The sequence below is a fragment of the Nicotiana sylvestris genome, chromosome 9 (genome assembly GCF_000393655.2).
Source record: "Nicotiana sylvestris chromosome 9, ASM39365v2, whole genome shotgun sequence".
In the NCBI taxonomy this organism is placed as follows: Eukaryota; Viridiplantae; Streptophyta; class Magnoliopsida; order Solanales; family Solanaceae; genus Nicotiana; species Nicotiana sylvestris.
Window position 1 is genome coordinate 142,498,756 of NC_091065.1, and position 72,089 is coordinate 142,570,844.

Below are 72,089 nucleotides of genomic sequence, written 5' to 3' on the forward strand. Positions count from 1 at the left end.
GACTATTAAGTTAGCAAAATTTTAACTCCCCAATCCTAATCGGGCCCCAAAAAAAACTTACCCAGCCCAAATCTATAACACCCAACCCGTCCCCAAATCCTTTCAATCTTGGCCGTTGATCACAGAGATCAACGACCACCATTACCCCTTACCTTTTTTTAGTTCCAAAAGACCCCCCAAACCTGGCCATTCTCACCCAAACAGCCGCCCTGAAACCCCTTTCCTCTCTAATGCTCTCAAAACCTAACCCTAATCCAGCCTCGCCGGCACTCATCTATGGCCATTCATGGTGGTTTCTCACCACCCCTAGGCCTCTAATGGCCTCTCCTGTACTGGTATCACCATCTACGTATTTGGTCTTTGCTCGCCTGTTTCGGGCTGTTCCGGCTCGATTTTGAGTAAGATCTTCCTATATCACCTTAGATGTATGGATTTCTAAGCTTGTTTCTTCACCTCTGTGTTGTTCTTCTCAAAACCCTAATTTTTGTCATTTGAACTTCTCAGATCTGTGCAAGATCTGAGATAGATCGAACCTATTTCGTATGAGTTTTACAAGAACCTTCTAATTTTTACAAGAACCTTCTGATTTTCGAATGGTTTTCCATTTTTTCTAAACTAGGGTTTCCCGAAAATTTCTTTTTTCAAAAACATTTGACAATTTTGAGTGTTTAATCTTCTATTTCTTATGTGCTTTAACCGATTTCGTAAGGTTTGCTCTAACCCTAACTCGTTTATGCTAAAAAACCTATTCTTTTTAACATTTTGTTTGGTTTCTGAGTTACTTGTGTACCGACTTTGTCTTATGCTTTGGTTCCTGTGATTTTTCTTTAGCCTAATTAGAGGTCTTGTGATTTTTATCCTAATATGCCTCTACTAAGGTTTTTGGTTCGACTCCTTACTGATTCTATGTGTCTATATTCATTTTTGCCTATTCATGGTAAACCTATATTTTCATTCTTTAATTAGTGTTGATTTGAATTCTTGACTTATCAATCTGTTTCCAAACTATTCCTTTCTTGCCTTATTTTAAATTGTCTGCGATACTTGCTGACTCTTTGCATGATTCTTTCCTTAATTAAACCCTTGAATCTCTATTCTGAAGCTCTTTATTTTTGGTTTGATTTGAACTCTTTTCTTTAGCAAGATCTCTGCTTCTTACTTCTTTACTCCGTTTAATTGAACTACTTGCCTTAATTAGTTCCTATTATTACCGCTGGTTGATTTTCCTTAATTAAAGGAGAGAAACTATGTTGAATCCTTGTGTGATTGATTCCGAAATTCCTTAATTGCTGATTGATGATTACTTTACCTTATTTACTCTACTCTCGAGCTACTATATAAACTCTCTTATTTTAACTTCTTAGAAAAAAAACACTAGTTCATATATACTCTCACTCTCTCAAAGGCTCTCTATTCTCTTATGTTACTTGCAATTCTCACTAATCCAGCCAGCTGTAAGCCAAAGCTGGCTATTTGCACCCTCTCTGCTCTATACTCTGTATTCTCTCCTTAACTGGTATGTCCTGATTCAATTCCCATTCCAAAACTATGTGTTTTCTTTGTTGCTGCAGTTCGTTAGTTGTGATTTCCAGTTCTATTTACTATTCCACTATCGTGAGCTCAATATGCAATCAACATGCCTAGATTATACTGCCTAATTACTGTATCACTCAACATGTTTAAGTTTGTTCTGTTAAAAGCTATAACTAGTATACTGCTTAGCATGCCCAATCCTGCTTTAGATAATTGCATGAATCCTATTTGTTCACTAGTATGTCCAAACTGCATTGTTTGTTTACTGTTTCACCCAGCATGTCTAAATTCTGCTTGTTCTAAATGTGATTAGTATTTCTAAAACTTTGAATGCTTCATGAAGTGCTTGTCTAGTTTGTTTATCTAAGTCTTACTTACTCTACTTCACTAATGAGATCCTGTTAAGACACTTAGCCCTTTCAAAGGTACTTTAGTTGTGTGTATTGGTCATGTCTAAGACCTATGTGTTCTCAATATATCTTTGTAACTAATTGGTCAATTCCATAACTTCTTAAGGAATCTGTGTATTTGTTTGCTATCACTAAGGTTCATTCTAGGTGTCCCCTACCCCTTTCTCCTTGTGTGAAGTCTGTTTTCCAAAGTGTTTTCTGAAGCTGTTCTGGGATTGGTATTCTAATTTCAAGATGTTCTTTCTCATGCTTTTCCAACTACTGTTTTACTCAAACTAGTATTTTCAGATAACTCTTTTCATTCCTAAGACCTTTCTTTATACTATTTAACAAACTCTTTCAAATCATTATGCACTCTCACATTACTCTTAGATTACTAAGTCCTGCCCCTCTGGTATGTGTACTGCTTTGAGACCTTTGAGTTCTCTCTGAACTCTGGCATATCAGGGTTGGCACTTCCACACTGCACATAAATCAGTTCCTACTTGAGAAAGGTCTGGGTGTGAGCACTGCCTGGGATTCTTGAGGTCCTTAGGGAACTCTGACATACCTAGACATGAAATTGGCTATGGAACTTTGGGCATTTGAGACTACTGAAGGCTTGGAAATCACTTTGGGTCTACTTCAGGCTCCATATAGCTTGATTTCTATTCTATTTATGTAATTTTTATTCAATCATTGGTCTATAATAATTAATTATAAACAAATATTGGGGTGACTAGTGAAAAAGGAGGTAGTTGTACACTGTGGGTAAAAGTTGGGTACATGCTTATATGGTTTATTGTGATTTACAAGTGTTGTGTTAGACAATCTGCATATAGGATTTCTTGGTTGAAATGAATTCTACCTGCTCCATTTCATATAATTAGATATCATGCCTATATGGTGCAAAGTAACTGAGGTTCAGTTTCCATTACAGCATCTCCTTAGAGATCATGCCTATAAGATTTGAAATCAGCTTTAATAGAAATCATGCCTATAGGAATTTCTCTTTGGTCAAATAAATTCTGCTTGCGTCACTTTATGTTTAATTAGAAATCATGCCTATAGGGTCTAAAACCAGTTTAGTTAAACCTAAAATCAGCTTAACTCACGCTTGTAGGTTCTGAATCAGTTTAATTAACTAACCTATTTATTTCTTCAACGCTGTGTTAATTAACATCACTAGAAATCATGCATATAGGATCCAAATGGCCTGTTTAAAATTGTTTGCTATTTTACTGCATTCCTTATCAATGATTAGATGCCACGCTCATGAGACATCACTCCTATAGGGCGATTAAAAATCCTGCGACTGTAAAACTATGCTTTGTTATCTGTGACTGCTCATATTCAATAGGTTTAAAAAATCAGTAAGCAAATGGATTAACTTCTTTTACACTTTGGTCCTAACTCAATATTGCATATTCTCTGTTCACCTAGATATCCTATTCTAAGGTTCCTCTTAAATATCTGAAAATCATTGTTTGAGACGTGCACTTACTTGTTCTGTTTGTGGAGGTAAAATGTGAGCCTTTAATTGTTCCCTCTTTAATACAATCCTAATTGTTTTGGTTGACGCCAAGATTTTTCTCCTTTAAGTACCTTAGGATGGTCTGGAACTACCTAAATTAGAGGTCCTAAATACCTCCAGGGCCACCAAGGGGAGGGAATTGGGTAGTAAGGATATGATGGCTACGCATTAATGTCACGTGTAGCCTCTCACTGAGGAGTGATTACCGGGCATTGTGTGGGTATGATCCTGTAGGCTAACTAACCTAGGACCCCTTTTTCCCAACTCTCGTTGTTTAAATGAATTTACTTTTCTTTACATATGTGCAAATTGTTCAATCCTTTTCCGTTGTTTTCATTACTTGAATCATACACGTACTTAGAATGTCAAAACATGCCTTTATTTGCGAGTATGTGTTAAAAATGTTTATTTGTTAAAATGACTAATTCACATAGTTTAAGTTCGGCCGGGACCCACCATTGTGGATCGCGAGTGGTGCCTAACACCTTACCCTCGAGGTTATTTCGAGCCCTTACCCTAATCTCTGGTAATGCAAACTAGTTCATGAGTTAATTGCTCTAGGTGCCCTAACACACCATAATCCGTTAGGTGACGACTCTACAAGTATTCAAATTCCCAAAAGGAAACGAGTTCTTTCCCCCATGAATGTCGAAACCCGGACTTTCTCGTCAAAAAGGTAAAAAAGGGGGCGTGACACACGTCGCAGCAATGATGTTGATCATGCCTTTACTGGCACTTATATAGCGCTTGGGCTCAGATAAGCCCCTCAGGAGTCTTTACACCCCCAGTGAGCACAATAATTGATGATATTGAGGGATGGATCTTCCCTGGACATGGATCTTGTCCGAAGTATTGGTATGGAGATGGATCTTCTCCATGAGGCTGGATTGGCCTATTTTTCCTCGGTACTGGGTGACTTATAGTCTATGATGTGTGTACATTCCCAGATGCATCTTCCCTGGGTCGAGTAGGCCGTATATAGTACCGAGTGGTCGAGCATTGTGAGTGAAGGTATCATACGTGACATTAATCATGCTATCTGTACATTGGTACCTAGAGTTCTCTGAGCTTATACTCTATATTGTTCATACTATGTTTGGTTAAATATGAGAAAAATATATGAACTGTAAGCACGTCTACTTTTATGTACAATTATCTGTTGCAACCCGTATAGGGTTTTGGTTCATCACTACCATTAGTCCATAGTTTGGACTTGTTACTTACTAAGTTGGTGTACTCACGTTACCCCCTGCACCCCTGTGTGTAGATCCAGCTATCTCGAGGCACGGTAGCGGTTGCTGATCTTTCCAGTTGAAGACTTCTGTGGAGATTGCGAGGTAGATGCTTGGCGACCACAGTTCCGCCTTCTCCTTTCTTATTTTCCTTATAGTACGTTTATTCATACATTCTCAGACTATGTAGTCTTTTATATTTTAGACAATTGTAGTATGTTGCTTATGATTTAGTGACACCCGAGGTCGGGATTATGTATTTCTTTCTGCTGGTTTTGAGTTCTATTTTCATCTTATTGGATTTATCTTTAAAAATATGATTTTTCTTAAGTCTTAAATTGGAAAACGGAGTGATGGGTAATAATTGGTTGGCCTAGTGTCACGATAGGCGCCATCACGACGTGTTTAGATTTTGGGTCGTGACACAACAACTCAACGGAATATGAGATAATGACTCAACACAAGTAAATTCATCTTGATAACCAATTCTCCAAATAACAACAGAGGCACATATTAGCACATTAAAGCAATACAACAATTCACGTAAAATTTATGTGTAACGATCCGGTCGGTCGTTTAATGAGTTACCACTCTATTTTCCCTATTTCTGCTTCTTATTGCTTTATTTATTGGTATTTTGTGTTACCGGGTTGGTTGGCTCGGGTTCGGAGAGGTTTTGGTAAGGTTTGAGACACTTAGTCTCTTTTGAGGAAGCTTAAGTCGGAAAAGTCAACTGAATATTGACTTAGGTGTTAGAGAGCTCGGATGTGAATTTTGATGGTCCGAATAGCTTCGGGAGGTGATTTGAGACTTAGGAGCGTGATCAGAATGTGTTTTGGAGGTCCGTAGTAAATTTAGGCTTGAATTGGCGAAATTGGAATTTTGGTGTTTTTTGGTTGATAGGTGAGATTTTGATATAAGGGCCGAAATAGAATTCTGGAAGTTGAAGTAGGTCCGTTGTGTCATTTGGGATGTGTGTGCAAAATTTCAAGTTATTCGGACGTGGTTTGGTAGACTTTTTGATCAAAAGCGGAATTCGGAAGATTTTGGAATCTTAGGATTGATTTCGATGTGATTTGGTTGATTCGATGTTGTTTGAGGTATTTTGAAGATTGGTACAAGTTTGAGTAGTGGTATATGATGTGTTTGTGCTTTTGGTTGAGGTCCTGGGGGCCTCGGGGTGATTTCGGATGGTGGCGGAAAGTTTGGAAGTTGGTTTTGGCAGTTGAAGATGTTCCATTGCTGTCATAACCGCACCTACGGCTATGGGACCACATGTGCCGGCTCACACAAGCGTAGGGGGAGCCGCAGATGCGGCCAAGTAGAAGGTTAGCTATAACGGCAGAAGAAATCGAGGAGGCGTACCTGCGGTGGCACAGGTGCGATATTTCAACCGTAGATGCGGAAATTGTCGAGTAAGTGGAAACCGCAAGTGCGAAACCGCAGAAGCGGGAGCGCAGGAGCGGGATCGGGACCGCAGGTGCGAAAAGCCTGGGCCAAAAGGTATAAAAGACTTCCTTCGCGATTTTGAGTTTTTCTTCACCATTTCAAGTCGGTTTTGGCGCTTTTTGGGAGATTTTGAAGAGGGATTCAAGGGATAACGTCTGGAGGTAAGATTTTTGAACCTAATAATCGATCCTAAGGCATTATTTCACTGATTTGGCCTAAGATTAATGGAAATTAAAGGTTAAAAATTGGGGATTAGGGCTTGCTATTGGAGACCTTAACTTGAGGATTTGAGGGGCCATTTGTGGTTGGATGTGGGACTTCTGATATGTATGAACTCGTGGGGAGATAAGGAATCTATTGATGTAAATTTTATCGAATTCTGAGACGTGCGCCCGGGGGTCGGGTTTTGGTTAATGTCGGGATTTATGTTGTAAATTGATTTTTTTCGCACGGGCTTCGTTCCCTTAGCATATTTTAACGTCGTGATTCTGATTTTGGATAGATTCGACGTGAGTGGAGGCCAATTCGAGGGGCAAAGGCATCGCAGGCTAGAATTTGGACTGGATTGAGGTGAGTAATGATTGTAAATGTTGTCCTGAGGGTATGAAACACCGGATTTCACATCGTTGTGCTATATTGAGGTGACACACACGCTAGATGACAAGAGTGGAGTCGTGCACCTTTGGGGATTGTGACTTAGTCCATCCCGAATGACTATTTTACCATGTATTTGATTGAAAATTGTTTGCTATCATCATGTTTTGGGCTGAATGCCATATTTGGGCCTCGTGCCAACTATTTGGACTCTTAGGGGATTTTTACTGCTATTTCCTCACTATTTTCAGTTTATATCTATACTCAGTCATGCTATATTATATTGTTTTCATAACTCAGCCATGTTTACTCTGTTTTTTTATACTTTAAATGATATTTTGGGCTAAGAATCATAGTTTTATGTGCCCGAGTGGCTTTTAGAGATTTCTGACTGAGTAAGGCCGAGGACCTGTGTTGTGAGGATACTTTTGGGTCGGGCTTCATGCTGCAACAGTGATACACTGATTTATGATTAAGAGGCCGAGGGCTTGAGATTGTACGCCACGAGGTGGCTTGTTGATATGAGGCCCAGAGCCTATTGATTATGCCACGAGATGGCTTGATATTGCGCTTGGGCCGTAAGGGGCCCCTCCCAGAGTCTGTACACCCCCAATGAGTGCGGGTACCCATTGTGATATGAGATATAGCCCGAGGGCCTGGTGTTGTTCCATGTTGTTGCCTGAGGGGCTGATTCTGTTGGTATTGTGCCTGAGAGGCAGTTTTTATGTGTTTATCTTTTCTAGCTACTTGTCATTTACTTGTTTAACTGTTAAAAAGGTATTTTAAAGAAGCTTAAACTGAACTAAGGTGTTTTTATGAGATTTCACTGTATTTTGCACTTTACTAGTTTTACTCTGCCTCTGTATAGCATGTTGCTGTGTTTTTACGTGATTTCTTATCGCTCAGTCTTCATTTATTGTTATTACTCACTGAGTTGGAGTACTCACTTTACTCCCTGCACCCTAGCACAGGCGCTTCAGGTCCTACTAGCAAGGGTTGATAGCTTCCAGTAGATTTTCACAGTCCACTAGGTAGCTGCTCGGCGTTCGCAGCCCAGTGTTTCTCCCTCTATCATTATTTCTATCTCTTGTACTAGATTTTGTAATAGACTGTGTAGCCCCTTTTCCGTATTCCTAGACTATGTTAGATACTCATGACTGGTGACACCCCGATGCCGGGTAGTGTTGGTTTTTTTGTAAATTATACTATTTTGCTGTTTCTTTTTTTTTGAGGATCTAATTATGTTAATGACTTAATTATGCTATTTCAATTATTTAAGAATGAATTGGGTGTTGTGTCGACTGGCCTTGTCTTCATGATAGGCACCATCACGACTGAGTCCGGGTTTAGGGTCGTGACATTATGACTCACATGAGAAGTCAAAATCATTCCAACACAAAAATAATAACAAGAGTCACCTAGAGGTACCACACCTCATAATCACAATACACAAGTCATAAATCACAAATCTTCCTTATATCGCCGCGTGAGCCTTGCATTTATTTTAAACATATTTTTCCGGAAATAGCTTCACACACTTTAGCCCCATTATCTCTTCGCGTGGCTTCAAGTAATTTCCTTACTAGAAACACGCACATAAATCCCACTTTATCTCGCCACATGCGCATCAATACACCACCCTTTTACCGCTGCATGCGTATCAATATCACTACATAATAATCAACACGCACCACACGTGCCCATATGCCACAACATTGCCAAAAGCAACAATATCAATGTCACCACAACACATAGCGGAGTCCTTTGAGGGGGGAACTTTGCAGCCGCATCGTTTCCTATTGTGACAATGGTTCCTTTCAAATCGTATTCTTCATCCAAGGTGATCATGTTAGCCCCTTGATTTCGGTGATTTGGCAGCGAATTGCGGTTCATATTGGGTGGAGCCGGAATGCACTAAATGGCTCCTCTTTTGATCAATGACTCAATTTTATTTTTCAGCTTGCAACAATCTTCAGTATCATGCCCAGGTACGTTTGATTGGTACACCCACCTTTTGGTTGCATCAAAATACTTTGAGGTATACTCAGGAATCTTTCTTTCTATTGGATGTATCAAACCTGTTCTCCTTAATCTTTCAAACAGTTGAGCTAGAGGTTCAACAATCGGGGTGTAGTTTTTGGGACCTCTCTCTTCCAAATTCGGGCAAGGTTGGGGTATATAAGTGGGGCAGTTTTAATGAGTAGTGGTTTGGACATGAGCGTATGGTCATGGTGGGTTTGAATTAATATGGGTTCTAGGCAGGTGAGGAATTGTTGTTTGGGGAATAAGAGGTATTTCCATGATATGGGTTGGGTTGGTAATAAGGGACGACTGCTGATACCTCTTCCTTTTTCTTCTTTATGCTACCTATTGACCCTGATTAGATTACTTTGCTAGCTGCTTGCAATGCAACCATGGATTGTACCTTGCTAGACTTTATACCTTCTTCTAAGAAATCTTCCATTTTGACCAGTTCGGAAATTTCTATCATATCATGCCCATCATTTTCTCAAAATAAACCCTTCCTGGGCCCTGATGAAAAACTTAGTCAATTCGTTGTCATCCTACGGAGGTTATGCCCTGGAGGCCTCTGATCTCCATTGCCATGCATATTCTTGGAATGACTCGGGCATCTTCTTCTGCAGGTTTACCAGTGCAAACCTATCAAGAGTGATCTCTGTGTTAAATCAGAAGCGATTCATGAAATCTTCCGCCATATCCTGCCATGTTCTCCAGTTCCGCGGATCTTGTTGAGTATACCAAGTAAGTGATTCCCCTATCAGGCTTCTTACGAACAACTTCATCCTCAGCTTCTCGTTTCTTCTTACTCCCACTAACTTGTCACAATTAGCTCTTAAATGCGCATGGGGATCACCCGTCCCGTCAAAGATGTCAAACTTTGGAGGCTTGTACCATGTCGGCATATCCACATCAAGATGGATAAAGAGATCCTCATAGTCTAGTGGTAAAAGTTTCTCCATCACGAGGAGGGGTGTGAACATTTTTGGTGGTAGGGGTTGGGTTTTGTGGCGTTTGAACGTAGTGTGGTACGTAGGGAGTGTGAATATGAGGATTTGGTGGGTTTGCAGAGGTTACTGGAGGTATGATCTGAGTGGTAGGGACCAAAGTCGGGATGTTGTTAGTCTGGCGAGTAGTAGAAGGAAAGTGGTCAGGGATTGAGTCTAGGGAAGGATAATGGGGTGGTTGTGGGAGTGTTGTCACGACCAGATGTGCCAGTTCCCAAATATGTTGACACTTCCTCCCTTAAAGATTATATATCCTAGGCCATCCTGGCCACATGTTCATCATTTCTTGTATTGTCCTTCTCTCCCGATCGCCACATGCTATCGGCTATTTCCAGAGCATGTTCGGTCATGTTATTTGTAGCAGACATCTTCCCTTTTGATCTTAGGTTGTACGGTGATTTCGCCAGTTTTAGGTCGATATAAACCAACTTTTCTTTTGGGAATAATAATAAAGTAAAAAAGGAAAAAAGAACAAAAGTCAGTTTTGTCATTTATACAAGTGACATGTAACACATTGCAGTTAGTTCACGTATTCAGGCAAGTGCATTTTCCAGAATTCGTGGGACCTCTCTTTGCCGGAGGTAGGCCCAAATCTCGAATATTTGACAAACAATCAGATTTGACACATTCAGATCTGAAGCAAATTTTGTTTTCCTTGATAGTGTTTGGATTAAGATAAGCGGAAGCAGAGGTTACATAATTGTTTCCAGCATTCACAGAATTGCATGGGCTCGAAAAACTTGCCCTTATGGAAATAAGAAAACTAGGGATGAATATACAAAGTGGGAAGGGGGGGGGGATCAACCAACTTCTAGTAACCATTTCCAGAATCATTCCCTATTTCCTCTTCTTTCAGTTCTTCCTCGAGATCTTCTTCAAATTCCTCTCCATCGTCATTGAACTTAGATTCTTCCTTTGGGTCTTCCTCCGGCTCTATCTCGGATTCTATCTGGATACACTCCACTACTCGATCATCATCTTCAGTGGGTGGAAACATGTGATCAATGGACCCCGGGACCACTTGGCGGTGCATGGAGGTAGTTACAAGATAGTGTGGCAGGATCTCATGGTAGATTTGCAAAGCCGCCATTGCATCCTCCATCCAGGCTATACCTTCCCTACTTGTTCGTGCTAGCTCGTCATCTTCATTGATCCAGACATAATATTCCAGAGTGCACCACGAGTTTTGACCCATTGGCATTGTGATCAGATCATTCCACTCTTCTTAGAGCTGTCTTATCCTTGGTATTTGGATCTGTCTATTGTACTTGTCCTTATATAGTGATGTCCTCATCCAGAGAGGTACATCCTGAATCAACCCAAACTGTCTGAGGAATCGCAGGGGTGAGTATGACTGGATGCCCCAAGTCCTATTAGCTCAATGAAGTATTTCTGAGGGGTCCTTAGGATTGCCCTTCTGCCTAGCCATGACAACTTCCAATTGATACACTCTCCGGTTAGGTTAGTCAGCATTTCTCTCCACTCTTCTTGTCCATGTGGGAAAACCCAATGTTGATCCTCTCGTTGTGGCTTTGGATCATGTTGCTGATGCCCACAAAGTAGTCAATTGTGGCCTCTCACTGAAATAAATGCTCCGTGGCATATATTTGGAGCAGCAGGTTACAAACCTTAAAGAAATCATACCCTCGAGCACATGCAGACAAATCCCTTAGAATATCAGCCAATACCATGGGTACCAGAGTGGCTTGGAGGTTGCCTCAGAATGTCTCGAGAACCACATGTAACAAGTTGATATTGATACGCCCTCTTCTTTGTGGGAAAACCAAAAATTCCAACAATGCCAAAGAGAAAGTTATAGGCCCAAGACTCTCCCACGTTTCCTGGTCACACTAAATTCTTCCAAGTACTATTCATAGCTTTCATGATGTCTGAACCTGTCAAAGAGTTGGTCTAGGCTTACCCATTCATCCTCGATGTTTCTCAAATCTCGATTGTTTGCCAAGCTCAGAACATGAAGAAACCTGTAACCGGTCATGGTAACTGGTAGTAACGGTTTCCTCCCTGTAAATGGCAGCTCCATGAAACTAGTAACTTCTTCTAATGTCTGCACTAACTCATAATCAGAACACTTAAACACCACCTTGGCCGGGTCCCAGAACTCTATCAACAAGCGAGTAAGCACATTGTTAGCTCAGATATTTAGCAAAGCGGTCAGTTCTCCTAGGTGTGTCCAAATCTCGTCTCCATGTTCTTAGCGAATATTCTTCCACCATTGCTTCATCTTGTGTGAGGCTCCCATCACTATATCGATCTTGGGGATGTTTTAGTTGATTTCCACTTTTGAAGTGGGTAAATGAAGGGTTTGATAAGTGTTTGCCTTGGATTTTTAAGTATCTCGTCATGGTTTGTTCGTCTTTCCATAGAAGTTATGTCATTGGGTTCATGACCCATTGATATTAAGGCAGCTTTCCTAATTGTGTGTCGATGCTAAGGACTGACTCACCTAAGGCACATGCAATACGACCTATGTCTGCTAGAGTATAGTGCTTCCTACTTTTGAGTTGGACTGAAAACTACGAGAATTTATGTCAGTTGACCTGACAAAGCCATTCTTTGAAACTAAAGAATTTTGAAAGAAGGTTCGGAGGGGTGTAAAAGAAAACCCTCGCATGCCATTATATGTAATAATGTACGACCAAGACTCGGTATGAAGAAGTATGATAACTCGGTATATAGACACACACACACACACTATTATCACACTTCTTCATATCGAGTCTTGGTCGTACCTTATTACATATAATGGCATGCGAGGGTTTTCTTTTACACCCCTCCGAACCGATAGGGGTGTAATAATAACAAGCATGATAATGAGTAGGTAAGCATGTAATTGCAAATTAAATATAGTTAAAGCAATGTACAAATTAGTTTCCAAGTCTAGTCTAAGTCTGCTAGGGTCAGAACCTAAGTGGGATTTCCCAGAGAGTCGCCATGTTGTTGCACCATATTTTGCACGAGTCAAAACAAGATTCAAATTATGGTTTCTCTGTTGTTAATAAAAGAGAGTCGCCATCAAATATTTAAAGGTATACTAGGTTACCTATTTAATTACTAAAGTCATATTCTTTATTAGTATGCTAACCAGTGAGATTTTGGGTAAGGGTTCTCGTTCTTTAAAGAAAAAGGTATTAGTCACCCCTTAAAATCTACCTGAGGTAGCTCCATAGGACTTAGACTAGGTTTAAAGGGTGAGTTGTTTTTATTCTGCTTCATTAGTATTAGAGAGGCATGGCTTACTGTTTACCTAAGTAAGAGTATGATGTTAATAAAAGGAATCCAAGATTTAAAAGGGGTATAAGTTTAGAAAGTCTTGAAAACTACTATGGATGTAATCAGAAGAGATTTAGAAATGAGTGGTTTGTATGAAGCATGTAGAAAGATGTCATTAGTATGGATGTTCATATAATTCTAATAAAATAAAGATGTCATAATAAAGAGAGTCTAATATATACCTTGGCTTTTGAAATCACTTACATCTTATACCTAAGGGTTTTGAAAGCCTTTCCTGGGCGGAAACACTTAAATTTGAAAGAGTTGATTTCTTTTAGAAGGCTAGTCTTGCGATTCGTTTCTGGTTTTGAAAAAGGGACTGCCGTCTTTGCTAAGTTATTTTTTTCAACTTCAAAATCTTCATGAAAATGTTATCAAAGCATAACAGATTAGTATTGCAAACAGTACATGATTAACGACTGGAGAATTGGTTACTCCCTAATATTTCTTTTAACCCTATACTTTTCAAGGCTTGCCTAAGTTGTCTATATAATTAAAAGACAAAGTAAAACATTAAATCAAATATAATAAGAGCAACATCGCATACATATAAAAAAATATAAATAACGAAATATGAATGAAGCAGTAAAGGGTGAAGAGTGACTCTGGTTTGGGCCTGAAAGAGGTAGGACCAATAATCAACAGGAATGGACAACAATAGGCTCCAGGTTTTCAGATGCATGATGCGAAGTTTGGGCCTGAGTTCCCCGAGAACTCAATAGGCCCAATGGTTATACATGTTCAAAAAGAAAGAGAGAAAATCATTAGAAAAAATATTTTATACAGACAATCATACATGAAATATGTGAATAAATGACTTGGACAAAATATAACAACTAACAGTACTTAAATATTATGAAAGGTTATACTAATGTAGAGGTTACAAAATATAACAACTAACAGTACTTAAATATTATGAAAGGTTATATTAATGTGGAGGTTGCATATGGTAAAATGATTTACATTGAAAATCTTTCGTTGTCATTAATACTAAAACCAAAAGAAGTAATGAATATTAATGGATTAGAGGCTAAGGGTAGAGTTCAACTCAAGTTAAAGCCCCATTTGAATCCTCCGAGACTTCAAAGTTCCCAAAAGCCCAGGGCAATGCTTGTGCTAGGGAGAGCAACCCAACCAAGAGTTATACCTTACTCCCAAATACCCCTAACCATTGATGACTCACTCTTCCCCATAGGTTTAAGTGCAAATGAAGCACTTTAACGTAAACCGATAACCATAGCAATCTCATACCACAAAAGTGTATACCTTTCTTAATAGGGCCAAACAAAATACCATAAGGGCACAAGAAAGTTATATAAGGTAAAAATCAGAGAGTCCGATTTTATGATCGTTATGGCACTTCGTAAGACCGCCCCCAGTAGGATCGAGACTCAGCTCGGGGTTCGACCCCGAGGGTTCTCAATGATCGACCTCGAGGAAGTGCAAATCAAAGGCTATGATGAACAAAAGGGAGGTTCCCAAGGCATGTGATTAAAGCTGACCAAGTCTATTAGGCTAGTTCAAGCCCGTACCATGGCATTAAATGGTTGTACCAGTTTCAAATCCTTGTAATAAATGCATCTATACTATGTTGGGACTCCCCCTCACATATAAAAAGGATCCTTGTCATTTTGTAACAACACAATATTCAATACAAGAACATTCTCTGCTCTCTAACTTAAACACATTCTCCCTTAATTCTATTACTTACATTTGTTGCTTACATTTATTGTGTTCCATTAATTGTTCTTCATTTATTACTTATTATTGGTCATAAACAATTCAGATTAAAGCTCTTAGAATTGTTATTCCTTTATCGGCCGTTCATAGTCTGACGCTTAGCTTGACCTCGAGGCCCCGTATAGGCCAGCTCGAGGCCCCGATTCTCAACCTCTTGATTTGCTTAACATACTACCTACAAGCTCTTATCTTATTTTCTAGTCTCACACTTAGCATCTACTGCCTAACAACTAGCATAAAAATAAATCAAGTATTTTTAGAACCACAAAATCAAATCTAATTGTAATTACCATTTTCAAGGTAAACAGAAGTTTATTTACATCATCATAACCATTTCTAAAACTAAATAGATGATTAATACATTAAACAGTTTCCAAAGAAGATAAGCTTCAAGCATACTTATCATGCTGTTAAGAAATCAAACATCTAAAGCCAAACATCGTAAGGGCAGAAAGAACATAATTCCAATAATAACTCCCAAGCACAAGTGTATTTGCCTTAATAGCACTCAATTATACTAATCACAGGTTGATTAAGCCTTGACCCTTAAGTATGCACATATTAACAACACTGATTGAAACTTCTGAGAAATGTTAACAGAGTTGTAGACCAACAGTTGCAACTAAACATCTGAGGGCATTAAGAGAGGATTGGTTAACAATTACAATTAGAAATCCTGAAAGTGTTAACTACATTGCAGGTTCATTACTATAGTTAATGTTTTCCAAAGAGTGATAATACAAATATAGTTTAAACAGTTTCAAGTATAAGTACAGATCAATAACCCTAATCATAATGCACAAGCTAACCGTTTTGAATAAAGAATTCGAGGAGTATTGGCAAAAGTTAACAACAATAACAATAATCAGAATTTCTACTAGTATTGACATGAGTTATTACACTATAACCAGGATTGACAAGATCACAAATTTAGAAATAACTATAATTAGAACTTCTAAAGACATCAACAAAGTCACGGATTCACAAATCTAATTATAGCTCCCAAGAGTGTTTAACAGGGCCTCAAATCATCAATGACATATCCACCTCTTTTGAAAGTTTTAACTTCAAATTAATCCACACTAAAATGAAGCAAGCATTTATGTTCAAGCAGTAGTAACAAAGAGTTCTTTTGGAGTTAAGACTTGTATAATTGAGAAAACTCAGTGAAGCTTTCAAAGCAGTATGGACATACATGTAGTCATGAAAGTCAAAACAGAGATGTTGGAAAACTTAGCTGGACATAGGATTACAAACACACACAAAGAGGACTTAGCAGAGATCATGTCATGGAAGTGTTACTAACAATGCCATCATGTGAGGTCCAAGAAAGGATAAAGATATCATCACATAAAGGAAAACATGCTAAGTGTGTTTGGGATTAGGCTTCAGGTACAAAGGAAATTTAACAGCAATGTTTTAAATGGACAAATATGTTATCATATCTTGAGTAAAGTTCAACAGCTTTCATAACTTAGCTTCAATATAGAGTATCCTCAGAATCATACACAAATGCAATATGAAGATCCAACTAACACAATATATGCCTACATGAACGGTCATGACTTCAATCAAATAATCAATAGAATCACAGGGATACATAAAAGAGATGAGAGTAGACTCAAAGGTCATAACTAATACACCAGTACAATAATAGCAATCTGATTTTTAATCCAAAATAGAATTATACTTTATTGGATTAAATGAACCAATGTGAATGGTGAACGATGTTCAAGACAGGTTAGCATAACAATCATGGCAATGTTGACATAACATATAAGAGAGAGAGAGAGAAATTTAGAACTAAGTATTAAGACAGTCAAGAAATCATTTCAGAGTGAACAATAAACATGAATCAATGTATGCATATTAGCTTTCAAATGTTTTCTAAAGAATGGAGGATTGCAAAATCTATTCATCAGTAATTAACAAACACATAAAAAAACTAAAAAGCATGAATACATTTATCAATAAGATCAATGGACATAGATAGTAAAGCACTTCATGTTTAGGGACTTAAACTAGTAAAAAAACATAAGATTAGGGTTGAAGTTTACTGACCTCCTTTGGGGCAGCAAACCAAACAAGTATTCACATCAGCCTTTAGGAAAGCAAGAGCTCAAACTCTCAGTCAGTGACATACTCAGAATCAAAGAAGAGAAGAAAATTGACTAAGAACTCAGCTTAGTCGGAATCTCCCTAAACACTATTGCGTATTAACTTTTTAGATGTTAGGTGTAGATAGTATATATATCTTGTTGTGTGATAGGTGAGGACATTCAAATCCCCAATTTATGGTGGCTGTGAATCCTAGGGTTTCAAATTCAAAATCAATAGTGGAAGATGACGGAAGATAGATGATGATAGCGGAGAGGGTAAAATCAGAGTGAATATGAGAAAAAAATGAGTGAGACTCTTACCTGAGTGCACGACGGCCATGGCAAATGAAAATCTATCGGGTAAAGACCAACAGTCAAGAGTTAATTGAATTTGACCTCTAGTTTACAATAATAATCATGGGATGTTCCATGCATGAGATATTTGGTCACAACATCAAAGTCTTGGATGACTTGAAGTTTCATGTTTGTGTTCGAGTTTAGAGAACCCAAGATTCTGAAGATGTGTGATGAAATATGAATGTTCCCGTGGGATTCGCGGATCGGGGAGCAAATAGGAACTAATTTGGGTCAAGATTCACGATTTTTCAAGATTTGGTGTAGGGTTTTGAGACTTATTTTGGTCTGGGATTTGAGAGGAAATGAGAGAGAAATGGGAAAGGGGGCGACAGAGTCAAAGGATAGAATGATTAGGGTTAGGGGATTGGGGGTTATATGTCTCTGGGATAAGGTTGCGAGAATGAATCTGGGTCGTTGGATCATTGGATCAACGGCCTTAATAATTAGGGATTAAATCAGTTTTGTGGGAAATTTTTGTGGCCGCTGGATCCTTGTGATCCAACGTTCAAGATTAAATCTCTGGGTGTTTGAAAATTAAAGAGGAAAATAGAGTAAAATCGTGGGCCGTTGATCTAAAAAATAGACGGACCCGATTAGTTGTGTTTGTTTGTGAGTTTGGGACACCGGTGACATGGCAATCGTTGATTGGTCCAATAAGAGTTGTATGAATTGCCAAAGTGGAGAGGGAGGGGTTATTTGGACTGGGTATTTTTTGGATTTGGGCTTGTCATTTGGACCAAATAAATTTAAGAGATGACCATTTGGTCTTTAATAGAATTGCAATTATAGATTTTATCCATTTTAATTCCTTTTGAAATTAAATTATACAAATTTAATTATTTTCGATAAAAATGTAGTAAAATTATAATTATCATATGCACTACTAATTATTGTGAAATAACTAATTATAAAATACTCTATTTTTCGGATTATATCATTATTAACAAATTAATAACATAGTAATCCAATTAATTAGAATTTAAAAAATAATCCATCAAATCAAATATAAAGCCTATGCGATGTTTTATAAAATTATCAAGCATAGTATGATTATAACATGCATTATTAGTTTCAAGACTACTAATACTAAATTAGTCTTGTAAAAAATAATTGTTATTGATTGAAAACATTTTCAAAATATATTTATTGTAAACTATTAAGTATAAGTAATTTAATTTTGAAAGGGAGGGCCAAAATTTACTGTCAACAAGTACATTAAAGCAACACAGCAAATCACGTAAAATGCATGACTCACATGAGAAGTCACAATCGTTCCAACGCAAAAATAACAACAAGAGTCACCCTGAGGTACCACACCTCATAATCACAATACACAAGTCACAAATCACAAATCTTCCTTCTATCGCCACGTGAGCCTTGCATTTATTTTAAAAATATTTTTTCTGAAATAGCTTCATGTGCTTTATCCCCCTTATCTTGCCATATGACTTCAAGTAATTCCCTTACTAGAAACACGCGCAAAAATCCCACCTTATCTTGCCGCATACGCATAAATACACGACCCTTATACCACCGCATGTGCATCAATATCACAACACAATAATCAACTTGCACCACATGTGTCCATATGCCAGAAGTTGCCAAAATCAACATACCAATGTCACCACAACATATAGCCCACGACTCAATTACAATGTGCACTAGAAACTCAATAACAAAAAATGAATCGGGAAATTAATTCAACAACAAAGGATATCCCATAAAATAACCACTTTAATTAGGACATGTTAATAGCTCTCGATAACGACAACTTCAATTCAATGCACAAGAATAACCTCAACAATAAAGGTATGACATGTAACATCAACCTCAATTAAGTGAATACAAGAGCAATCTCGACAATGAAAGGTAGAACATGTGTTAAAAACCTCAATTAAGACATATAAGAGTAAACTCGACAATGAAAGATAGAACATGTAATAACAACTTCAACTAAAATATATAAGAGTAAACTCGACAAGGAAAGATAGAATATGTAATAACAACTTCAATTAAAACATATAAGAGTGAACTCAACAATGAAAGATGCAACAAGTAATAACAACTTTAATTAAATATATATAAGTAACCTAAGAGTCTAAACCGGTCAATTTTCATATATGAGACCGTCTACATGCTCGTCACCTCATGTACACGTCCATGTAATTCAAATAGTGCAATTAAGCTCAATCCTACGGGGTATTTCCCCCCCCCCCCACAAAGTTAGGCAAGATACTTACCTCAATTAGGCTAAATCAACAACACTCATAAAAGGCTTTTCCTTTAAAATTCACCTTCGCTCGGTTCAAATCTAACCAAAATCGACTTAATAACATCAAATAATACAAGAGAAATCAATTTCAATAAATAAAGTTAAGATCTTTACACAATTTCCGAAAAGTCAACAAAAGTCAACCCCATACCTACCCGGTCAACACCCGAGTTCAAGGGTAGATCTCGACTATGCATAACCGCACGAGTCCTTATATATGTTTTATTTTCAAATCCGAGTCTAATTCGACTCTCAAATCTCAAATTTTCATTTTTCAAATCATAGTAAACAATCACCAAAATTTCTCTTTAGACCCATGATTTAGATGTTAATTCTCATAAATAATCAAGTAATATAATTAAAATAGGATCAAAATTACTTACCCAATAGTTTGGTATGAAAAGCTCTCCTCAAAATCACCTCCCACCGAGTCTAGGGTTCAAAAATGTGATAAATGAAGCTAAGTCCCAAAATCCCTCCATTTTGAGCAGTCATAAACGTGGCATAGGGTTTGAAAATGCGAAGAATCTATCACAAATGTGGCGTCTGATGAATCCTAGGGAATCTATCGCAAATGCAGCCCATGGTTCGCAAATGCGGAGAATCTATCGCAAATTCCCTTACTAGCAACACATAAATCCCACCTTATCTCGCCGCATGCGCATCAATACACTACCTTTATACCGGTGTATGCGCTTCAATATCACATCATAATAATCAACTCGGATCATACGTGCCCATATGCCACAACATTGCCAAAATCAATAATACCAAGTCTCCACAACATATAGCTTATGGCTCAACCATAATGTGCACAAGAATCTCAATAATAACAAAATGAATCGGAAAACTAATTCAACAACGAAGGGTATCCCATAAAACAACCAGTTCAATTAGAACATGTTAATAGCCCTCGATAACACCAACTTCAATTCAATGCATAAGAATAAACTCAACAATGAAGGGTATGGCATGTAACATCAACCTCAATTAAGTGCATCCAAGAGCAAACTCTACAATGAAAGGTAGAACATGTGTTAACAACCTCAATTAAGACATATAAGAGTAAAGTCGACAAGGAAAAATAGAACATGTATTAACAACTTCAATTAAAACATATAAGAATAAACTCGACAAAGAAAGATAAAACATGTAATAACACCTTCCATTAAAACATATAAAAGTGAACTCAATAACGAAAGATGTAACAAGTAATAACAACTTTAATGTAATGTATATAAGTAACCTAAGAGAAATGTAATGTATATAAGTAACCTAAGAGTCTTAACCGGTCAATTTTTATATATGAGACCATGTACACACTCGTCACCTCATGTATACGTCTTCCACATAAATCAAATAGTGAAATTAAGCTCAATCCTATGGGGTATTTCCCCCACACAAAGTTAGGGAAGATACCTATCTCAATTGGACAAAATCAACACTCAAAAAAGGTTTTTCCTTTAAAATTCACCAATGCTCGGCTTAAATCTAACCAAAATCGACTTAATAACATCAAATAATGCAAGAAAAACCAATTTCAATAAATAACATTATGATCTTTACACAATTCCCCAAAAGTCAACAAAAGTCAACCCCGGGCCCGCCCGATCAAAACCCGAGTCCAAGGGTAGATCTCGACTACCCATAACCCCACGAGTCCGTATATGTATTTTATTTTCAAATCCGAGTCCAATTCGACTCTTAGATCTCAAATATTTATTTTTCAAAGCATAGTAAAAATATCACCAAAATTTCTCTTCAAACCTCATGATTTAGATGTTACATCTAATAAGTAATCATGTAATATTATTGAAGTAGGATCAAAATCACTTGACCAATAGTTTGGTATGAAAATCTATCCTCCAAAATGCCTCCCACCTAGTCTAAGGTTCTAAAATGTGATAAATGAAGCTAAGTCCTGAAATCCCTCTATTTGATCAGCCGCAGAAAATGAAATGCGACCCAGGGTTTGAAAATGCGAACCCTCACAAATATGGAGAATCTACGCAAATGCACGTCTCATGAATCCTAGGGAAAGTCGCAAATGCGACCCTGACTTTGTATTTGCGAAGTCAAGCCCTTCGCAAAAGCGGTTAGGTGATCGCAATTGTGATCCAGCTTTCCTAGGTTCCTCAATCGCAAAAGCAATAAGCAGTTTGCAAATGTGAACTTGACAGCCCCCAACCCACCTCGCAAATGTGATCCCCACCTCGAAAATGTGAGGTTCGCAAATGCGAATAGTGTCTCGCATTTACAAGACCTGCAACACCTGCCCAGGACCAGCAATTATGAACATGGCCAAAATAATTAGAAATGCATCTGAAACTCACCCGAGCCCTCGAGGCTCCACACAAATGTCACTACCCAACACCCGACCCGTCGTGATGCCGCCTATCGTGAAACTAGGTCAACCTCAGCTCAACAATCAACACAATAATAATAAGTTTGAAGACATTTACGGAAGCTTTTAACAGTTAAAGAATCATTTGAAACATAAGAAATTCCAAGAATAGATACAATCGAGCCCAAAATCGGAGTGTCACTGAGTGCATGAGCGTCTAACGAAAATACATAGTCTAATATAATGTCTAAGGGAGAAACTGAAATACAATTAAAAAAAAGGTAGAGACCAAGGCTTGCGAACGTCATGCAGATACCTCAATAATCTCCTAAGTCATAAGCCTCGATCAACCACAACCACTGGATCCAAAGTGCCTGAATCTGCACACGAGGTGCAGGGGTAACGAGAGTACACCAACTCAGTAAGTAACAAGTCCAACCTTTGTACTGATAGGTAGTGACGAACTCAACCTCATCAAAGAATAACAGAAATAATGTACAGAAACGCAGGCATGCTTTCAATTAAATAAACAACTCAAACAGGAAAACAGAGTAGATAAATACAGGGTAAGGATGTGTCACTCTGCTACTTCTACATGCCAATGCACATGCTGTATGAAATGCACCATGCTGAGTGCCTTATGTGCCCACAATCTCAAATGCTTGTCCACTCAGTACTGTATATGGCTCATACGGCCCAGGGAAGATCCATCTTAGAATATATACATCTCTGACAGTAGTCACTCAGTACTGAGGAAGGCCATTCCAGCCTATGGAGAAGATTCATCTCCAGATAATAACCATGATAACAACCTTACAACCACTCGATATTGTATATGGCTCACAAGGCCCAGGGAAGATCCATCCTAGAATATATACACATCACTGACAACAGTCATCCAGTACTGAGGAAGGCCATTCCAGCCTATGGAGAAGATCCATCTCCAGATAATAAGTACTTCGGACAAGATCCATGTCCAGGAAAGATCCATCCCTTAATAATATGATCTGTCACTGGGGGTGTGCAGACTCCGGAGGGGCTCCTAAAGCCCAAGCGCTATCACAAGCCAATGAAGGCATATATCAATAATCCGCTGCAGTGCGCAACCCGAGCCCATAATAGTCACCACAATCGGGCTCTCGGCCTCACTCAGTCATCACTCTCCAGTCTCACACACACGGGCTCACAATGTCATGAAACTAGCCCAAAACAATGATTTGATGTGCCAAATAATAGTAACTGAGACTGAGACATGATATGATATGCATGAGCAAGACTGAGTACAAAATATCAATTAATGTAATGAGATGATAGCAAGAAATGACAACTCGGGTCTCAACAGTATCGGCGTGAAGCCCTAACAGGATATCTAGAATGTTTTTACAGCACATTTACTTAATCACATGATAGAAACTCGGATATCAACAAGAAAAAGCTACTAACAATGCCGTGGAATGATCCAAGCCGCATTTCTCACGGTGCACGCCCACACGCCCTTCACTTGGCATTTGCGTCACCTCAATAGTAATCATAGAATACATAGATCGGGGTTTCGAACTCTCAGAACCAAGTTTGGAAGCGTTACTTACCTCAAACCAATCCAAAACTCTAGCCCACAATGCCCTTGCCTCTCGATTCGGCCTTCACATGCTCCGACTCTAACCAAAATCAGAACCATAACATCAATATATGCTAAAGGAACAAAGCCCAGGCTAAAATAATCAAATTATATCAAAAATCCCGAAATTGGTCAAACCCGACCCCCGAGCCCACGCCTCAGAACCCGATAACATCACATCAGTAGAATCCTTATCCTCCCGCGAGTTCATACATACCAAGAACATCAAAATCGGACCACAAATGGCCCCTCAAATCCCTAATTTACACTCTCCAATTTCAAGCCCTAATTCCCCAATTTTTGGCTATAAATCCCACTAATTTCATTTCTAATTAGTTAGAAATCACCATAGAATCGAGTATTAAGTTCAAAAACCTTACCTCCAAGTATTTCCCTTCGAATCCCTCTTCAATCCCTCTCAAAAGCTTCAAAATCGTCCAACAATGGTGAGAAATGGCCTAAAAATTGCGAAGATGGATTTATATACATTCTGCCCGGGTGATTTTCCTTAATCGTGATCGCGAAAACACCATCGCGATCGCAAAGAACAAATTTTGCTAGCTCTAGAAATAACTCTACGCCAACGCGTCTCTCTCCATACGAATGCGATGCTCTATCCCTTACTCCAACGTGATCGCGGACCATTGAACGTGTTTGCGAAAAACAAACGCGTGGCCCTAGCTTTGGTCCACTTAACCTTACGCGAACCCTCAGACTTAACCCACGCATTCACGATGCTTCACCTAATCAACCATCGCGATTGCATCCCTTAATACACAAACGCAAAGAACAAACTTGACTGCCTCCACAAATGCTCTACGCGATCGCGAGCCTCCTCACGCGATCACTAAGAAGGAATCTCTGCAACAGAACGGAAGAAAATCTGCACCTCTCAAACTACGAACTTGGTCCAATAACCTCCAAAACTCACCCAAGGCCCTCGTGGCGTCAAACAAACATGCCAACACATCCCATAACATCATTCAAACTTAGTTGAGCCTTCGAATCACTCAAAACAACCCTAAAACACCAAATCAACGTTGGATTCAAGCCTAATAACTTGGAAACTTTTAAATTCCACAAACGGCACCGAAACCTATCAAATCAACTTCAAATGACCTAAAATGTTGCACAAACATCACAAATAATACTACGAACCTACTCTAACTTCCGGAATTCCATTTCAATGCCAATATCAAGATTTCCACTACCGACTGAGAAACGCCAAAGTTCTAATTTCGCCAATTTAAGCCAAATTCTACCACAAACCTTCAAATCACATTTTCAGACACACCCCCAAGTCCAAAATAACCTAATGGAGCTAACAAAATCATAAAAATCCAAATCCGAGATCGAATACTAAAAGTCAAAACTTGGTCAAACCTTTCAAATTTAAAGCTTCAAGCTGAGAAGTTTTCTTCCAAATCTATTCCTATTATCCTGAAATCCAAATCCGATGATTTACATAAGTCATAAAACATCATACGAGGCTAGTCATGCCCTAAAACTGGCGAGCAAAGTGCAAAAGCTCAAAACAATCGGTCGGGTCGTTACATCCTCCCCCACTTAAACATACATTCGTCCTCGAACGTGCCCAGAGTTGTTCCGAAAACTATCAAATCGCTGAGTAACCTTACCATGCACATACCCTGGGGTGATCCCACGTCACCCTATCTCATATAGGTCCGATAGCACAATGTCATTTAAATTTCACAATCCAACCTAGCCCTTAAACCTTAGAACCAAATTTCCACTTCCGAAATTATCTATAAGATTGTTTCCGTGAAAATGGTAATAATAATTAAATTTGATAATGGAATTCTAAAAATACGTGATCTATTTTTATGCTAGTTGTTAAGTAGCTGATGCTATGTTGAAGTTTATAAATGATATAAGAATAAGGAGCGAAGTGATAACCAAACCGATAGGCTAATTAACGGGGCCTCGAGCTTGTCGATTCGGGGCCTCGAGGTTGATTTTGGAGCTTGGCTGGGAGCTATCGAAGGTAGTTGAAGTATGAGTAACAGTTATAATAAAATTAATGAAGGCTCTTTATGGACAATGATAAGCAATAAATGATGAACAAATATGAATATAGTGAATAAAAGCAATAATATCGAGAGAATATGTAACAGAGCAAAGAGAATGTTCTTGTATATTTCGTGTAGAGTAGCTAAAGAAACAAGGCTTTACAAAATGACAAGGATCCCTTTTATATAGAAGGGGAATCCCAACATAGTACAAAATACATTAATGACAAAGAAGCGGAGATGGGACAGCTAGATGACACCCTGATTCGGGTTTAGAGTAGCTCACTAGGCTTTGCCAGTCCTTGCCGTGTACCTTGGGAACTTCCCATTTCTACCATTACTATAATCATCACAGCCTCAAGGTCGGGTGTCGACGACCCTCGAGGGAGGATACTTGACCATGGCCTTGAGCCTTCGAGGTGATCTTTCGAAGTGCCTTTCCAATTTTACCGTATACAGATAATCCCCGTGTTTCCTAGAACAAAGTGATAGGAAATGATTATGAGCTTCTATTCTGAGGGCATCATCACTGTAATGTCAGCCTATCAGAGCATTAAATGCCATTCCCAAAAAACTATGCAAGGGTCGCCGTCAAATGCGACTATCGAGAAGCCCACGAACCACTACTAGTTCGTCCCTTCCGCTTCCCACACGACTCCTATAAATGCACCAATTGTTGGATAATTCTTACTTTCCTAACTACTTCAGATTTGCAAAGCCAGACCCATCCCTACTTGCATCCTTTCTTCTTGCTTTCTTAGAGAAATTTCACCATCATCATGGCCAGAACCTCCAGGACGGTTCCCCGGAAAGACGAGGCCGCCTCTTCATCTCAAACATCTAAAGGGAAACCCAAAGTGATACACACCTTGGGACAATGTACTCCCACCGAGCTTGATATGTTTAAGGACTTTACCATCGATAAAACTTCATCCATATCGGGCTGATGCAAACACATGTCTCGATACATTAGTGTCGTGACCAACATAGGGATGGTGAAGAAAGACTACCGATGGAGGGAGGCAGTGGAGGTGGAGATTCCCAGCCCTAATGAGAATATAACGGATCATAAGGCTGGCTTTCTTCACGTATATACTTACCCGTTCACTTTTGGTCCTGTCGATCCCTCTAAATCCCCTCCTCTGGAGATAGATCCGGTTATCCTTAATTTTTGTGACAAATATCAAGTGACGCTCAGTCAAATCTATCCTTCTTTCTGGAGGATAGTCTTGATGCTCCGCCATTTCTCAGATATGTTTGAGAGCGGGACCTTTACCCTCGACCATTTGATTAGGTTATACAACCCTCGATTTTATCGAGGTTTGATTAGGCTTCACCACCGATCCAAAATATCATTTTTCTTGAGAACCGACGAGGAGAAGGATCGAGGGTGGATGAGTAGGTTCATCCGGGTGAAGACCTCGGACATCATTCTGGATGGGAGGTTGCCTTTCCCGGAGAAGTGGAATACACAGCGTAAGCATTCTTTCCATCTGACATGTTTTGTGATTTTCTTTCCTTTCTTCCAGAGAAATGACCTCTTTTTGGTTTCTACAGCTACCGCTTGGTATCCGGAAGCAGTCTCGGATCTGCCGTGATGGATCGAGCGGTTGGACACCGCGTTCCCATGTCTTGTTTGGTCCTGGCCTAACCTGGCTAAGAAGCGGTGGGTGGCCAAGAATCATGGTAAAGCTTTCTTGCCGCATATGCCTTATATTTATGTTTTTCCCCGTATCATTTATGCTAATAAGTTACGGTCACTGCGCTCGTGCAGGCCTTAGTGAGAATATGCGGATGAGGTTCCCCCTGGTGGCGAGGTGGAAACTTCGGAGCCCGCCAAGGGCAAGAAAAGGAAAGGTAAGGCGGCTGTCGATCCTCCCGTGGCAAAGAAACCTGAGTCACGCGAGCCTCGAGCCGTTACTAGGACCTCGGCTTCAACTTTCGGAGCAAGCCCCGGTGCTGAGGATGAGGATGATGATGATGACGAGGGCGAATGTGAGTGCCGGTTGGCACAGAGGATGAGGTCGGGCACGGGAGCCTCGCAGGTGCCTTGACTGAAGGTAGTTGAATCGAGAACGGCCGACTTAGGTCGGTCCCATGAATTGAAGACCCTCGATGAGGGTGTCAATGTGATCCCGGATCTCATGACCGGATTTGGTGCAGTTTTCACTGGGGGGACCTTTGTCGCTGATCCTGAAGGGTCGGGGCTCGGAGCTTTTCAAGGGAAGGAGTTGCCCATCAGAGACATTGATGACATAGATGGTTTCAGTTTGGGCCCTCAGTTTTTGTCAGGGGAGTTAAGGGATGCTCAAGATGCGAATACTGCCAAAGCCGGAGGTCCTCTCAAGGGGGAGGCGCGCTTGGAAACATTCTTGACGATGTTAGAGAGAACGTCGATCTTGATGCTCCCAGTTCTATCAAGGAGGCGGAGAGGTTCATGCAACAGGTGATAGATGTTTTATGTATATTTCCTTTAGTCTCGAGCATCTTTCTTCATTCTTCTAACTCTTTTGTTTTGTTGCAGTGTAAGGAGATGTATGATCATGCCCTCTTCAGGCTTAATGAGGAGCTTTCATGCCGTGAGAAGGAGCTTAAGAGGCTGACCTTGGGACTGCGAGAGTCGGAGGTTTACTCTCCCCGAAAGGAGAAAGAGTCAGGTGAGCTCCGGGCTACTTTGGAGAAAGCATCCCGAGAAAAGGCTGCTCTTGCTGAGCAGGTATTTTTTTATGCATGAGTTCACCCTTCGTTCCCATAATCTGATACTAACTGGTTTACTTTTCCCCTCGCAAATTGGGCAAAGGGATTCGCTAATCGGGAAAAAGAATGCGGAGATCCTCGAGCTGAGGAAACGAAACAGGGTAGTAGCCTCGGAGTTGGCATCGACTCATGATCTTCTCCAAAATGCCCGAAAGGAGGTTACTGCGCTGACTACAGCCAAGTCCGAGATCAAAGGAAATGTTGCTACTTATTTACAGTTCGTAACCACAACAAATCAAATAGCCCGTAAGATATCGATAAGGGCCGAGCTGAAACTAGCCCGGGCTATCGAGCATGCTAAAGCGAAGGTGAGGAGGGCAGCCTGGGAGGGGGTCGGAACTAGAGGCGTCGATCTTTCAGCCTAATTTGAGGTGGCTCAAGAGTTGGAGAGAAAGTCGGCGCTCTTGATCGCTCTAGATGAGGATCCTGGAGATGGCTCGGAGGATATTGGCAATGAAGAGCAAGTCTTGTGTCACTTTTGCTCCTTTTTTTCTTCTTTTTCTTTCTGTGCTTGTACTCCCAGGGGAATGAGTCTTGTAAAGACGTCCCTTGTAAATATATTTTTGGCAATGCAAAAGGGTTTTTCTGCCCAAAGTTTTTTTATATGTCGTTGCTCTTGCTGAGTTATTCTTCGAATTTTAATGTTAACTCTTTGGAGCCCATTCTTGGAGTAATAGGGACCCCTGAAATCGGGTCCTACATTGAAGTTAGGTTGATAGATTCTTTGGGGCCGATGCCTGTGATAGCAAGAAGCCCCCGAGATGTTGATACCTCTCGACTTTCGTGGGGTAGCAGCATTCATGTGATCTAATAAAGGGAGCCCCGGGGTTATCCCCGGTGGTCCCACCAGTATGTTTCCCAAGGAAAAAGTGACGTTACCATAGTCAGAATTAATTGTCCCTCTGGGTAGGCAAGCAACCGCTGCGTTGCCCTTATATATTCATTCACTTGCTTCTTCAGTGGAGATTTTGCTACTCTGAGTAACTATTTCTATCATACAACTTGGCGCTTTGTGCTAGTTCTCCCGTCGTTTCAACTCAAATCCTTTTCCCAAATCTATATCCTCCTCCTCTTACTTTATCGTAGTCATGACTACTATGTCGACATCCGCCCATCAAGGAGAGGGGAGTTTTGCCTCTGTTCCACATTCAGTCGATGGTACACCGTCGGTGCCCGGTGAATGGGCCTCGAGGTGCTTTGTCTCGAGGAGGGACTTTACGTTGGAGAGACCTCCCAATGTTCAAGGACATCGGGAGCAGTCATCGAGGTTCGTCTCATTAGTAGGGGAGGAACACCTCGAAATGATTAGTTAAGACTGTGGATGGGGAGAAGGAGTGGTGCTACAAGTACCTTCCTCTGAGGAGAGCATCATGACCTACGTCGAGGGGTTTTTGTGCATGTACATACATACTTTTACAGTGGGTCCCCCTGACTGGGTCGTGCTTGAGTTATATCGGAGATATTAGGTTACCTTGGCACAGGCTCACCCATCCTTTTAGAAGATAGTGCAGATGATAAGATACTTTATAGATTAAGGTCGGGCTTGAATTTACCCTCAGTCATCTCGTGAGATTATATCGGCTGCTACATTATCGGGGTTTGATTACTCTGCAGCATCGATCCACCTAGTCTCCTGCTATTGACGGCGAAGAGGACGAGGATCGAGGATGGATGAGCCGATTCATTCGAGCATAGGCGATTGATATCATTCCTGGAGAATTTTTGCCCTTTCCTAAGAAATGGAATTTCACACGTAAGTGTCATACCTATATTTTATCACTTTGTCTGGAGGCGGGCTCCACAATGACATTTCTTTGTTTCATTTTTTGTAGCGACTCCTTGGTTGCCGACCGATGTCCCTGATTTGGCCGAGTGGTCTCGTAAGTTGGCAGCTTGTTCGACCCATGATATGTGCAGCTGGCAAGACCTGTCCAACGGGAGATGGGAGGCAAAACATCATGGTAGGTGTTTGGTGGCTTATTTCCCTAGAATGGTACTTTTATTTTTAGCGTACCAACTTAGTCGCCGCAGGTATTGGAGGTTTTTCCGAGATTAGGCCATGCCCTTTGGGGGGGGGAGGCTGCCGACCTCGGGGTTGAGGGTTGATGATAAACGAATAGGGTCTTCGGGGTGCGAGGAGGCTCGCAGCAGGATGAGCCCTTCTCAGCGGTTCAAAAGAGGCGATTTAATCGATCATCTGGTTTCGGAGGCCTCCGTTTTCGAAAGAGCATTACCCGTTTCTGCTAAGGGTTCTTCGAAGGGCGAGGAGCACGTGGTGCCTCCTTCTTTTCATACCAAAGGTGCTTTGGGGGACGCTAAGCCATCAGACATTGGCTCGGCCTTTAGCTCGGCTTAGCAGCTCGGCTTTATGGATACTTCAGTAGCCAGCATAGGATTATTCCGGTTTCATACTCTCCCTTTCTTATTGATTTTTATTTTGTAGGCCTTTGACAGGCTTATGTCCGAGCTGCTTTGCTATAAGGCTAGGTTGCGGAAAGCTTCGGATAGGGAGAAATCCCTTAAGCTTCTTTGCGCGAGAAAGGAAAGCGAGTTGGTGTCCCTGCGGTGTGAGACGGATCGAAGTCGGAGCCGCGAGAGTTACTTCGAGAGACAGGTATCTTGATTTTCATGTTGACGTATGATCCTCCTTTCATTTTCGGAGATTAATATTTCGATATTTCAGTTGGAGAGCAAAGCGGGAGAGCTGGAACGACTTTGGGGTGAAGTTGGCTGGGCCAAGTGTGAGTTTAACGAGCTGCAGGCCCATGTAGATGCCCAAGTTGCGGCCAAGGATAGTGTTTTGGCTAAAGCTTCCTCCCTTGAGATGCAAATCCAGACTGCTCGTGCGAGTGATTCTGCGCGAGCTAACATGATTGCAAGTCTCGAGTCCGAGCTTTCGAAGGCGAAGACCGAGGTGGTGAATGCCCGGGCCAAGGCCGTGATGAGCAGCACTAGGGCAGATCAGAAAGCAGCGACCTATTTGAAGAGCACTGCCACTGCTAGAGCTGAGCTGAGGAGAACTCTTGGTCGTGCGAGCAGCAGTAAAGAGTACGCAAAGTGCAAATCTTGGAGGGAAATTCTCGAGGAAATTCACGCCAGGGGTTTCGATCTTTTGTAGGAGATCGAGCAAGCCAAGGCGGAGGAGTATGACGCCAAGTTCCTTCTATCAAATGCCGAAAATGGCGAGGACGGGGTCATTGGGCCATAGTCCCCAAGGGGGACGTTTATTTTCTTTCTTTGTCTTTGTATATAGTGCTTTCACAATATGCTGTAAATGGAGCTTGTATGTTATTACATGTATGTATAAGGGGGAAACCTCGCAATTTTTGTATCTTCCGGGTTTCTTTTTGCCGAGATTTTGGCCAGATCAATTGACCTTTGAGTTGGTAGAAATCCTTAGATTCGTGATATGGCCATGGGGCTCATTAGGCTGGCCCGTAGGCTATTACATGCTTGGTCGATATGACCTTTTATGTGGGCTGGCGACAATGGCTCTTACGCCTTGGGCCAATGCGGCTTTTTTTTTAGTGTGGGCTGGAAACAATGGCTCTTACGCCTTGCTCTTAGGCATATTTAGTTAACTATTTTGGGTTCAGTCTCTGAATAGGGTTACGACTCGAGCTCATTCGACCCTCAAGTTTTGTGTTTGTGCGGGCTGGCGATAATGGCTCTTATGCCTTGGGTCGAAGCGATCTTTTATGTGGGTTGGCGACAATGGCTCTTACGCTTTGGGTTGAAGCGACCTTTTATGTGGGCTGGCGACAATGGCTCTTACGCCTTGGGTCGAAGCGACCTTTTATGTGGGCTTTATTTTTCCCTCGATAAGGATTTAAAAATAGTGTTTGCCTGACTCTTCGGCGGCTTAATAAAAGCCTCGATTGCGAGTCGTTATATGGCGATGATCGAGCACCTCGGGAGGTTTGGCTTGGAGGCTGAGTATCTCAAAGCCGATGTTTAGGAGCTGACATGGTCAGAGCTCTTTTGCCTGTATCAATGGTAGCCTGTTTAACCGGTTCTTTTCGAAGTAGATTCGAAGCAATTGAAGGCCTGTGATTTTGTAGCGACGGTCGGGCATCCCCCAATCGCGTTAGTTTGGCTGGTACAGCCTTGTGACCGGAGTCATTTGTGTTCGGCCGGAGCTTTTAAGTCCCGAGTGAAGTAGTTTTGGCATTTATATAAAAGGTATGCCTTTTTAGGGGTCTTACAAGTTCGATATATAGCTGAAACTTTGAGATCGGGTTTTTGCCTTTAGTAAGGTCTTACAAGTTTTACATGCCTTTGAGGTCTTACAGTTTTGGATACTTGGTACAAGCATTGTTCATGCCTTGCTTGAGGTCTTACAGATATTGTTGCTGCCTTATGTAGGTCTTACGAGATCGAGTATGCTCGCTCGGGTCTTATGGACTGGGGTTTTTTAATGAATGGCGACGGGCGACAGTCCTCGAGTCATCGAGGGTATCTTAGCTCGAAAGTCGTTACTTGTAAACTTGTATTGCCTCATTGAGGGCTTACGATTTTGGAGATCCCGACGCTGAGGTTGTGTTTTATTTTTTTGAGATTTTGAAGCTAGTCCCCGAGTATTCGGAGCACTTTCGGCCTTGGAGATGTTTCGTGACTTTCATGTTGCCTCATTGAGGGCTTATGAGCTTGGAGTCCCGACTCGGAGGTCATTCAGGTGTTTAATTGTTTATACCAGTCCCCGAGTGTTCGGGATGTTTTCGGTGGAGAAGTCATTTTTGCGAAGGTGCCAAGCTTCTTTTGGAGTGTGAGATGATTTGATAAAAGATATTCTTCTATTATTTGGTATAACTGTACATGTTTTTGCCATCGGGGGCCTGGCTATAAGGACACAATTCGTTCGACCATTTGGCCTGATACATCATTTTCCTATTGGGACCCCATTTGGCGTTTCTTGGCTTTTCTGAGCGGATGGCCTTCCGAGGGGATGCCTCCTAGTGTTCGAGGTTGATTGCAAAAGAAAACTTGAATACTTGTTGAGTCTTCATTAGGTAGTATGTGGATGTTGCATCATTAAAAACCTTGCCGGTAAAACCCTTTTCGGGACAAAAACTCGGTCGAAGGAAAAGAGTGCAACGAATGCTTTAAAACCACAAGGTCTTCGGGTTGGGTTAGCGCTTTGACTGCTTCAGTCTGGCGCCTACATAAGGGTTAGTGTGAAATATAAAATGAAAAGGGATATGGTTATATCTTAGTGGTGATGGTGCTTTCGAACCTTGTCATTCGTTTAGAGGATGCGGTACGGTCCTTTATTCGTATGCAGCCAACGGCGTGTCTCGTGGTCGCTATCTCATCATTGGCTTATGTTTTTAGTCTCCCCACTGGTGGAGACTTTGGTGGGCCCTAGTGGTGGCTACCTCAAAAGATCGTACGGTTGACATGTTGTGGCTCATCCGCTTTGTTCTTTTTGGTTGTTTCTCTTTCTCAAAACTGATTTTTGGCTCAGTCGCTGAGGAATTATCGAAGGTGACCATTATCGAGTAATCGGGCCACTTCCTCCCGAATTTGCCAACAATCCTTGGTCCTGTGTTCATGCGTGTTGTGGAATTTGCACACTAAGTTATGGTTCCTTTGCAAAGGATCTGGTTGTACAGGCCTGGGCCATCTCGCATCTCTGATTTTACTGATAGCGAACATGATGTCTGATATATCGACATTGAAGTTGTACTCTGATAAGTGAGGTGCCTATGTTGGTCCCGCGCTCCTATCGAACCCGGCTCTGTTGATGAGTCCCCGAGGATTCTGTCCTCGGTCTATTCTTTGATCGTTGCGAGGCGGGTTGCGTCTCGGGGCGTTCCTTCTGTCTTTGGTGTATGGCTGATATCTTTCCTTGTTGGGATTTGGCTCCTTTGCCAAAAGTCTTCTTAGGTATACTGAGCCCAAGGGGGCTCCTAGCTGGTCGTCTTCGACCCTGATTTTTGACTGGTATCGCTTTTGGACGTCCGACCAGGTCATGGCGGGATATTCGATCAGATTCTCTTTCAGCTACTTCGAAGCCACCGAGCTTCGTTCATTCAGACCTTGAGTGAAGGCCTGCATTGCCCAGTTGTCGGAGACTAGTGGTAGTTCCATTCGTTCTGTTTGGAAGCGAGATACGAATTCTCGCAGCATTTCGTTCTCCCTCTGCTTGATTTTGAACACGTCAGATTTACTTGTTGCTACTTTGATGGAACCGGCATGTGCCTTTATGAAGGTGTCTACCAGCATGGAAAATGAGTATATGGAGTTAATAGCTAGGTTGTGATACCACATCATGGCCCCCTTCAAGAGTGTTTCCCCGAACTTCTTTAGTAATACGGACTCGATCTCGTCGTCCTTTATGTCGTTGCCCTTTACTGCGCAAGTGTAAGCAGTAACGTGTTCATTGGGGTCTGAGGTCCCATTGTACTTTGGGCGTTCCATCATTCTAAACTTCTTTGGAATGGGTTTCGGGGCCGCTTCCTCTAGGAACGGCCTTTGTATGAACTTCTTCGAATCCACACCTTTTAGGACCGGGGGTGCGCCCGAAATTTTGCCGACCCTGGAGTTGTAGGTCTCGACCTTCTTGTCATTGGCTTCTATCATTTTCTCGCCCGATTTGATCCTTCCGGTGAGGTCCTTGATCGGTTATCGAACCGTTATTGCTCGATCTCTCCGGTACCTGTTCAGCTGGGAGAGTTGTCCCCGGTGCAACCGTGTTAGGGGTTTTCTGGTGACTTTGCAGCTGAGCGATATCCAGCTGTTGTGCCTGCAACATTTCAAAAATAACATGAAGGCTAACCTCCCGTTCTTCCCTAGCCGGGGTTTTCTGAGCTTCTTATTGATCCTCTTGGTGCACGCTCATGTCAGTATGGGAGCTTATGTCAATGCGTTGGGCGTCGCGTGAGACCGTGCCCATGGGAATTGGTTCTGGCGCATTCCCAAGGTTTTGTGGTGGCACACCGACACCTGGAACACCCACACCGTTTTCTCCGCAGTCCTCAAGATTGTTGTTTTCATCTCCATTTACTGAGTTAGACATTTTGACCTGAAATCGAAGATCTTGGACAAGAAAAAGCGTGAAAGATAACTTGTGTTATGTAGCTAAACCAGCAAGAAAATAATCACTATTATTTTTAGCCCCACGGTGGGCGCCAAACTATTTACTGTGAAAATGATAATAACAATTTTATTTGATTATAGGATTCTAAAAATATGTGATCTATTTTTATGCTAGTTGTTAAGCAGTTGATGCTATGTGTGAAGTTTAGAAACGAGATAAGAGTAATGAGAGAAGGGATAACCAAACCGATAGGCTAATTATTGGGGCCTCGAGCTTGTTAATTCGGGGCCTCGAGGTTGATTCCGGAGCTCAACTGGGAGCTATTGAAGGCAACCGAAGTATAACTAACAGTTATAATAAAATCAACGAAGGCTCTTTATGGCCAATGATAAGCAATAAATGATGAGCAAATATGAAGATAGTGAATAAAAGCAATAATATCGAGAGAATATGTAAGAGAGCAAAGAGAATGTTCTTGTATATTACGCGTAGAGAAGCTGAAGCAACAGGGCTTTACAAAATGACAAGGATCCCCTTTATATAGGAGGGGAATCCCAACATAGTACAAAATATATTAATGACAAAAAAGCGGAGATGGCACAGCTAGATGGAACCCTTATTCGGGTTTAGAGTAGCTCACTAGGCTCTACTAGTCCTTGCTGTGTACCTTGGGAACTTCCCATTTCTACCATTGCCGTAATCATCACTGCCTCAAGGCCGGGTGTCGACGACCATCGAGGGAGGATACTCGGCCGTGGCCTCGAGCCTTCGAGGTGATCTTTCGAAGTGCCTAAATGGCAAGAAATTGGACCCCCCGATTTCACCGTATACAAAGATCATAATCTCACATCTACACACCGAATAAATCCGAACACGCTGTATCAAGACATAACCACAATTCAAGATGGAAATCACAGGATATACCATACCACTCGAACACTCATAGCGAAAACTTTATATCACAGCAACTGCTTAAACAACTGAATACCGATAATAAACCTCTTATCAAATAAAGCCTTATTCCAACACTTTCGTATTGCCAACGATGAATTAAAACACGCAAAAAGTCATAACCATTCCTCAGATCAACCAGTCATGGAGCTCCCTATCCTTCGGCAAGGACCATAGTAAATTTCTAAGCCGAAACCTGATATTATCCTACCAATATGCTGACATCGAATCCCATAGTATTCATTCCAGTTCCCAATTACCTCAATCTCATCCAACACGACTACCCTATTGACATGACTCATCAATACCATCTAAAGCCAACCCATGCACCAAAAGCAATAACCAAAATGTACTCAGATCATGAAAATGACTCAAATGAGAGAGTTGTACCGCAAGATTACCAATACCACCACAACACAATGTTGAGAGCCCATCATACATCGTAGAACCAGAACACACGAACCTAACCCAAAGGATCATACCTCCACATAACTTCGCTCCAATGCTCGACCCCATCCAAACATAGGTCCACATGAAACGCCTCGAGTCACTACGCTCAAAATCAACAACCACGCGCAATTTGTTGTCTAGAACTGAAACCAAATCATCATAACCACGGCGAAGCAAAAGTTATAACACCACACAAACCCAAAAGGACACAACCAATACGCCACCCACCGAGCAATACCCAATACTCTGACCGCTCGAATTCAACTTTGAGACCCCAATAGAACCGCACCGTACGTGCCTATAACTCACAATTCATAATGCCTCGCAACACGAAAAGGTAACTCAGAGATCACCCCAGAACACTGATAAGCTCAATAACCATCAAATCAATACATCCCTCAACAATAGCAACTTGGAGTCAACAAAGCCGACTCGATGCAGAACACACATCCATATTGGCCTACCAATGAACCCCTTATCAAGGAGTTCCTGAAGTTGTTCCTTTAACTTTGTTGGCGCCATACGATATGGTGCCCGGTCACCAAATCAATACCTAAATCAATAACATTGTCCAGCGGCATGCCCAGCAGCCAGAAACACATTCAAAAAAATCCCTCACCACCGAAACTGAATCAATGATAGGAGTCTCTGCACTGACAACCCTCACGAAGATCAAATAAGAAAGACCACCCTTCCCAACCATTCGCTGGGTCTTCAAAAATGAAAAATCACCCTACTGGGAAAAAAATTTGTCGAATTTTGCCACTCAATCAGTGGCATCCCCAGCATAGCCAACGTCGCCGTCTTAGCGCAATAGTCCGGAATAACACGACAAGGAGACAACCAGTACATCCCTAATATCACATCAAAGTCTAACATACTAAGCAACAAAGGATCCACCCGGGTCTCCAAACCCCCGATAGACACCACACAAGGCCAATACACACGGCCCACAGCCACAACATAACATGTTTATGAGAACTCCAGCTCTAAATCCATATAGAACACGAATCACCATATCCGATACCAATTCCACTGTTCGAATATATAATACACCACTAATACCCAATCATTCCACAAGGGATGCTCCTAAAATTCTTCTGTGCCACCAAGCAAACTCGAATATCAGCAGTCGATCAAATAAGGGAGTGCTGCAATACCAATGATGTATTATTAACTCGATAGCATTGCCCTTTCTGAAATGCATGCCATCATCAAGCCATACCAATTAGCAATATCATTTGCCTAATCATCTGAAACTGCCCGTGCTTCCTAAGAATTTATGACCTCCCTTTCATAACTAAATTGTGACCTTTCACATGCCAATCTATACCCTACACAACATACCGCATATACCATGCCATCCTATGAAAAATATGAGAACTTCATAATCCATTCCGAGCAACAAGCAACTACGTACTCCACTAGCCAAGAACTTTCCTTTTGATCCAATCTAGACGAAAATTGCTATACATCACATGCTCCTCAAGCCAATAGAAAATATACATCTCTAACCATGGTAGAAACCATCACGAACTCTCCGAATTCCATTTGCACAAAAGCAAACCATCAGTACTGAATCCTCTTAACTCAACCAAGCTACGAGAGTCACCAAAAGATCTAAGAGCATTGCCACGAAACACCTGTAGAAACTAATTACCTCATAATCACCCAAAGAACTAATTGTATCCCTTACCATGCCGAACCGGCCAACTACCAATCTGTCCTATTTATCCAAGTTACCCCTAAATTTCCTTCAAATTGACATTTCCCCTTGCCATAATACCACAATCCTCAACCCAGACTGACCACACGAGACCCAAGCATGAAACCACACCATCTAAGGCTCATAAGCCGCTGAATACTCTCTTAAATATCCCCAAAAGCACCACATTCAAAATACTTACCCTAAAGAGAGTTCCTGCGAATCTAATGCCATTACCTTCACCTTCTTGATACTGATGTGTAGAATCTATAATGATATAGAAATGTCACAAGTCCTAACACCCTCCCATATAGACCTCAGTTTCTGGCCAATATACCTCCTAAAGATCTCCAATTATTACATATAAGTATTGAATCCATTAAAACCATTCTTGGGAGTCATCCACTCTACTCAGGTTTCAATTACACTGATCAAACGAATCGAACGACCTGTGCCCCATTAGAATAGCAACACCTATGGAAGTAACCCTACCTTAATGCAACCAAATAAGTTCTTGCTCTATGTGCGTATATCCTTCACCATTAACAACTCAAGTCCTTCTGTGATTCTCATACACCCATAAAGCATGACATACCTTTAATAAAAATTTCATTTACTTGAGCAATCCTCGATCTCAACCCCTGCAAGCCACAATTGATTCACTAGTATACCTCAAACTGAAACCAATACAACACATAACCGTGTAATCAACTATTCAATAGCAGACTCCCCAACTTGGCTCAAAGCCATAGGTCATAACACACAGAACTCACAATGTCCATACTCTTCTGCTGCCACAATACCATGGTAAGATTAAACTAAATCCTTCATAAGCTCGTGCCACACAAGCCATCTAGTACCTCAGATCTTCTGCAAATCTCGCATTCACCCTCGTAATAGTTAAGACCACTCGCATATGCGATCCAAACTCAAACTGCGGCACATATAATTCACTGTTAAAAGAGGACTTCCAATAAACAACATAGGGATCACAAAAACTCCAGAACACTCTACAGGAGATAACCCACCTGCTCCGCCTCAAACTAACTTCTCTTTATACCCTTCCACTGCCATAAACATCACGCAATCACCTAATCTTCCTGAGTCTGAACTCATATCACAACATAAAATCTACATCACTCCCCAACTAAACAACATGAAAAGATCCTTCAACACACCCCTAACTCAGGGCTATACATCAAATCACGATGGAAATCAAGCACCAAATAGTTCTTTCTACTCGACGTCCATACTTACATTTTTTATCATGAAACCTGGGCTAACGAGGCCTTTAAGTAGTAACACGAGAAATTTAGAATGTATATAACTGACTATGAAAGAAACATTGACATTATATAACTTTACAACTTTTACCAACATGGTCAAAACGAACCATATATATATAACCGAACATTAGTCTGCAAGCCTCTAAGAGTGCTGGGAAAAATATACGTATATGTGCAAATTGGTCGAGACATGGCCTCACCGTACCTAAAATGACTACAACCTACACTTCAATACCTATTTACTTCTAAATAGCTACTCCGAAGAAGAGGAGTTCAACAATCGATACCTAAAATGCACACCCTACTAGGGAGGGATGTCTCAGGTTCTATCTGGACATGTGGGAATGAACATAGTGCCCAATAGAAAGGGGCGTCAGTATGGAAAATGTATTGAGTATGTAAGACTAAGAAGATATGTAAATCCAAGACATAACATAAAAGCTATGAATACATGATTTCAACCTGGATACCGAGGACAAGCCACCAGAGGCGTAAACTAAGTGAACCATAAAACTTAAAAGTATGCAAGCTTTATAAAAAATTAAGCCACTCCTAGAGATCGTGCATTAAATATAATGGAATATTACTCAGCCACTCTTCGGGGCATATCACTCATATCATACCTGGCCTCGTAGAGGACTCGGTAAAATTTTATTATTTCTTCATATCGTACCCGATCTCAGGAGGTCTCGGTCATACCCAGCCATACAAGGGCTCGGCTCTATAGTATTTCATAGCTAATTATTCTAGAGATCAGTCGTACAGTACGCAAAAGGGCTCGGTTGTACCCGGCCTCACAAGGGCTCGATAATATTTTATATTGTATCTTATCATATCTAACTGATCGGTGGTTGCACAATAGGTGTTGTACCTGGCCGACTACTGCATGGCTCGGTAAAGTAAAATAGATACATGCATATAAGTGTAATGCAAAGTCAATTTCTAGAGTTACTAAGATCAAACACATGATGAATCATATTTTCAGGACACTACCTGGGTACACCTCAAACTTGAAAAAAAATTACCGATAAGAATGAATAAGAATAGAAACAACATTACTAAGAAGAGATTAAAACCAACTAGCCTTACGTTCACCGAAATCCCTTTTTAGAGAAGGAGATACTTGCACCAACTCATGCCAAGAAAGAAGTGTGTCCTACATACCTTGAAGAACTAGTTATGTTTTCCTAAACTCCTACGCATTCATGGTGATTGAATCAGCCTCCAATGAGTCTAAAAAAATAAATATAACGGGTATTGCAGTGATGATCCAAAGCTTTGTCACACTAAATCCTACTAGAATTGCCTCTGATTTAGTTTGGTGTGCTTGGAAACTCTCAAAGGAAGGTTGAGAGTGTTTTGTGTGAGTTGACACTTCATGGAATTAAAGAGAAAGATTTACAATGCCTTTTTATACTATGACAATCCTAGGAAATTCCGTCGCGCCAACATGCAAAATAGGTCATCCCGCCCCGGTCACTGACCTGGTGGGACAGCCGGCGCAAGTCTATCCTTATACGTGTTGCCAGCTGATTTGCCGCGCTAGAAGCCAAACTTGCCAATCCTCAACTTGTGTGTGTGGGGTGTAACATCACCCCATCCTTTGTAACATTCATCCACGAATGTTGAATCTTGGTTACTCCTTGAAAACCTCTTTAGTTATCTAGAGTTGCGCCCACCATGGTGTTCTTATTATTGACTCCCATAGCATGAAACAAATGGGGATACCTAGATTTTATGTCCTGTTCAGCTTCCCAAGTCATTTCTTCTACATTAATGTTCGCCAAAGTACTTTAACCGGAGCTACTTCTTTGGTTCGCAGTTTGCACACTTGATGATCTAGGATAGCCACTGAAACTTCTTCGTAGCTTAGGTCTTCCATAACTTGAATATGGATGGATCACTCAAGAACTTTCAAAGCATAGACACATGGAACACCGGATGCACTGCTTCCAATTCCAGGGGCAGCTCGAGATTATAAGCCACTCAACCGAATTTCTGAATAATTTTATATGGACCAACATATCGGGGCCTGAGTTTTCCCTTCTTACCGAACCTCGTCACGCCTTTCATAGGCGACACACCTAAGAATACCTATTCTCCAATAGAAAACTCTAAATCTCATCATCGAGTATTCAGGTAAGATTTTGCCTGGTTTGAGTGGTAAATAAATGTCTTCGAATCATTTTCACCTTCTCTACAGCCTATTTCACCAACTCAGGTCGCAATAACTTTGTTTCACCAACTTTGAACCAGCCAATAGGAGATCTGCACTTCCGTCCGTATAGAGCCTCATATGATGCCATCTGAATGCTAGCATGGTAGCTATTGTTGTAGGCAAATTCGATGAGTTGTAGATGATCTTCCCAACTTCCTTTGAATTCCAAAACACAGGCTCATACCATGTCTTCGAGCATCTAAATAGTGCATTCGGCCTGACCGTTTGTTTGTGGATGGAAAACTCTGCTAAGGTTGATCCAAATACCCCATCCTCTCTTAAGTGATTTCTAGAAGTTAGCCGTAAATTGGGCACTTCTGTCCGATATAATAGAAATTGGAACCCGATGAAGTTGAACTATCTCCTTAGTGTTTAACTTAGCATAATCTTAAGCCGAGGATGTAGTCTTAACTTGTAGGAAGTGAGTTGACTTGGTGAGTTGATCCACGATAACCCATATAGAATAAAAATTTTGGTGTGAAGGTGGTAATCCGGTAACAAAATCCATGTTGACCATCTCCCATTTCCTAGTTAGAATTTCCATATTCTGAAGCAATCCTCCTGGTTTATGGTGTTCATCCTTAACTTGTTGGCAATTTAGACTCTGGGTGACGTATTTAGCAATATTCCCACTCATGCCCTCCCACCAATATAGCTGCCGAAGATCGTGATACATCTTGGTTGACCCCGGATGAACTAAGTACCAAGATAGATGAATCTCCGTCATGATTTTCTTTGGAGTTCCCTAACATCAGGCACGCACAACGGGTCTTGGAATCTAATAACTATGTCATTGGATAAATCGAAAACTTGTTTCTTTTGAAAGGGAATGCTTTCCATTATCTGCACCAATTCTAGATCGTCAAATTGTCATGCCTTGACTTCCACCACTAGCGAGGATTCGGCAGCGTTTCGAACTGTGGCTCCTCTGTTACTGGTATCGATCAATTGTACACTTAAGTTGGCCAATAGGTACAAGTCTTTGCTAATTACCAAATTATGCTTTCTAAAAGTCGTAGGCAGGCCATGAATTTTCGACTTAATGCATCAACCACAATATTTTCTTTCCAAGATACAATAGAATATCAACATCATAATCTTTTAATAATTCAAGCCACCTCCGTTATCTTAAATTCAGCTCTTTTTTTCTGAATAAGTAGTGCAAGCTCTTATTATCAATGAATATGTTAACCTGCACCCCATAAAAATAGTGGCGCCATATTTTCAAGGCAAATATAATAGCTGCTAGCTCCAGGTCAGTAATTCTATTCGTGTTCCCTTAGTTGTCTCGAAGCATAAGCAACAACTCTCCCGTGTTGCATTAAAACACCGCCCAAGACTACCCTAGAGTCATCACAATATATAACGTACCCCTTGGGTCTTTCAGGTAGAGTTAGAACTGGCGCCAAGGCTAACTTGTCATTTATCTCTTGAAATCTCTTTTCAGATCCATCACTCCACCAATATTCCACTGCCTTATGTGTCAATTTTTTTAGTGGAGCAACTATAGATGAGAAATTTTCCACAAACCTTTGGTAGTAACCAGCTAAGCCCAAGAAGTTGCTTAAGTCAGTAGGAGTTGTGGGCCTTGTCCAATTATTAATTGCTTCAACCTTCATACCCTCACCTGATACTATATGTCCAAGAAAAGCCATTGAGTTCATCCAGAACTCGCATTTGGAAAACTTGACGTATAACTTATGATTTCAGAGCATGCGTAAAACCATTCGCAAATGCTTTACGTGCTCCGCTTCTGATTGAGAATACACCAAGATATGATCTATGAACATGATCACAAAAAATGTACAGAAAGGGCTTGAACACCTGATTCATCATATCCATGAAGGATGTTGGTGCATTGGTTAGGCCAAAGGAAATAACGTGAATCTTGTAATGGCCATACCTAGTGTCACACCTCCTTTTTACACACCCGAAGGGTATAAGGGAGTTTTTCCAATTAAAGTGACAATCGAAACGGGATTATTTATTTGAGAATCAGAGTCGCCACTTGGGATAATGTTATGGTGTCCCAAGTCACAAGTTCAAATCCCGAATCGAGGAAAAGATTGACTCTGTTTTATAGTCCGCAAACACAGAAATTCGGGTAAGGAATTATGTTAACCCGGGAGAAGGTGTTAAGCATTCCTGTGTTCCGTGGTTCAAGCACGGTCGCTCAACTGTTACAATTGGCCTATTATCTTATTTTAATACATGTTTTAGCCTATGTTCAACTTCAACTTTATAACCGCTTTTATTTAATATTTTTAGTAAGATTCAACGTCATATAAAACGCGTTTTGAACCACGTCACATAAATGAACCCGCAGTCCACAACACATTTTATCTAACATTGCTGAGATTTGGATTTGGGTCACATAAATGTGCACCCGAGTTTAGGAAGGTAAATTATTAAAATAGCGCGCCTAAAGCGACTACGCACTTTCAAGTTTGCGAAGGCCATGGAAATTTCAACTAAATGGCACACCTTAATTTTTAAAGAGATAAAATTAACTAAATGAGGGTCGTGGGTTATTTAATGAAAATGGTGCACCTCAAATTTTCTATAAAAGCTAACTAGTTTTGTGAGGGCCATGGGCTTAGGGGTTTTATTTGGCATGGCACGCCTCAAATTATTTCAAAGGTTTTATTATTCGAAGTTGTTATAATCGGGTCACATGAAATGCACCCCCGAATTTAGAAATTAGGCATCACAACTACGTCACGGGAACCGTACCCATAGCTATGACAATTATTTAACTACCGCGCCTAAAGCAAACTACGAAAGTTCAAGATATTTTCTACATTAATTAGGATAATTAAAACGAGGGCCATAGGTTATGTGATTGGATGGCACACCTCAACTTATTTAAAGAATTTATACTCAAATTAAAGCGAACTATGGGTATTCATATCTAAAACAAACAGTTAACATTAAGCTTGAAATAAACAAATAGGGGATGAAAGAGTTGAACATCAATATAGCGGGAGAACCTTTTCAAGTGCAAATTTGGAATCCTCAAAGCGTGATGGTCGAGCAGCATCAACAACAAATATCACAGCATGTGCCTCTTCATAACTCCTCTCCCAGATTGAGCGAAGACCAGGCTGACCTCTTAAATCCCAAAATACAAGGTTTGTATTTGATACTTCAACGTGACCAATATTGAACCCACGGTTGGAACGATACAAACTGGTGGAAAGCTTTCCAAGTTTGAGTATTGTTGATTTTAATTTCTTTAAGTGTCATTTTCCAGCCTTGTCAATCCCAAAATAAGGACATGAAACTTTGTCTTGCTAAACATGTATTTATACAATCCATAAAAAATGAAAATATCTCTATCTTCTTCTGTTTACTCTTAAAACTTTCAATGTACATTAACATCTTTCTCGTTTGAAGCTAGTGTTCAAGTCGATTGAGGTTCGAAGCCTTCCGGGTAGTCTGAGGTCCCTCCATTGGTCCTTGTTCATTTTCGGATATGTTTGAGAGCACATTGATGTTCAACTTTGGTAATGATTTTAAAGAGAACTGTTTGCTCTTTTGAGCGTCGCCTTCTTTTTTGTAAATTGGTTGGAAAGCAGACCCTACTCATCACATTCAAATCATATGAACACATCTCGCAGTCACATCATACTCATTACATAGCCATCTGGTCATCACTTCCACTAATAGGGACACTACCAAACATATAAATCTAGAAGCATGTGCCTACACAATCAATGCCTCAGCGCTCAAGCTATAGGAAAAACCCGACCTCAAGTTCTCCAGACTGGCCCAATATCAACACACTGAAATCACATCTCGCACTTCGATCAGGGAATCACAAGCCATAGATGCACAGCTAATACCAAGCGCTCATGCGCGTACACGAATGCGTGAATGGAATTCAAGGAGTTAGGCATCAAGCTGAATCAATGTCCTAAAGGTTCTGCAGCCTCACGAAGATAAGTACAAACGTCTCCATGCGGATCCGCGAGACACTAGTAAACCCGCTCATGACTCATGAGATCTATGTAACCTAGGCTCTGATACCAACTAGTTATGACCCAACACCCAACCTATCATGATGGCGCCTATCGTGAAACTAGGCCAGCCTTAACTCAACAATCAACACGATAATAATAAGTTTGAAAACATTAACGAAAGCTTTTAACAGTTAAAGAATCATTTGAAACATAAGAAATTCCAAGAATAGATACAATCCAGCCCAAAACTGGGGTGTCACTGAGTGCATGAGCGTCTAAGGAAAATACATAGTCTAATATAATGTCTAAGGGAGAAATTGAAATACAATTGAAAAAATTAAGGTAGAGAGCCAAGGCTTGCGAACGCCGTGCAAATACCTCAATAATTTCCTAAGTCAGAAGTCTCAATCAACCACTACCACTGGATCCAAAGTGCCTAAATCTGCACACGAGGTGCAGGGGGTAACGTGAGTACACCAACTCAGTAAGTAACAAGTCCAACCTTTGGACTGATAGATAGTGTGGAACTCAACCTCATCAAAGAATAATAGAAATAATGTACAGAAACGTAAGCATGCTTTCAATTAAATAAACAACTCGAACAGTAAAACAGAGCAAATAAATACAGGGTAAGGATGTGTAACTCTACTACTTCTACATGCCAATGCACATGCTGTATGAAATGTACCATGCCGAGTGCCTCATGTGCCCACAATCTCAAATGCTCGTTCACTCAGTATTGTATATGGCTCATACGGCACAGGGAAGATTCATCCCGGAATATATACATCTCTGACAGTAGTCACTCAGTATTGAGGAAGGTCATTCCAGCCTATGGAGAAGATTCATCTCCAGATAATAACAATGATAACAACCTCACAACCACTCTGTATTGTATATGGCTCACAAGGCCCAAGAGAGATCCATCCGGGAATATATACACATCACTGACAACAGTCATCCAGCACCGAGGAAGGCCATTCCAGCCTATGGAGAAGATCCATCTCCAGATAATAAGTACTTCGGACAAGATCCATGTCCAAGAAAGATCCATCCCTCAATAATATCATATGCGCTAACTGGGGTGTGCAGACTCCTGAGGGTCTCCTACAACCCAAGCGCTATCACAAGCCAACGAAGGCATATATCACTAATTCGTTGCGGCGTGCAACCCAATCCCATAATTGTCACTCACAATCAGGCTCTCGGCCTCACTCAATCATCACTCTCCAGTCTCACACATACAGGCTCACAATGTTATGAAACTAGCCCAAAACAATGAGATGATGTGCCAAATAATAGTAACTGAGACATGATATGATATGCATGAGCAAGACTGAGTACAAAATATCAATGAATGTAATGAGATGACAGCAAGAAACGACCACTCGGGTCTCAAAAGTATTGGCGTGAAGCCCTAACAGGATATCTAGCATGTTTTTACAGCACATTTACTTAATCACATGATAGAAACTCGGATATCAACAAGAAAAAGCTACTAAGCGGTTCTGTTGAATGATCCAGGCCACATTTCTCATAGTGCATGCTTGCACGCCCGTCACTTGGCATTTGCGTCACCTCAATAGTAATCATAGAACACATAGTTCGGGGTTTCGAACCCTCAGAACCAAGTTTGGAAGCATTACTTACCTCAAACCAAGCCAAAACTCTGGCCCAAGATTCTTTTGCCTCTCGATTCGGCCTCAACATGCTTCGACTCTAACCAAAATCAGAATTATAACATCAATATATGCTAAGGGAACTAAGCCAACACGAAAATAATCAAATTACATCAAAAAATCCGAAATTGGTCAAACCCGACCCCCGGGCCCGTGCCTAGGACCCAATAAAAATCACATCAATAAAATCCTTATCCTCCCACGAGTCCATACATACAACATCAAAATCGGACCACAAATGGACCCTCAAATCCCCAATTTACACTCTCCAATTTCAAGCCCTAATTCCCCAATTTTTGGCTTTAAATCCCACTAATTTCTTGTTTAATTAGTTAGAAATCACCATAGAATGGAGTATTGAGTTCAAAAACCTTACCTCCAAGTGTTTCCCTTAGAATCCCTCTCAAAAAGCTTCAAAACCGGCCAACAATAGTGAGAAATGACCTAAAAATCGCGAAGATGGCTTTATATACATTCTGCCCAGGTGATTTTCCTTAATCGCGATCACGGATAGACCATCGCGATCGCGAATAACAACTTTTGCTGGCTCCAGAAATAACTCTATGTGAAGGCGTTGCTCTCCATGCAAATGCGATGCTCTTCCCCTTAATCCTACGTGATCGCGGACCACTGAATGCATTCCCAACGAAAATATGCGTGGCCCCAGCTTTGGTCCACTTAACCTTACGCGAACGCGACTTAACACACACGTTCGCGATGCTTCACCTGATTAACCATCACGATCGCAGCCCTTAATATGCGAACGCGAAGAACAAACTTGACAGCCTCCACATGCTCTACGCGATCGTGTGCCTCCTCACGCGATCGCGAAGAAGGAACCTCTGCAATAGAAAAGAAGAAAATCTGCAACTCTCAAACCACGAACTTGGTCTGATAACCTCCCTAAACTCACCCGAGGCCCTCGGGACCTCAACCAAACATGCCAACACATACCAATAACATCATTCAAACTTAGTCGAGCCTTCAAATCGCTCAAAACAACAAATGAACACCAAATCAACCTCGGATTCAAGCCTAAGAACTTAAAAACTTTCAAATTCCACAAACGAAGCCGAAACCTATCAAATCAACTCCGAATGACCTGAAATTTTGCACACACATCACAAATGACACTACGAACCTGTTCTAACTTCCGAAATTCCATTCCGACCCCGATTTCAAGATTTCCACTATCGACTAAGAAATGCCAAATTTTCAATTTCGCCAATTCAAGCTAAATTCTACCACAGACCTCCAAATCACATTCTGGACGCGCCCCCTAGTCCAAAATCACCTAACAGAGCTAACCAAATCATAAAAATTCAAATCAGAGATCGAATACTAAAAGTCAAAACTTGGTCAAACCTTTCAAATTTAAAGCTTCAGGCTGAGAATTGTTCTTCCAAATCTATTCCGATTATCCTGAAATCCAAAACCGACAATTTACATAAGTCATAAAACATCATACTGGGCTAGTCATGCCCGATAACTAGCGAGCGAAGTGCAAAAGCTCAAAACAACCGGACGGGTCATTACAACCAAACATCCACACAAGTCTAAAAATATTGTATAAACTCGATCGCGCGATCAAACATTAAAATAACCTCCAAAATCATGAATCGGACATCAAAACACAAGAATTCAAAAGGAAACTCAAGAATCTCTAGAATCACAACCAAGCGACCAATTCCTATCAATCCAACTCGGAATGACACCAAATTTTGCAGACAAGTTTCAAATGACAAAAAGGACCTATTCGAAGTTCCAAAACAAAAATCCAAACCCGATAGCCATCAAGTCAAACCATGGTCAAACATAAGGAATTTCTAAGCCTTCAAATTGTCAACTTTTGGCAAAACAAGTCAAATCAACCTAGGAACCTCCTAATTCAATTATGGGCATACGCTCAAGTCTAAAGTCAAGATATGAACCTATCAAAGCCATCAAAATATCGATTCGAGATCAAATATGCAAAAGTCAAACTTGATCAACTCTTCCAACTTAAGGCTTCCAAGTTGAGAATCATCCTTCTAAATTAATCTGAACCCCTGAAAAAATCAAAATCAATGATACACACAAGTCATAATATACCATATAAAGTTACTCGTGACCTCAAACCACCAAACTGAATGCAAAGGCTCAAGACGACCGGTCGGGTCGTTACATATCTACATCTAGTTCCCTTGGGTCACAAGGTTTCTCTTAGTTCTTCAACAAGTAACTTGTTACAACAGTCGAGGTTTTCTTTCGTTCACCACCAACGATGTACAGTTGAATGTTTCTCAAATGCTTGACACAACTTCTTGACTACTTTCTATCTCTTCCTATATTTTGTGACACTAGTAAACTCAAGAATACAATATTTTTACCAAAAACTAGAAAGATTTAGAAGCTTGTATGTTGAAGTTGCGTGACTTCTCTACTGTTCGTAGTGCTTCATATTGAGTCATTTTTGTCACCCATATCATTAAGGTATGCGATCAGGATCTAAAGGATTTTCACTGATTGGGGTAAGAAATATTGTAAAAGATTTGATCCAAGGGTTTCCTATGAATCCAGTCAATAGATGAGGACTGGATTCAAATGCCAGCTTCGCTTTACTTCCTTGTATTTGCCATATCTTTAGGAGCAATTCTTGGACTGTCACGACCAAAAATCTCAACCCATCGTGATGGCACCTAATACACTTGCTAGGCAAGCCGACAATCACATAACAGCTAAACATTTGAACAAACAGTACTGAAGAAAATAAAGGGAAAGAGAGTCAAGGGCTGTGAAAGTCATAACATCTACCTTGAAGTCTCCAAGTAGGTACTAGCACAGATGTAGAAACTGCCACGTCCAGATGTACCTGAATCTTCGCACGAAGTGCAGAATGTAGTATGAGTACAACCGACCCCATGTACTCAATAAGTAACAGAACTAACCTTGGGCTAAAAGAAGTGACGAGCTTAGAAGAAGACAGTTAGAGACCAATATAATTACAACACATGTATAATGATGACAATAACAATAAACAACTCAGAGGAATTATCATAAAAAACTCGTTCATGTTATAGAAACTTAGACATTCTTTCAAGTTCAACAATTAAAGCCCAACACTGATAGGAACAAGTCAATTACAGCTAGCATGAGTAATGGTACATCTCTATGCCTACATGTCGGATATGCATGTCAAATGAATGATTTCACGGTGATATTCCCAAGTGTTCACACTCTTAGAATACTCAACTTGTTTGTCAAATGCCCACTCAACACACACAATCACTCAGCACTGTACGGGTGTGTGGCATCAATGCCCCTCACCAAAGCACATGTATATATATCAATGTGCCTACGCTCACTACTGGTATGTCGGACTCCGGAGGGGCGAATCCTGCTCAAGCGCTAATCAAAGCCTATAAGGCCTGCTGCAACATGCAGCCCAATCCACATAATAAGGATAATAATAATAATAATAATAATAATAATAATAATAATAATAATAATAATAATAATAATAATAATAAAGAAGCCAATATGGCCTGCTGCGGCGTGCAGCCCGATCCACAATAACACTCTCAACACAACTCTAAGGTCCACCTCAGTCATCAATCTCTGAAATCTTAAGGGCTCACAATCTCATACCACTCAGCCCAAACAACGACAACATGCGAAGTAACAAAGAATGATGAATAAAGACTGAGATATGATGTGCAAATGAAGAGCCATGATTGAATGTAAAATTACAATTAAAGCATACAACTCAAAACAACAGACATAGCCCCATTAGGTCTCAACCGAATGAACACATAGCCTAAACATGATTTCTAATGTGAATCATATCTCAATTACTCTAACAAGTAGGAATTACATGGATAAAACAAGACTTGATAGCAACACAATACAGAAATCAACCCGGATCATGATTTCCACAGTGCACACTCGCACGCTTGTTACCTATCTTGTGAATCACCCCAATACAACACAAATAACACATTTTTCAGGGATAAATACCCTCAATTCCAAGTTTAGAAATATTACTTACCTCAAAAAGCGTAAATCAATACTCCAACAAGCCTTTGCCTCGCGAATCGGCCTCTGAACGACTTGAATCTAGTCACAAACAACTTAATACCATCTATAATAGCCGTAAGAAACAATCTCAATTGATAAAGCTAGAATATTTAATCAAAAGTCAACCCCGGGCTCGCACTTCAGAATCTGACAAAATTCACAAAATCGGAATCCCCATTCACATATGAGTCCAACCTTACTTAATTCATCCAATTTCATCCACAAATCAACCCTCAAATCATCAAATCTTACTCTCTAACAACATAGTCTAAAATCCCCAATTTCAACCTTAAACACACATAAACTAGGTGTAATATTCCATGGGTAATCAATATTTAACAATAAAAATGATGAATCTTCACTTACCTATTCAATTGTAGCTAAAACCTCTCAGAAATCTCCCCTAGCCAAGTTCCACAAGTTCAAAATGAGAGAAAAACATGAAACCCTCCATATAAGTTCTGCCAATCAATCTGCACATGTGGCTAACTTAACCGCATCTGCGGTTCTGCAGGTGCAGCACAATTGCGCATTTGCGGTCCTCTTGAAGCCTCCGCTATTCCGCATATGTGGACAAAATCTTTGCATCTGCGAGTCCACTTCTGCGGACAAACTTTGCACCTGCACTTCCGCAAGTGCTACCCCCCCCCCATCCGCATCTGTGACCACGACCTTGCTCAGCTCAACTCTGCTTTTTCGGATCTTGTTTTGCAGTAGCGCATCCGCTTCTGCGGATCACCTTCTCATCAGCGCTCCGAGACTTCCTTCCCAAATATCGCACATGCGCACCATAGGTTGCTTCTGCTGCTCCGCACCTGCGGCCTAAGCCACGCAGGTGTGGTTACACCAGACCTGAAGCTTCAGCATTTCCTTAAGTCCAAAACTCAATCCGATTTCAAATCCAAATTACACCCGAGGCCCCCGGGACCCCATCTAAACATACCAACATGTCCTAAAACATGATACGAACTTAGTGCCTCAAATTACATCAAACAACATCAAAATCACGAATTGCACCCTAATTCAAGCCTAATAAAACTAATGAACTTCTAAAACCAATGTCGAACTATATTAAATCAACTCTGAATGACCTCAAATTTTGCACATTAGTCCCAAATGACACAACTGACCTATTCCAACTCCCGAAACCAAAATCCGAACTCAATATAAACAAAGTCAACTCTCGGTCAAACGTCTCAACCTTCCAAACCTTCAACTTTTCAATTTTCGCCAAAAAGCCTCAAACCAACCTACAAACCTCCAAATCAAAATCCGGACATACACTTAAGTCCAAAATCACCTTACAAAGCTATTGGACTCATCAAAGCTATTGGACTCATCAAAACTACGTTTTTGAGTCATTGAAACAAAATTCAAACTCCGATCAACTCTTTTAACTTATGCTTCCAACCTTGGAACTAAGTGTCCCAATTTACTCCAAAAGCATCCCAAAAACCAATCCAACCACCTCGGAAAGTCACATAACCACAAATGAACATAGAAGAGGCAATAAATAGGGGGAACGGGGCTACAATACACAAAACGACCGGCCAGGTCGTTATATGGACATATAGTGGATTGAGAGTTGATCACTTGATCTTCTATATACTAGGCTGTCTTGATTGATTCTCTATCGAATATGATCTTTGATTTTATTCTACATAGATTGTCCTCGAATCTTGGATTTAGTGTACTCTTCCTTTTGTCTTGATTTATTGAATCTTGGATTTAGTGTACTCTTCCTTTAGTCTTGATTTATTGAATCTAAGCTCGCAAGTTGCATCACTTGCATTTTTTTTTCATCCAATTTTCCTACACATATTTGAGTTAGATGAGTAATTGATATTTCTCATCATTAAAACTCCTAGTGTAACAAGTTCAATTCAACTATACAGACCTCTCCAAAGTCTCGGAACACCAATTGGAGTCCAATAACATCAAAGTGAACTCTTGGTCAAACTTATGAACTCTTAAGTTCTTCAAATTGCCAACTTTCAAAAAATAGTGTTGATTTTTCTAGGAACCTCCAAAACCAAATACGAACATACGTACAAGTCCAAATCATCATATAAACCTATCGAAAAAATCAAAACCCAATTTTGAGTTCGTTTCCCAAAAGTCAAATATTGGTTAACTCTTCCAACTTAAACCTTCCAAATCGAGACTCATTCTTCCAATCAATCTTGAGCCATTAGAAAACCAAAATTGACCATACACGCAACTCATAATACATCATATGAAGCTAATCTAACCACCAAATGGAATGCTAAATCTCAAAATGACCGATCGGTTTGCTATATTCTCCCCCACTTATGTATACATTTGTCCTTGAACATGCTAAAAGTCATTACAAAGTCATCAAATCACTATATAAGCTCATCGTGACATACCCATGAGTAATCCTCCACCACCACAATCTATAAAATCCCATTAGCACAATCCCGACTGAAGATTCTTTCTTCAACCTTAATCCATCAACTATATAACCAAATTCCAATATTCGAAATTCCTAATACGATCTAATTCTCGCATATACACATCATATCAATCTCAAAAAGTTGTAGAAAATCATAAATATATTCCCAAGATATAACCACACGACATAACCCATCGCTCATATGTTCGTAGTAATATTTTGACCATTATAGATGCCCATTACCAAACTCGGTACTAGCGACATACCTCATATCAAATAAGACCTTGTTCTAAACCTTCATATACTGTCAATGACGAAAGAAACATATAGAAACTCATAATCACTCAACAAATCAACAAGTCGTGGAGCTCAATCACCCGACAGGAGATAGTGCCAAATTCTAAGCTGACTAATGACATTATCCTTCCAAACATAGCTTAACCAAATCTGATAGCACAAATTCCGGTGTCAAATAACCTCATCTTACCCAGTACAAGCTGCTTGATCGACAGGCCATACCAAATGCTACCTAGAGCCACATACGACACAATCCATGCACCAAACAAGCAACAACTCGAATGCAAACAATGATGGAAAGAGAACCAAATGAAAGAACTATCCGACAAATCCAATAGGTATAACCCCAATGGCACCATACTATGAATCTATCACATAAGGGAGAAGCCAAAACACATGAAATGATCATAAAGAATCACATCCTAACATAACCTCGCTGTAGCACGTAGCTCGGTTCAAACATATCGATCCACATGGACTACCCATTGAGTTATAATGCTCATAATCAACAACCATATGTGTATCAATAGCAAACATGCAAAATGTATGACCATAACTATAGAGAAATGAATAGCACAATATACCACCCATAGGAAAAACATGACTAAGGTACAGTAAAAGACTCAACATCCCAAGAGCCATCTCATTCCAAATCTCGCCACCAGGCCTAAACAGAACCACATCATTCATGTGAATATCCAAGCAATCTCACAACCCATCGTAACATAAGATAGATATATATGAAACAAATTAGGGGACGGATAACATCCTCTCCGCCCGATGACATACCCACACTAAATGACGCACAAGAGTGAGAAAACCCTATATGATGTAGGATGCATATTCTCATTAGGCCTACCAATGGGCCCCCAATTCAATTCCAATCATCATAAATTAGGTAAATAACCTTCCAAAGATCCACGGTAACCTATCCATAACACATGTCATTAGTTGTCTAACTCTTAACATATCTCTATCATCCACAACCAAGGAAATAGTCTGCCTCTAAGAACATCTAGCCTCTAAACCTCAAGAATACAGGAATATCCATATCTGATGCTAACTCCACCACTAAAATGACTGACACGTCACTCATACACAATCATTCAACAAAAAATACTCACATAAATCTTTTACACCACATAGCAAAACTTGAACCTCAGCAACCAACAATCAGGCGACTATCGTAATACTAGTCAAGCATCTGCAAATCTATACACAATGCGTCTCCTAAAACACACACCCTTCTCAAGAAATAAAAGGTAGTGTTAACATCATCCTAAACATCTAAAATTTCCTGTGTTATCTAGAACTCATGACCTTCCCTTCGACAATGAATTGCAATCTTGTACTTGCAACTCTCAATCCCACACAGTGCACTGCATCTATCATGCTAACAGGTGAAAAACACAAGAATTTTTTTATCACTTCTGAATCACAAGTAGGATAGGCATCCCATCAACTAGAAACCTTCCACTTAGCTCAATCTCGGAGGACAAAATCACAACATGTAACAAACTCCCCATGCCTGTAAAGTACATCAACGGCAAGTCATGGCCAGACCATCGCAAACTCTTCGGAACCCATTCACACATCATCAAATCATCAGAAGTGATTCTCTCTAACTCAACATGGTCAAGCAGACTGCCAAACCCAAAAGTAACTTAATCCAAAATGATTGCTCAAAAGAGTCCTTTAGTGAATTCGAAGTCGTTTCTTGCATCTCTCCAATACTGCCATGTAGATTCAATAATAATGTAGAAGTATCGCATGTCTAGACACTATCCAACACAGATCTCAAGTACTAGCCATAAACAAATTCGAGAATCCTTAAATACCACATATGAATCTTGAACACATAACAACCTTCTAGATATGCATTCACTTCATTCCAATCATTGATGCATTACCAATATGCATCGAACAACTCGTGATCCACCACCACATAAATATCCAAAAAGAAGAAACTAAGCGATTCCTTTTCCTTGCACATTATATCCACAACGAATAGCAAACCTGAATCATTCTAAGATTTTCATATATCCATGAAGTGTAGTACATCATGCATTCAGCAATTTCCTTGCTCGAGTCATCCTCAAAATCAACCTCTTCAAGTCATAACTGATCCATAAATATGCCTTAGTCCAACTAATATAACACATGGCCATGCAATTTGATTGCGGATAGTAGACTCCCTCACTTGGCTCGAAGCTATAATACACATCATCTGATAACTATATTATTCGTCCTTCATAACTGCTAATCACTAGTCATAAAAACACTTTGAAGACTTTGTCAAGTTCATACTCATCCTCATGATAGTCGAGCGAACCTCCTCAAACAATCCGAACTCCAATTGTAGCACATACATCCCACTAGATAGAAGGAAAACTCTTTACAGGAACATCATAAGGGTCACACAACCTCAGACCATCTTGTAGGAGATAACCCACATGCTTAACCACAAACTAGCATCTCTCTATGACCCTACTACTGTCACAACCACTATGCAATCAATCTTTCTAAGTCTGTACTCATCCACCAGATACAAGAATTTGCTTCATCCCATAAATGAACAATTGAAAGATCTACCAACACATCTAAATCTAAGATTGGAAAACATATAGAGACGATGACCGAGCATCCATAGCCACTGTAGTCCATCCACAGTATCACAAGTTGTCAGTACATAGCTGATACCGAATGCGCAACATCATATACGAGTGAATAGAAAGAATCGAAGATACAGGCTTCAAGATGAAACAAGGTCTCACGATAAGGAAAGAAAGAAGGAAAGTTTCCTAGATGCTATGTAGCCTCTCGAAGATATGTATGGACGTCATCATACTGATCCGTAAGAATCTACTTGACACTTGCACATGACTCATAAAACCTATGAACCTAGAGCTGTGATACCAACTTGTTACGAACCAAAAGCCCATCAAGTCGTTATGGAGTCTAACCCTACCTGCTAGGTAATCCAAACAGTATAAGTTACTACTACAATGAGAAATTATCAATCAATATACTAATAAACTTGTAACAAAATTCAATACAACTACTCTAAGGACAAGTAGTACATGCCATGAGCCACTATGATTTAGTTTTACGAAGCTGGTCAAAGGAATAAATACAATATCTTTTTGAAAGTTACGTAAACAAAAATGAAATCCTAAACTACCATGAACAAAAAGTAGCATGAATATGGCACGATGGTACATCTGCAATGTAAAGCTCTCAAATTCCACTTATATTCAGCTTCAGAATCTGCACACAAGATGCAAAAGTTTAGTATGAGTTCAACCGATCCCATGTACTCAGTAAGTATCTTGACCAACCTTAGAGAAGTAGCGATGAGGTTTTTTAAGTCAAAAGACACTCACTTAATAGAACCTGTGCCGCTCAATAACATGTACAATACAGAGAAAATATTCTAGATAGAGAATTATAGAATAAAGAATATCAGCAGTGAAGGTGCACAACTGGGAGTGGGTAATAAACAAACTTTACCAACTAGACATGTTTAAGAGAACCTTTCAAGAATCAAATATATCAATGCACGATGATAACTTCCTTATTACATCAATCTAATATGCTACTGACAACTCAAAAAAATATGAGGTATCAATTCCTCATATGTAAGTACATCTCGTCAACCAAATCATCAAATCATGACGGAGTCATAGGTTAACATGTTAGATGCAACGTAAAACACGAAAAATACATGATAAACAATAAATAATTCACTTTCATAAACAAGATAATGCCATATTTTTTACATCAAGTGATCAAATAGAAACACAAACATAGCACCTCGTTCCCACATAATCAATCACACTCGCACGACAAGGACCACGTGCCACAATATCAGTCACACTCGCATGGTAAAGACCTCGTTTCACAATATCAATCACACTCGCACGGCAAAGACCTCATACCACAATATCAATCACACTCGATTCAGCAAAAACCTCGTGCCACAATATCAATCGCACTCACACAACAAAGACCTCGTGCCACAATATCAATCACACTCATGCGGCAAAGACCTCATGCCACAATATCAATCATACTCACAATGGCGAAGACGTCATGCCATAATATCAATCACATTCGCACGGCAAAGACCTCGTACCACAATATCCATTCTTATCGCTCCGCTCTGATAATATAACAATATTCATCTGTATCACTCCACCCTAACAATATCACAATAGCATGGCAGAGACCTCATGCCATCACCCCCAATCAATCCACCCAACATGTCCACGTATGCCACAATCACAACAATGCAAGATAACAAACTATCATCAAGAATGCATATCTTTATAACTCATTAATAAAGTGACAATGACATGATAACACAAAAAATGCGGACGGGGTTCAACATATAAAATATGACTACGGCCAAATCCATTATAACAACCAAGTTCAAGTAGTTATACAAAGGATCACATATGTATCACAGAGTGTACATGTCCCAATTAAAGAACAACACAAGAACATGTATGGATGTGTGTTCATAACATGCATGTATCAACCGCTGAGGCAAGTATAGCATAAGTCTAAAAATTTTCTCATCATGTTAAAAATACGGTACCAATAGTCTCAAAAATTCTCTAGCATGGTTTATTGTGCTCATGAAGTCAATAATTGATATGATACATACAATCAAGTAGAACACATACCAAACAAGGCATATGTGATGACCCGGCCGGTCGTCTTAAGAATTAATGCCCCGATCCCTTATTAACTGCTTTCTCCAAGTTTATTTCTGCTATTTTGATTTGTCGGGACGTTCTGTTTTGAGTTTCGGGGAGTTTTGGGACAATTAGTCCCTAAATGAGAGCTTAAGTGTTGGAAAGTTGATCGTAGTCGGAACAGTGTAAAGACAGCCTCGGAATGGAAATCCAATGGTTTTGTTAGCTCCGTTAGGTGATTCCAAGCTTAGAGGCGTGTTCGGATTATGTTTTGGAGGTCCGTAGCTAATTTAGGCTTGAAATGCCGAAAGTTGAATTTTTTAAGTTTCCGGTCCAATAGTGAGATTTTGATCTGAGGGTCATAATGGAATTCTAGAAGTTGGAGTAGCTCCGTAGTGTTGAATGTGACGTGTGTACGAAATTTTAGGTCATTCGGATGAGGTTTGATAGACTTTTTGATCGAAAGCATATTTTGAGAATTTTGAAATTCTTAGGCTTGAATCCGATGAGAAATAGGTGTTTTGATGTTGTTTTTGCATTCCGAAGGTTGGAACAAGTTCTAATGAGGTTATAGGATATGTTGGTATATTTGGTTGAGGTCCCGGGGGCCTCGGGTGAGTTTCGGATGGTTAACCGGACCATTTCTTGATGTTTGAAGTTGCAGAAAAACTACTGGTGTGCTGCAGAGCAGTTGTTCTTCGCGTTCGCGACTGGCCATTGCGTTGAACTGTTATTTACATTATGCGATTGAATTGAATAGATTTGGGCCATTTGGATTTGAGTACTCGTGGCAAGAGCGTGGTTTCGGGTTGATTTTGAGCCGGTTCGAGGTAAGTGGCTTGTCTAACCTTGTGTGGGGGACCTTCCCCTTAGGATATGATATACTTGATACTTGAAATGCCTTGTACATGAGGTGACAAGTGCGTACTTGGGCTAATTGTTGAAAATCCGATTTTTCTTTAAGTATTTCAATTGAGTTCATTTTTCCTGTTTTATTCTACTTGCGAATTTAGCCTGTTGTTAGTTAGAAAAGCATGCTTAGTTGACTTAATTGCCTATTTGCTTAAACTGCCTCAATTGTATTTCATGAAGAATGTTAGACTAGAATTAACTGTTTACTTAGTACGAAATTTAGCAATTATTGAGTATTCTTGCGTTGCTGTGTGTGTTTTTTTTAATTTGGGACTACGGGACGACATCCCGGGAGATCCCCTGTACGTATTTATAATCTGGACTGAGGTGCGGGATACCAAGAGATCCCTGGCACGTATATTAAGGAAACCAAGAGATCCTCGGGATACCAAGAGATCCCCAACATATATTGAGGATACCAAGAGATCCTCGAGATACCAAGACATCCCCAACATATATTGAGGATACCAAGAGATCCTCGGGATGCCAAGAGATCCCTTATATACATAGAGGATACAAAGAGATCCTCGGGATACCAAGAGATCCTCGGTTATCATCCTTTTTATGAGTGGTACTTCCTTGTGGTTTGCCTTCATCTCTGTTTCCGTTATTTTACTCTTATTATCATGTATAGATTCTTACTGTAGATTCTCAATTGTACTGCTTATTTTATCCTGTCATCTTTATATTTATTTAATCTCAGTAGGGCCCTGACATTCCTCTTCACTATCCAACCGAGGTTAGGTTTGGCACTTACTGAGTACCGTTGTGCTGTGCTCATGCCTCTTATGCGCATGTTTTTCATATGCAGGTCCAGATACCGCAGACAGAGAAGTCTCTTTCTATTCTAGTTGTTAAACATCTCCCTTCTATATTTTCTTTCTTGTTAGACATTTCTGGAGTTAGAGCTTCTTATGTATCTCTTAGCTTGTGATTCATGGGTTTTCGGGTTTTGGGAAAATGTATTGGTTTTAAGAGTTAATATTATGTATGCCGAGCGGCACTTTTAAATGTTTTTTTATTACTCTATTTCTGTTTTAAATTATTTTCTTCCGCAAATTTGGTTTATCTTCCGCATTTTAGGCTTACCTAGTCGTAGAGACTAGGTGCTGTCACGATAGTTCACGGAGGGCGAACCGGGATTGTGACAGCATAGAGCAAGCTAGAGGCTACTCCGAGCATAAATACCCATGGAACATGTATATACACTCGTCATATTATATATATGTCACCCCCGCATGTAGAAAATAATATCAATTCTTAGGAAATATTCCCTCAACCAAAGCTAGGCAAGACACTTACCTCAAACAAGCCAAATTAATTCTCTAAAAAAAGCCTTCCCGCGCGAATCGACCCCCGAAAGGCTCAAATCCTGATGAAGTAGATGAAAACTTCCTCAAAAATCGCATCTTCCCGAACTCCAAAACCTTGTGAGAAAATGTAACTAAATTCCAAAATAAGTACAAAAAAAATGCAACAGTTGTTCCATCTCGAATCAGATCATAGACGATCCCAAGACTCACATTTGATAATCCTAACATAATCCTTGTGAGATTCGCCCAAGATATTCTTTTGAATCACCCAATTTGGCCTTAAAATGAGGGAGGTATGATATTTTAAAGTTTTAAAGGAAGTTTGAAAATTACAAGGACATAACCGATATTTTCGGAATTGTTGCACCAGAAAATCAGCACTTGCAAGATCTTCATTTTAGCACCCGAAACTCATTTGAAACCTCACAGATACAAACCATATATGTATTTTAATTATAAAACATGCTACAAACCTGCTCGCATGCTCAAAACACTAAAAAGAGGCCGTCTTTACCCAATACTAACTGTGGTCAAACTCCAAATTCTTAACTTAACTAGTCTGTCAACCAATGATCCAAATTATACCCGAGCCCCACGGGATCCGATCCAATAATATCTACAAGTACCAATTCATTATATAAACTTATCTAAAGGCTAAAAACATCCACGGGAGTATCACAATAAAGAGTCGAGGCTCAAACCGAATAGAATTTCTCTTAAGTTGTTAAATCTTCTTTCCTTCAAAAGAGTGTCTGAATCACACTTACACATTTTGGATTACTTCCAAACTTTATACACAAGTTCAATTAAATTATATGGACCTATCCAAAATCTCGAAACACCAATTAGAGTCCAATAACATCAAAGTCAACTCTTAGCCAAGCTTATGAACTCTTAAGTTCTTCAAATTGCGAATTTTTGATAAATAGTGCCTAATTCTTCTAGGAACCTCCAAAACTAAATCCAAACATACATACCAGTACAAAATCATCATACGAACCTATCAAAATAATCAAAACCTGATTCCTAGTCACATTTACCTAAAATTCAAACCTTGGTCAATTCTTTCAACTTAAAGCTTCCAAATATAGACTCACTCTTCCAAATCAATCTTGAACCACTCGAAAATCAAAATCAACCATACATGCAAGTCATAATATGTTATATGAAGCTAATCAAAGTCTTAAGCTACCGAATAGAATGGTTAAGATCAAAATGACCGATCGGGTTATTACACTATGATTGAGAATGAAATTAAAATAATGAAAGTATCCCAAGATGGAGTAACTATACCAAGATAGATAATGAAATTAGAATAAAAGTATTCCTAGATGGAGTACCTATTTTTATGGAGGCTGCAATGTAGAGATAAGATAATGTTATGGTGATAACCTAATATGTTTATAGTAGGGCTGTCCAACAGAATGGACGGCCCGGCCTATGAAATATAAATGGGATGGGTTTAATATTAAAAGAGACACGGGATAGGACAGGTTGCCCTTTTTGTCTCGGTAGGCGGGCCCGTTAAAGGCCTGATCTAGGCCGGTCCTGACTCGGCATCCAGCTAAATATTTTTTAAAAGGAATCGTTAGCCAACAACTTTGTTTCTTCAAAATTAACCGTCGGCAATGGCTATAAACAGCCATTTTTGGCCCCTATCCCCCCAAACTTTTAATGTAACACCTAAGTGTGTTAAATAATACTTTTGTCCTATTTTAAAATACCCCCCATCCTTTTTCATTTTTTCGACAAAAATTATTCATTCTCTCTAAAATATCTTATATTCTATCTATATTCTTCTCTCAATTTTCTCATAATTAACTACGTTTCAAGTATTTGGGCAAATATTTGGAGTAAGTTTCAAGCTTCAAATTAATTCGCAACGCATGTGGAGCAATTTTGTGGGTAATTTCTTCAAGTTTTAATATTTTATCATGGTGCACTCGTTTCATCCCTTAATTTTTATATTTAATTTTTCTGTATTATTTTAGTTCTCAATTTTTGCGTTTACTTTACGTGTTTTATTTTTGTGTTTAATTTTGTATTTATTTTTGTATTTAAATTATGGCTCCTAAAAAAGTATTTGGCATAACCAACCCATTTAAAAAATATAGTAAATGTGCTAGTTCTAGTAATACTAATCCTCTTCATAGAATTAGAAAACATATAGATGAAATGACTCATATTAATGAAACTTCATTTATTCAACCCCCGTCTTTATAATATTAATCCGAGAAAATAACTAGATCATGAAACTTTACAAAGATAATTTGACAATGATATTAATCTTAATGAGGAAGAAGAATTAGATAAAACATCCACTAGTCCAGTAACACAAGCTCCAACTCAGAGTCAATCTCAGTCTGGAGCTTTACCCCATGTACATCCTGTAAGGGGTAAGGCTAAGGTTCAACGTACTAAAACATCACTTGTATGGAATTTTTTTGAACATGATAAAGTTGCTTTAGTTGTTGCCTGTGTAAAATATAAAGCACAATTTGTACATGAAAAATCAGGTGGGACGGGGGGTTTAACCTGGCATTTACTTAAACAACACAAGCCTTTATAGACAAGCTCAAATAGATGCTGGTAAAATACCGGATCCTAGCAGCGATACTGGCGCTCCTACTAAATCTGGCAGGGGTTCTAACTATGTCCAACAACAGTTTCACCCTGCTTCTAGTACTACAGTATGTCCCTATAACAAAGATAGAGATCGTGAAAATTTAGCAAAAATGGTCGATATTTGTGGCTTACCTTTTACTTTTCCTGCTTTTCTGCATTATATACAAGAAGTTTATAATCCTATTTTCAAGGTTTTCCTAAGACCCCAGCTAGAAATAATGTTTTAAAATTTAAAATTGAATATCCTCAGTATATTCGTTGTGTATTTTTTCACTTAGACTGTAAAGTGTCTATCACATCTGATATAGATGGTAGTCCTAATAGTAATGATTATTTAACTATTATAAGTTATTGGGTAGATCATCACTGGAACATGCAAAAATATATTATTGGTGTAATGACCCGACCGGTCGTTTTGAGCTTTAGCATTCCATTCGGTGGTTTGAGACTTTGAGTAGCTTTAAATTATGTATTATGAATTGTATGTATGATTGGTATTGGTTTTCAAACAATTTGGGATTGATTTGGAAGAATGATTCTCGTTCAAGAAGCTTTAAGTTGGAATACTTGACCAATGTTTGACTTTTGGATGACAAACTCAGAATCGGGTTTTAATTATTTTAATAAGTTTGTATGATGATTTTGGACATGTCCACAAAATTTATTTAAATTCCGATGGGTTTTGGATAAGTTTGGGTTGTATGGTGATTGTTTTCGTTTTCGACGTCGATTTGAGCATCTAAAGGTTACCATATTGAGCAAATGGCCTTTGATTCGTGTATCGATTAAACCATTATATATGTATCGTAATTTTAGAACCATAGCAACTGAAATCATCAAGTTTCGACATCGTATGAGGAATTTATGGTCATTCTTCTAGGAATTGGGTTGCTAAATTTTTCAAATTAATTACGAAATTGCCACTGAATTCGTATTTAAAAATCTGCACTATTTCCAATTATTGAAACCAACATATTTCCTTCATTATAAGATCAAATGGAGTGATTCAAAAGCCTAAATTGGCTAGAATTTCATGAAAAATCCAATGGAGGTATCAAAAGCGACTTTTGGGATAATTTAGCACAAGAAACGAGGAAAAATAGCTGGGCAGAAGCATATAATATCGAGGGTTTGTTAATTCGGTATATTTTGAGTTGGAGAGCTCAGATTTGGAAAATTTTCGAGGCGAGTTTTATCACATGGATTGGGGTAAGTGTTCTATACTCGGTTTTGGTTATATTTCATGAATTCATCTTCGTTTTTGGCATTTGATTGATGATTTCAAAGTAAAATTTGGGGCATTTTTTGTCAAAAATTTCATAAAACGAATTTTTGAGTTTTGAACATTGATTCAGAGTCGGATTTGAATGAAACTAGTATGGTTGAACTCGTAATTGAATGTGTTATTGAATTTTGTGAGTTTTGTGGGATTCCAAAGTCCGGGCCCATGTTTAACTTTTTAGTTGAGTTTGGGCTTTTGATTAAAGATCTCACCTTTATTGATTGGATTTGTTTCCTTCGATATTATTTGATGTTCTTGAGTTGCTTTTGGCTAGTTTCGAGCCGTTTGAATTCGATACAAATGGGATGGCATTTCTGGAGTATTATTTGGCTTGCTCGGTATTGAATTTGTCTTGTTCGAGGTAAGTCACACTTCTAAACTTGGTGTTGAGGGTATGAATCCCTAAACATACGTATTATGTGTTTGGTGTTGAGGTGATGCACATGCTAGGTGACGGGCGTGTTGGCATGCACCGTGTGAATTATGACTCGGTAGATTCTGTGGCACTGTTTAGTTACCAAATCTTGTTTCTATCCATGAAATTTCTACATGCTAGAGTAATTGAACTGTGTTCCATGTTAGAAACCATATTTAGGATATATGCTTATTCTGTTGGGACCCACTAAGGTTATTTCTGTTGTTGAGTTATTTGCTTAAATTGCAATTTCATACTTAGTCATATTCATTAATTTGCATATTATATCTTAGTGTCTTCCATCATTTATTGTTATATCATGTAGCATTATTTGGGCTCATTGGCATGAGATTTGTAAGCCCGAGAGACTAGAGAGATTGATGACTGAGTTGAGGCTGAGGGCCTGATTGTGAGTGATATTTATGGGATCCGGCTACACGCCTCAGCAGGTGTTATTGATTCATGACGAGATCGGATTGCATGCTACAGCAATATTAGCACTTGGGCAGGATCCACCCCTCCAAAAACTGGCATACTAGTAGGGAGCGCAGGTACCGAATGTCTAGTGCCGACTGATTGAGTGTACCGAGTGATCGAGTGTATCGAGCAACTAAGTGTGAGACAGTGAAATTGAGTACTCTAAGAGTATGAGTACATGAGCTCATCACTGTGATGCATTACATTTGACATGCATACTTGGCATGTAGGCATAGAGATGCATTTCCTCATGATACACGATTTTGTGACATTCATGACTTCACATGCACATTGACATGTAGGCATAGAGATGTACTTTACTCATGCTATCTAAGAATAAAATATCTTATCTATTGTTGAAAGTTTTTTGAAAAATAACAGTTTTCTAATTTACTCATATTTTGGTGATTTCGGTGAAAGATTTGGGTTTTATTGTTATACCTGATAAGTGCGCTTATTTTCTGTAACTGTGAACGAGCTGAGCATCATATCTTTGAGTTATTGCTTGTACTGCTTTTATCATCTTATTACGAGTTTTTCTTGGCTATTATGTTGAACTCTGGTCGTTGTCCAAGCTCATCACTGCTTTCAACCTAAGGTTAGGTTTGTTACTTATTGAGTACATGTGGTCTGTTGTACTCATACTACACTTCTAGACCTTACGTGCAGATTTTGGAGCTAATGTTGATGTGTATGGCGGGAACTGGTCTCACGCCCCATTTTCTCGCGAATGCGGGCTTTGACATGTGTCAACTTTTTTAGATGGGTATTAAAAGAGAAGATTCGCCACCTAACGATTTTTAAGGTGCGTTAGGACACCTATCTGCAAATAACTCTATTTTAACTAGTCAACATCACCAAAGATCGGGTAAGGGCTCAAATTACATCAAAGAGAAGGTGTTAGACATTCTTCGAGGTCCACAACTGTGGTTTCCGGCCGAATTCTAGACTATGTGGGATTATTGAATTAAACTAGGATGTAGGTTGCTGAGTTGTGAATTAATCCTAAATGGTCAAGTATATACATCAATTAAAAGCAATTAATCAAAACTAGTCATGAAAAAAATGTAAGGATTGTAAATCGTAGAAAGCCTACTTAAATACATAAAAGGGGGACCTAAATTTTTAAGCCTAATGGATCAACTCCCGTGCAAAGTCTGCTAAGACTTTTATAGCCAAGTGCAAGGGCTATTCAGGCAATTTGTGTATCATGTCCACTACCCTCATTACTATCTTTGAGTTGTTACCTAAAGCGTACTAGTTGATTCTAAATCGCATCTTAATTCAAAACTACCACCCGTCCCTTCCTATAATCCAAGAGGCTTTGGACACTATTCTAAAGGGATGGTTCTAGACCTAAAGAAAATCTCAAGTTTCTATTTCCATTCCTATTAACGTCACATAAAAGAAGCACATTGAAACTTAAACAAATAGCACATAAGACAAGTAAAGGCTCATGTTAGCCTCCAAATTAATTAAGTAATTAGTTAATATGATAAGTAAATGTAGTAAATGGGCTCCTGAAACAGATTTAAGCTTTCTTAGATTTATTCTCGAAACAAGTAATAAACTACACTTTAACAGCAAGTATGCCAAAAGACAAAAATCTGATTTGTGGTTAAAACTCAAAAGTACTCATTTGTAAGCAGACTTGTGATTAATAAATTATCACAGCCCAAGTTCGCCCTATGTGAACTGTCGTGACGGCACCTAGTCTCTACGACTAGGTAAGCCTAACATTTTTGGAAAAGGAACAAAATGCAGAAAAACAAATAAAAACTGAAGATAAGCAAATATAGAAACGTTTAAGATGTCGCTCGGCATAGACTAATACAAGATCTCAAAACTGAACAACTTCTCAAAACTCGAAATCTCATGAAATCACAAACTGTTGAATAACTACAAGTGTCTAACTCCAGAATGTCTAAACAAAAGTAAATACAGAAGGGCAAATACTATAAGAGAGAATGGGAAGGGACTCCTCGGTCTGCTGACGCGGCAGATATACCTCGAAGTCTCTGGAGAATCACCTCGCCTCAAGGTAGTAGGGCTGAGTCGAAGTACCTGGATCTGCACATGAAAAACATGCACAGAAAGGGCATGAGTACACCACAGCGGTACTCAGCAAGTGCCAAGCCTAACCTCAGTCGAGTAGTGACGAGGAAGGTCAGGGCCCTACTGATTATAGCTGGGGGAAAAATGAGGTAAAACAGTATAGAATATGACAATATAATTAAATGCTAACAGTATGAAGTAACACAGGATAATAAGAATAACAATAACTACAACAGAGACAAAATAATCACAGAAGGAATACAGCTCAACACAGAGATAACAACCGGGGATCTTCCAGGATACCGTCCTATAGTCCCCAAATGTAAATATCCAGTGGATCTCTCGTGTCGTCTCGTAGTCCAACTCATAGTTCACGGGGATCTACCGGAATCCCGATCCGTAGTCCCAAATGTAAATACTCAGTACTAGGGGAATCTACCGGGTGCAGTCCCGTAGTTCTAATATAAATGTGCAGGGGGATCTACCAGAATATAAATCTGTAGTCCTAAAGTAAACAGGCAGAGGATCTCCTGGGATACCGTCCCGTAGTCCCAAAGTAAACACACAGCAGCAACACGAAGAATACTCAATTCAATTCAAAATTCATACCAAGGTAAAATATGTATTTTTAACCTACCATGCTGCACATAATCCAAATAAGGCAGTTTAAGCAAGTAAAACAATTAAGTTAATTAGACATGCTTTCCTAAGCTAACAGTAGGCTTAAATTGCAAGTAGTATAAACAGGAAAGGAAGCATAATTATAGTTACTTAATGAAAACATGATTTTCAACAATTAGCACAAGTACGCACTCGTCACCTCACGTACAAGGGATTTCAAATATCAACAATACCAAATCCTAAGGGGAGTTCCCCCACACAAGGTTAGGCAAGCCACTTACCTCGAACCGGCTCAAAAATCAACCTGAAACCACGCTCTTGCCACGAGTACTCGACTTAAAATGGCCCAAATCTATTCAAATCAATTGTATAATGTAAATATAACTTCAAGTAACTGATTCTACTAATTAATTCTAAGTTAATACGCGAGATTAGGGAAATTACCAAAATGCTCCCCATGCCCATGTCTCGAAATCGGGTAAAATTTATAAATTCAGAATCCTCACACTCTCACAAGTTCGGTCATACCAAAAGTACCAAAATCGGACCTCAAATGGTCCCTCAAATCACCACTCAAAGCTCTCCAATTAACTAAGCCCTAACCCCAAATTTATCACTGATTTTCCTTCAAATTTCATGCTTACAATAATAAAAATTACCATAATAACGAGCTTAAGGACCAAAGACCTTACCTTAATGAATCCCTCTGAAAATTCCCCTTGAAAATGCTCCCCAAAGCTTCTTCCTGTTTGAAAAGAGATGAAAAATAACTCAAATTTGCGAAGGCATCTACTTATCCGCACCTGCGGTTTTTCCTCAATCCCGCTTATCCGCACCTGCGCCCCAGGCTCCACATCTGCGGGCTCGCAGGTGCGACACAACTTCCGCCATCTGTGGCTTCTACCTCCTTCGCCTTTGGCCGCATCTGCGACTTGATCTCACTTATGCGGTCATCGCACGTGCGGCTTCCTAACCGCAAGTGCGATTATGACAGTAAGATTAGCAGCTGAAGCTGCTCCAACAATCTCCCAAACTCCCGGTTAACCATCCGAAATTATCCCGAGGCCCCCGAGACCTCAACCAAAAGCACGAATAAGTCATATACCACTATTCAAACTTATACAAATCCTCAAAATACCTAAAACAACATCGAAACATCGAATTAACCATGGATTCAAGCCTAAAAACTCTAAAGACTTCCGAATTCTTCTTTTGATCAAAAAATCTATCAAACCTCATCCAAATGACCTGAAATTTTGCACACACGTCCCATTCAATATCACGGAGCTACTCCAACTCTCCAAATTTCATTCCGACTCCTTGATCAAAATCTCTCTATCGAACCGAAAACTTCAAAAATTCAACTTTCGGCATTTCAAGCCTAATTAAGCTACGGACCTCCAAAACACAATCCAAACATGCCCTTAAGCCCGAAATCACCCAACAGAGCTAACGGAACCAATGGAATTCTATTCCGAGGCCGTCTTCACACTGTTCCGACTACGGTCCAAATTCTAAAACTTAAACTCTCATTTAGGGACTAAGTGTCACAAAACTCTCCGAAACTCCAAATAAATCCTCCCGGCAACTCACAATAGTAGAAACAAATACGGGAAATACAGTTAATAGGGGATCGGAGCGTTAATTCTTAAAACGACCGGCCGGGTCGTTACATAAATTAACCTTTAAGGTGTGCCCTCTAAGTATACAATTACACAATGGCAAAACAATAAATGGAGATTCAAATAATCCTAAGGGCATGGGATTAAATATTAACAACACAATATATTTGAGACAGTAAGTCGATTAAAGGAATGGAGGCGTACCCGTTTGCTTCTCGCATAATGTTTCGCAATATTCGAGCAGTATGAACGTATGTAAATGGAAGATAAGTACTTCTATATGCAACAATTGAAAAAGAGCATAACAAAACCAGAGAACTAAAAATCCAAGAATCCGAACGAGTAATAACCACGGACTATAGTACCCCGCGATATCGAATGAATATTAGCTCGCTATAAACCAATAAGCGCACCAAGTTTCTGCCTAGGCTTCTAACCGCCAGAAACGGACAATAATAGAGAAGTACCCAAAGGATAGAAGTAGTGAAGAGAGGGTGTTATAGCGGTGAGTGTCAAAGGCAATGGTGAAAAGCCATTCTCAAGATGTAAACCCTATCTCCCCTAAGCCCAAAACACCCAACAGAGCTAACGGAACCAATGGAATTCTATTCCGAGACCGTCTTCACACTGTTCCGACTACGGTCCAAATTCTAAAACTTAAACTCTCATTTAGGGACTAAGTGTCACAAAACTCTCCGAAACTCCAAATAAATCCTCCCGGCAACTCACAATAGTAGAAACAAATACGGGAAATACAGTTAATAGGGGATCGGAGCGTTAATTCTTAAAACGACCGGCCGGGTCGTTACATAAATTAACCTTTAAGGTGTGCCCTCTAAGTATACAATTACACAATGGCAAAACAATAAATGGAGATTCAAATAATCCTAAGGGCATGGGATTAAATATTAACAACACAATATATTTGAGACAGTAAGTCGATTAAAGGAATGGAGGCGTACCCGTTTGCTTCTCGCATAATGTTTCGCAATATTCGAGCAGTATGAACGTATGTAAATGGAAGATAAGTACTTCTATATGCAACAATTGAAAAAGAGCATAACAAAACCAGAGAACTAAAAATCCAAGAATCCGAACGAGTAATAACCACGGACTATAGTACCCCGCGATATCGAATGAATATTAGCTCGCTATAAACCAATAAGCGCACCAAGTTTCTGCCTAGGCTTCTAACCGCCAGAAACGGACAATAATAGAGAAGTACCCAAAGGATAGAAGTAGTGAAGAGAGGGTGTTATAGCGGTGAGTGTCAAAGGCAATGGTGAAAAGCCATTCTCAAGATGTAAACCCTATCTCCCCTAAGCCCAAAACACCCAACAGAGCTAACGGAACCAATGGAATTCTATTCCGAGACCGTCTTCACACTGTTCCGACTACGGTCCAAATTCTAAAACTTAAACTCTCATTTAGGGACTAAGTGTCACAAAACTCTTCGAAACTCCAAATAAATCCTCCCGGCAACTCACAATAGTAGAAACAAATACGGGAAATACAGTTAATAGGGGATCGGAGCGTTAATTCTTAAAACGACCGGCCGGGTCGTTACATAAATTAACCTTTAAGGTGTGCCCTCTAAGTATACAATTACACAATGGCAAAACAATAAATGGAGATTCAAATAATCCTAAGGGCATGGGATTAAATATTAACAACACAATATATTTGAGACAGTAAGTCGATTAAAGGAATGGAGGCGTACCCGTTTGCTTCTCGCATAATGTT

General features: G+C 39.9%; 1 protein-coding gene across 1 annotated transcript; it reads left to right on the plus strand.

The window, feature by feature from the left end:
* Positions 1 to 27,652: 27,652 nt before the first annotated feature.
* Positions 27,653 to 31,383, plus strand: LOC138878347 (uncharacterized). The gene is made up of 4 exons (XM_070158014.1): positions 27,653 to 27,919; positions 28,033 to 28,224; positions 30,709 to 30,879; positions 30,949 to 31,383. The coding sequence occupies exons 1-4, from the start codon at positions 27,653 to 27,655 to the stop codon at positions 31,381 to 31,383; spliced, it is 1,065 nt and encodes a 354-aa protein (XP_070014115.1).
* The last annotated feature ends 40,706 nt before the right edge of the window (positions 31,384 to 72,089 follow it).

Coding starts and splice junctions, on each gene's coding strand:
- LOC138878347 (XM_070158014.1), top strand. CDS start 27,653: ATGACCGGATTTGGTGCAGTTTTCACTGGGGGGACCTTTGTCGCTGAT. Junction 27,920..28,032: donor CGTCGATCTTGATGCTCCCA/GTTCTATCAAGG, acceptor GTTTTGTTGCAG/TGTAAGGAGATGTATGATCA. Junction 28,225..30,708: donor AGGCTGCTCTTGCTGAGCAG/GTATTTTTTTAT, acceptor TTTATTTTGTAG/GCCTTTGACAGGCTTATGTC.